Genomic DNA, 72,089 nt, shown 5'->3' with positions numbered 1-72,089 from the left:
AAGCCGCTCATGTTCCAAAGTATAGTCACCTTTTCTCTTTGCAAAGTACGAGTAAAAAAAAATACAATACAAATAGTAAAATAACGTTAAAATGCCAGTCTTCACAATATCGCGGTTTTACAAAATCAACACCCAAATGCAAATCACTAAGAGTATGATTTTACTCACAAGCAATGTGCTGTCATTCAAAACTGACGTTTTGCATGAAGGGTAGACACAGTTTCACCTTACGTTACTGCCACAATATTGCTATGATGTGATGTGAGAAATAACAGAACAAATGGAACGACATATTTTTCTACCTTAAAGCTGAAATCTGTATCTTTATGCACATTCAAACCACAGCCAGGGTGACAGAACAGTGTTGTACTTGTAGCAACTGTTACAAAAAATGGTTCTTGTGAATACAACTACATTATTTACTGAATGAAATTAGTTCAAATTGTCATTGGCAATCAGACTTGTGTCAGCTTGAAAGCAACAATAAATTGTTTTACTCAGGTCTGTAACTGAGTAATTTTTTTGGCACATTTCACATTAAGAGATCAGTGCACTAGGAGGGTCGGGACTATTCTACAATAACTTCACAGTTGTACCAGAGCAGGACAACTTGTTTTTTTAGACTGGTTCTGCGGTTGAAGTCTCAGTCACTCCAGAAACGGTAACCTGGGCTACTTTTACCCGAGTCTTTCCACTGCTGGCTCCATCATTCCACGCCCCACCAGGTGTGCTTCTCACACTCCTGCTATTCCAGTCACTCTCAGCGCTGTTGTCCTGAGACTGCGTCATATGGCAGATGTTGAGGAAGGCCCTGCGCAGGTCCTTGCTCCTCATGGCGTAGATCACAGGGTTCACCGTGGAGTTGAGCAGGGTGAGCATGCTGCAAAAGGCAAACACAGTCTTGATGAAGTCGTTCACCTTCCCAAAGAGGTCATAAACCATTATGGCTAGAAGTGGGCCCCAGCAGATGATGAGGGCCACCAGGATCAGAACCAGGGTTTTAGCCAGGCGGAGGTCCATCCGGGCCTGCTCGGGCCTCACTGTCTGCACTTTAGTCCCCTCTGCAGTGTAGACAATCACGCTCCTCTGGGAGCTGCGGCTCAGCATGCGAACAGCATGGTGGTGGGACTTCCAGAGGATGAACATGTAGGCGTAGATGATGAACAGGACCAAGATACTTGTCATCCCGATCCAAAACATCAAGTACTTCTCGTCGATTAGAGGGAAAATATCCGAGCAGACAGAGTTGAGACGCTTGCAGTTCCATCCCAGCAGCGGCAGCAGTGAGAAGACAATAGAGATGGTCCACATCACACTGAAGGCAATGACTGCTTTAGTCTTTGTGACAATGCGTTTGTATGCCATGGGCCTGTGGATGGAGATGTAGCGGTCGATCGCAGTGAGAAACAGACTGCCCACAGAGGCGGTGAAGGAGGCGATTACCCCGGCCAGCTTGAAGAGAAAAACATTGGGGCTGTCCTTCCTGTGGAGGACGTGGAAATCCAGGAAGCTATACACAAAAATGATGCTGCCTATCAAATCAGCCACAGCCAGACTGCCTATGAAGTGGTAGGAAGGTCGAGATCGAAGCGTCTGGGAGTGTAAGATCACACACAGCACCATGAGGTTCTCCAGCACTGTAAATGTACCCAAGGTGAGTGCCAAGATGGCGACTGCGAGCTGCTGACCAGGAGTCAGAATCATAAAACACTCCATGTTGTCCACAAAGTCCTCCCCGCACTGTGCCGCCCCTCCGCTCTCCACAGAGGTGCCATTGCTCAGCAGAAAGTCTGATACATTGGTGGGGAAAATGGGAGAAAGTCCACTGTAAATGACCTCCTTATTTCCAGGGACGAGTCCAGAGAAGGAGTTACTAACCGAGGCAGAATGAGGCTTCTCAAAGTGGAATCGGTTCTTGATTAGAGTCGAGTCAGCAGAGGCGCGGTCGTAGCTGGCATCGTTGGAGCCGAGATACTGGACACCTGTTGTTAATGTGCTCATTGTGGTGCCTGCTATCCTGTGCAAAGCCAACTTCATGGCTGGTTTGTTGTCGTATAGATGCTTAGTAGAGAGGAGTGTTGTGAAACAGCATTAGATCCATTCAAATGGACATCTATGAAGAAAAAATATATATATTTTTCATAAATAACGCAAAAATATACTCCAAAATGTCTTGGTACAGCTTATTCCATTTTTAAATATTTGAATACATGAAGTGACATGAATGGTTGATGTATTGGAAAATGAATTTGTTGCTGGGAGAGATTGGGGTAATCTGTGTATCAGCCAGCTGACTCTAGAGCAGAATGTGTTGCCAGAGCAGATGCATCCCAGACAATAGTGGGAAACTGAACAGTTGATGAGAAACCTGTGCAGCCTCAGGGGAAATCATTGCATTAAGTATGTAGGACAGACAAGGCTTTCTTATTAATTAAAGCAGGTCATTAAGCATTAAGCTGTTTTTTACCTCAATAATCATCGGATTAATTAGGCATCTAGGGAGAAACAAGATAAAGGGTGCACATATCTGTCCAATAATGCATTTACGTTTTGATGCCACTAATGATGATATTATTAACAGTGAAGTTTGCATTAGAGTTGTGGAATACGATTCTTTTGAAGAGCAGGAACTGTGCTGGCTCACAATTAAATATGACATGACAACCAGGCTCCATGACCCGTAGGCTACCGAATGAAATACGTTAAAAGAAAAATATATAGCTATAGATATATATATATGTTGTGTCTAAAACCAGTTTGAATCAAAGCCATGCTAATATATTGAGCAATAATACTCATAAGAACAAATTAAGCACGACTAAAGAAATGGAAATAACACAGACATAGAAAAACTATCACGGTTAAATATATAATAATAATACATAAATACATACATAAAAGCAAAAAAATAAATAAAATAAACGTACCTTAATTTTCTCAGCATCTTTCCCCCGATCCATGAAGCAAATAAATAAATAAATAAATAAACTGGGAGTAAACCAGTCTGTATTCACTCTCCAACAGTTGCAGCAACTCCACAAAGAACTGGAAGCCAGTGTGAAATTACAATTGTTGTTGTTTTGATGATTTGCCGGGGAATTATGGTGTGTTGACTCCCCAGATAGCCTACTGTCAATGTCAAATACAGTACAGCCGGGCAGGCAGCCGGCGGAGAGGGAGAGAGAGAGAGAGAGAGAGAGAGAGAGAGAGAGAGAGAGAGAGAGAGAGAGAGAGAGAGAGAGAGAGAGAGAGAGAGAGAGAGAGAGAGAGAGAGAGCGAGCGTGTGTGTGTGTGTATGTGTATGTGTGTGTGTGTGTGTGTGTGTGTGTGTGTGTGTGTGTGTGTGTGTGTGTGTGTGTGTGTGTGTGTGTGTAGCGGGCGGTGTTAAGGCTGCTTTTTGTGCGCCTGCTGGTCACGTGGTCTGAGGTGTTTGAGCGCAGTACGAAGTGCATCCCTGAGCATCATCCTCACACCTATTTCTACTAGAGCAGAACAGCCGCAGGCAACACATGAAAACTAGCATTTTAACCCACGTGTTTCATTATTCAGTCTCAAAATATCAATAGTTGTTGCAATACCAACCTTTTTTTTTTTCTTAAAATGCTTTTTTGCTTGTTTTCTGACCTGCTTAAAACCAAATATGCAGAAAAGTGCTTAAATGGTAACCCTTCAATTTTCCACAGTTATCATCCATCACTTTTTACACCAAGAAGGACATATTTAATGTTTTATTTGTTACATGGGCTATGCATGCTCACATATAGGCTTTTCATTTTGTCATTCAGTCAAAGAAATGATCCCACACAGTCACATTATTCATGTTACACGTCAGTTTCATGTAATTTCGGTATTTATAAAGACATCACACATGAATCAACGTTCCTGTAAATGTGCCAGTGTAAGCCAGCTGGTTCATTCTCAGCTGCTGTCCTTTGGTGAGATGTTCTCAAAAGCATTGAAGTGACAGAAATACAGTTTAACCCCCTGTTGGATCTCTTATATACAAACTATTATAAAGCTCCAATAACAGAAATACAAATTGACTTATTTAGGGTTTAATTTACTTGACACGTTAATAGTTTACATGCAAATTATATGATGAGTTTATAAGTTATGATGCACTGTTATACATTAAACTAACCAAAAGTATACAGTAAGTATGCTAGTTAAATAGCTCTAACTAGACAACATTTACATGCTGCTTACATCTTAATGCATCAGTAATAATAATAATAATCCAGTAATATCATATATTATCATAATATCACTCTGAAAAGAGCCGTTCTGCAAACTTTAGTTGCTGAAAGTAGATTTTAATGCAGATACTTTTACGTGCATGACTTTTACCTGTACAATAATTTCACATTGTAGTACTGCTACTTTTAATTAAGTCAAAGATGTGAATACTACTTCCATTACTGCTTTTGTAATCTAATGCCGATAGTGAAATAAAAAAAGAAACCACACAGAGTAATTGTAGTACAATTTTAAAGTCACTGTTTTACCAAAAGTCCATTCTGAATATCTATATTTACTGCAGTTGGGGGTCACATGCACACTATTAAGAGTCCTTTTCTTGTCCCGCGCAGCTGCGCAATTATTTCCACTGTGCACTCCCAGCAGAGCTATCTCCCAAATTACATGTATCTTGTTGTGGAAAATACATGACATTTGGTGATGCAGCATCGTGGGAAAACAATGGACGACTGTGCACATGCTGCCAGTGCTTCTAGTTTTGGCAGAACAGAAGAGGCTGAGGACTCATCCAACTAATTACTGAACACTTGTTATGCTGTGGTTGAGGCAGATTCAAGCAGCATTGATCACTTGTGGCAGAACTGTATATTTTATATTTCACTAGTTTACACAGACAGACAGAAAGTCAAAGTGTTACATCTCGTTAATGACTGTTGATTGTGGAATTCATGTATTATGAATTCAGATATGTAAAGGGACTTCTGTTTCCCTTTTGATCAGGATCAAGTTTTCCTGTGGTTTTGGCTTGAAAGCAGCATCTATTATCTCTCAAAGCAGGGGGGTGGTATTGCAATCCACATCCATCATCATAATTATAATCAATATTTCAGCGTCATTCTCAGCCAAGCATCCGTAGGCAAGGGAGAGATTTCAAAGACAAAGATGTCTGCAATGACAAAAGGCTATAACAGCGATTTGTAGAAGTTCAAATTTTCTAAATTCACTTCCACCACGTGGGCTGTGCGGTTATGAGAGGCTGCTGCTAGTGTTTCACGTCCATCTGTCTTTGGTGGTGAATACTGCACGTGATTTACAGTGATTGATTTTCGGCAGGATTCCTCACGAAAAGCATCATAGTGCATCTCAGTTAATATTGATCTTTTCCCATTTACAGTCAATTGTTATTTGAGTGACTGCCTACATTATAAAATCATTATTTTCAGTCCACACAGGTTCAAATCCTTAAAAAATAGACACCTTTCAAGCAATACATGCAAAAACAAGTGGAAGAAAGTACAATTTTATCAGATTTTCTTCGAAGTTATTGCACAAAACCGCTCTGAGGGACACACACAGCGTGTTACCAGACAAGACTCTAAAGCAGGCTGTCTCTGATGTGTTTGTGTCGAAGGGTTGGAGAGAAGGGATAGAGGAGGGGAGGGCGGGTGAGGAGGACAAGATGCATAAATAGAGGAAGGGAGAAGGTTGTGGCTGAACACTGACAGCTCTCAACAGTTTCCTAATCTGCCACTTTATATTATCTGTTCCTCCCCAGCTGGAGACACTTCATACTGTAGCCACGAGTCAATCCAAATCTTTTCGGCAAAGACAAAAAGACCCAACTATGATGTTTACTAAATGTATTCAATATTGTGGTACATGTTTCTCCATCGTGTCTGCAGAAGAGTCATGTCCATCATTGTCTATCATCAGCTGTCTGCATGCTCATTGATCACCTCATCAAACGATGATATGTATCAAGGCTTCATTAGGCGCATTAAAGGTGTTTGTTGATGTGTTTTCTTTTTGAATTTGAATTGAACAAACGGCTCCCCACCCAGAGAAATAAACAGGGAGTATGTGAAGTGCGGAAGTTCCCCCATCATGTTTTTCTCCTGCATCAGATTTCCAGGACAGAGCTTCCTGCAGGGAATAACAACTCAGCAGAGAGGATGAAAAAGTTGTGAGTACCTTATCAGAAATGCCTTCTGTGACCGAAAACACCCAAAAAATAAAAATGTGATTCATCAGCTGCAACGCACGAATTTGCTCTGCAGAATAGAAAGACTAACAGTGTAATGGTCAGTGGGTAGCATCCCCTTCATGCATCATTTAGTCATATAAAGACCCCTTTTTTTTATCTCAGCAGAACACAGCGGTAATCACAAAGATTTAGCAGGTGGTTCAGTGAGTGCTCACTTGCGCAAACACTATGCAAATGAACGCTACAGGCACAGATGAATTACTCAGGCGGCATAGCTTCAAATCACAGCTCAGACGATCTGCTTCGCTCAGTGTTATTTGTCATCGTTTTCATGAGTTATTTTGTACCTATATCAGTTGTAGCCCTCGGAGGAAAACCGCAACCCAAGAACAGCAAGGGCTTGACCCGGAATCGCCGCACAGTGCCATGGGCTGATTCAGAGCCAGAGAATAATTCATTTTCCCTGCACCCAGCTGCTGAGCTGCAGAGACTGACAAGGACCCAGAATGGACCTGACTGCCATGAGATCAATAGTCACCTGTAATGACATGGCTGTTTTCTATCAGAAAGAGGTGAAAATGAATTTATTTTTCAACTGTTTCGCCACCCTGTTCCTTTTATACACGTCTTATTCTGTGCTGACATCAAGTGTTCGCACAGATCGGTAGTTTATAAAGTATTAAAACCCACAATAACTGATCTTTTGGCCACTTGAGGGCTTTAAGAAAACAAGCCGTGAACACAATACTGGCATTTCATTAAAATTTATGTTTGCAGGTTGCCTGTGTTTCTGGCCACTTGATGAACTTAAGTCCAATAATCCCTCTCCTTTTAGCTCTTATTTGGTTTCCACCACCTCCTGAGGGAAATAATGTGGCTGCAATTTGTCTCTAACTTTGTCTGTCCTTTGTTGCTGGGCAGGTTTTAGGAGTGTTTTCACTGAAAACTGCCTGCTGCATCTGTAAATGATGCAATGAGAATGAACCAAAACAGTAAAGTTGCCAGAACTATAAGCTGAAAATACTCCAGGCCTGAGGGAAATACAAAATAACATATACTGTGATCCAATATTACTATAAAATATTGATTATAGCTGTTTTAAATCCACATTTATTTACATATTTAAATGCTGTACAGCTGGATTAACTCCTCAGTGTTTTGCTGCTGTTGCACCTAATGTGAAAGAGGGCATGGGCGCAGTAGCTTTCTTTATACATGAATGAGGAAGGTTAAAGTGACAATGGAAAATATATGCATTATAGACTTGCTTATGGACTACACTGCAGAGTAAACACTCATATTTAGCATCACATTCACATATCACAGTTTCATTCCTACCTAGCATGTCCATAAAACATTTTATACCACCAAAGTACTTATGCATTCTCATTCTGCTCACTCCATCCCGTTTATTGACCCATTACTGGCAAATGCATCCAACAAACTATTTCGGAGTGCACTCACAGGAAGTTCTTTCATCACAGAGATACTTATCAGCTTTTAGAAATCCTCACTAGATGTAGAGCCTACACCATACATGAGATAACATTGAAGAGCAGAGAGTTTAAAATTGGTTTATTTTTGAGTTTCATGGTCAGTGCATAAAGTTTTCACATACGTCCATATGCAATCTACAGGTTTCTCACCAAAAAAGGGTGTAATATAAACCCCTGTTCTGGTGCAAGCATGTATTTGCTTGCATATTGCACGAAAAGTTCAATAGTTCAAGTTTAGCGCACATTGTCAACCAGACTACATGCATTTGAGGTAAGCAGTAAAGAGCAGTTTGACTTCTTTGGGCTTTCTTAATGGATGCTGGCAAGTGGTTTGCACATGAGGCATTAGTGTTGACTGTTGGTAGATGTGGGTTGTGTGTGAACTCATCAGCGTTGAGTGAACAAAACCAAAATTGACTCATGAAAGGAAAAAAGGCTCCATCTGATGCTGACGGAAGATTTTCATCTCTCCTTTCCATATTTGTCATTTTCTCTTGAACTTTCTATTACCACCAACTCTCTTTTAATGCATAAACTTGTGTCTGGCAAATAGATAATTTAGACTTATTGTGCACTCTCACAATTATGAGAAACCCCTTTGATTTAATGATCTAAAAATAGTCTATTCAACCACACAGCAAAGCCACAGGAGGGTGATGATGACAATATCACTATACCCTATGCCAAGACCTTCTTAATAAAAGGCTGTGGTCAAAGATGAACATTGGTGGCAGATGACATTTCAACTCTCAATGACATTCAACTGCTGTGACAAGATGCTGTGGTCTTGCACACGTTGAATACATCCAAACCAGGTCGGGGAAATATCTTGTACATCACAGAACAACCACTGCAGGAAATGTTACTCATGATTGTTTTTTTGCTCGTTTTGCACACAGTGTGTAACTTATTAGAGCTTTGTGGTCTTTAGGCAAGGGATAATATAGAGCAAGCATGTCATTATTGTCGATCAAACCCCGAAAGAGCGATTAAATACATTATCCTGATGATCCATTATCCTGCCTATTACATTGATTCTTATTAAAGAAACCAATCATTTGATACAAATATTGATTACCAGCTGCAAAAGTGATGCTGGCATTGTTTTCACCTTATGAGTGTTGTGTCACCACCTCATTCAGGTAATGAAGTGGTGGCACACCGAAAACCTTTTAAAAAGGGATCTTTGAGAAGCCGGACAGGAAACAGGATAAGTGCAAAAATGTGTGATTTATTTACAAAAAAAACCCAAAAGAAAACCGGGATTCACCATCCAACTAAATTAAACTGAGACAAATTAACATCCATTAAACAAACAAACAAACAAACTACATCCTGATAGCAAGCTGGGATCATGGCCTCGCCTCCTCACTCTTGTGAAGCTATTTATACAGGTCAGCCTCACCTAAATGGACCCTACCACCTGCCCAAGTAAGTGAGCTAAGCTGATGAAATAATTTATTATTTGATTTGGGAAACACAGGTTATGCACATAAAGTAGATACATTACTGCTGACATTACAGTATATATATATATATATATATATATATATATATATATATATATATATATATATATATATATATATGTATACACCTTACAAGATGAACCTAAATATTACAAAAATGTCATAATAATAATAATAATACATTTTATTTATAGGCGCCTTTCTAAGCACTCAAGGACACCGTACATTTATTAAAAACAGTGCAACACAAACAATTATAAAAATTATACAAAATAATAACATCAGGTTAAAATAACAACAACACATTGCAAATAAGACCAAAGGGAAAGGGAAAAGGCAGTTTTGAGAGTTTTCAGGTTGGATTTGAAGTGAGGGAGTGAGGGAGTGCTCCTGAGTTCCACAGACGGGGAGCAGAGCAGCTGAATGCTCTGCTCCCCATGGTGGTGAGACGGGCAGATGGGACAGTCAGGTGGATGGAGGAGGAGGACCTGAGAGTGCGGGAGGGAGAGGCAACATGGAGGAGGTCAGAAAGGTGGTGGGGGTGGTGGGGGGTTTAATTCAATGTGGAACTTGGGATTGGGAGCCAGTGGAGCTGTTGTAGGCGGGGGTGATGTGGTGGATGGATGGGGTCCTTGTGATGATGCGGGCAGCTGAGTTCTGGACTAACTGGAGTTTAATGGAGGGATTTGTGAGTGACACCGGAAAGAAGGCGAGAAGTGACAAGGCTATGAACAAGAATAGAAGTGGTATGGGTGGTGAGGGAGGGGAGGAGGCGGTTGATGTTGCGTAGGTGAAAATAAGCAGACCGGGTAATGTTATTGATATGAGAGTGAAAAGATAGAGTGCTGTCAAGGATAACACTCAGACTCTTGACCTGCGGGAAGGGGGAGACGTTGGAGTTGTTGATGGCTATTGAGAAACTGTCGGTTTTGGAAAGTGTTGATTTGGAACCAATTAGGAGAACCTCGGTTTTGTCACTGTTTAGTTTAAGAAAATTGGAGGAGAACCAGGATTTTATGGCAGTTAGGCAGTCAGCAATGGACGGATGAGGGTGGGAGGGTGGAGGTGGGTTTACTGGAGAGGTAGAGTGAAAACTGATGTACTTACAGAAGATATTGCAGAGGGGAAGAAGGTAAATGATGAAAAGGAGGGGCCCCAGGACAGAGCCGTGGGGCACACCTAAAGTTATGGGGGAATGCTGGGATGTGAAGGATTTTTTGGATGAACTGAGTGCGGCCTGAGAGGTATCTGAACCAGTTCAGTGGACTTTGAGTCATGTCATACATTGCAGAACTATCTTACCTCTTCCACTTCCCATTGAAAATGCCCAGCCCCTTCCTGCTGAGAGGATTTAATTAGGCCAACCTGCAGGCACTCTCCTTGATGACGTTGGTGAGCAGGTGATCTAATTTCACAATCACAGGTAGAACCAATACACAAAAACTATAAACCCATACATAAATACAGTCCTGTATAATTTTTACAGATCAGTTGATCATTTATGAACTAAACTGAAAAATTGTACTGAACACAAGGGTTAAGCAGATACAATCCACTATTAATGATGGAAAAAGGATGAAATTAACTGCGGGGGAAAGCCTTTTCACAATACGTCTGTGTGTCATCACAGCAAAAGGTGGTTCTGGAGACACCTAGTGTAGTGGGGACTACAACAGAGGTGGGTTTGAGTATTTTTGTTATACATGTTGAGATCAAAATGGAGGCCGAGTTTGAAAGTGGGTGTGGTCCGATCAAGAGGGACATAGATGGAGTATAGAGTTGGCCTCAGCTGCCCTACATTTATACTCCTAGCCCGCTTTAGCGATGGTAATATTTTATTGTATGGTTCCATTATTTTCAGAGGAAAGGGCTGCTCCATTTAAACCCAAGAGAAAAAAAGTATTCATAATCATCAGAATTTATTATAATTTCATTACTGTAAACTTTAGTCTATATATCATGCTTTCCTGTTGACCACTTTTTGGATGTTCAGTTGACCTTTCATTGAGTAAAAGACGGCTGTGCTAGCCTAGCATTTAAAGCAATTCTTTCCTTTCTGGCATATCTACACTTTTCTTTTGTAATCTTAAAATGCTCCTAATAATCGTATGGCACACTAAAATGTAAGACAAATCCATCAGGTGTTGTAACTCATCAGTATTCAATTATCATATATTTCTGATAAAAGTCTAATCAATCATTCGGTCCGAATATAATGAGCATCCTGCCTCTCGCGTGCCTCTCTGCAGAGTGAGTGGTAGAGAGATAGCAAGGAACGGCGAAGAACTGATGTGTCCAGAGGCGAGACGCGAGTCAACATATGCTCTGTTTTCCAGTGATGGTGGAGGCTAATGAAGCTTCATCTGGAGCTAAAAAGAGATGAGATGGTCGCAGAGTTTCTGGTACTTTTAAGCATGTGAATGTTGAACTGGTTGTTTGTCTTGAAAGACGTTTCACCTCTCATCCAAGAGGCTTCATCAGTTAATTTACGCATCTGACCAGGCAGGGACTGGTCCAAAGGTCTGGTGTGGAGATCCAGTTCTTTAACCTCTAGAAAGGGCTTGCACGTCCCAGCCTGACCAGTTCCTGCCTGGTCAGATGCGTAAATGAACTGATGAAGCCTCTTGGATGAGAGGTGAAACATCTTCCAAGACAAATAACCAGTTGCTTTTGAATTAAATTTCTTTTGGGGATCTGGTACATTTAGTTTGCCTAATCCTAGAACGCAGCATCACATGTGATAACGCAGCATCAAGATGCTATCAGTTATCAGTTACTATAGTTCTGTAATACTATGTTATGTGTGCAAGGTAGATTAGCGTTAGCCTGTAAACAAACCAGCCGTTTCACTTGGTCTGCTCACTTTCTAGCAGCACACGTTGGGGGAGGAGGGAGCATCAGAGGTCAAACAGGGGGAAGAGGGTAGGACTTTGGAGGGAGGCAGAGTTGTTCAAGTTCAATTTTTGTGTGCATGACATGCCAGAAAGGTAAGAATAACTTTAATTTGAATAAACCTTTATGCACTTTGGTTGCTGCCAACAAAATCATCAACATTGCTTCGACATATTTTTGTATGAATACTTTGAATACTTTGTGTTTGATTCTATGTGCTTTAGTGCAGTTTACAAACAGCTGCAGGTACGATTGTTTATCTTGTCGGGAATCATGTGCTGGTAATGACCAAAATATATTTGTGTACATCAGTAAAGTGTTTGTAAAGAAGCTGCTTTTGAAAAGTAATAGCAGCACTTAAAGACAGATTTGATTATAATCCTTGTCAGGTAGACCTCATATCTCCCCCTCCTACAGCAATCAAAGCCATCTGGGCTGGGAAATAGATTGATGGCTCCAGAGCATAAACAACCCTGCTGGCAGCCAGCCACCAGCCATAATGCTGAAGATGGCGAACACAGACGATGCCTTCACTTATAACCCCCCCACACATTTTATCACTTCACAGCTTGTGGCCTAATTGACATCAGGCTTGCACATATGTGGGCTCAACCTCCAATCATCTGTAGATATTAATCACTCAGACAGTACTGTATTACAGAACAAGTATCAGTGCTGAATATAAAGTAAAGAAACGCCTGTATATGGCTTAGAAGTTCTCTTCCAGTTCTAAGATGTCATTTGTTTGCGATTACTTTTTCCAAATACATACATATTGTTCTGGCTACTTTAAAATCTATTTTTTTGTCCTTTCACTGACTTGTTTGTTGCTTGCATCAATTTGGGTTTATTTCTCACCCAATCCTCAAATAACAACAGTGAAGCCCTGTCTGTGTATAGACAAGAACAATTAGCAATCTTTATTTCTTATTTTTCAAGCTGAGAAGATTATAAAAGCAGCAACATGTCTTTGTAAGCATTTCAGGTGCATCACCATGGAGACACTGCTATGCCACAATTGTACAAGGTCATCTGGCTTACAACAGCGTGTGTGTGCTTCTCTGTGTGTACATTTCTGTGTCAAGCTGAGACGGCACAAAAGAAGTAATCCACAGTTGGTTTGCCAATAGTGTTTTTGAAAAGCAGTGGATGAATGTGTTGTTTTCAGATTCTGCTTGGGTGATATCAACACATCAAGATTGTTGTAATCCTTCAGGCGAGATTACTCTTTCTTTGCTGTGTGCCCAATGCCCATTATATTTTTTAGGGATACATGAGAGTGACGGATGAAATGATTGTGCTTGCCATCAGTCTCTGTGGTTTTATTAAAGGTTCGTTAATCAAGGTCCCGCTGACTCACTGCTTTAAAAACATGCTCGCATTGAAATGTATCCCAGTATCTCAGTGTGAACTTAGAAAAACATTTATGAATCTAAAACAGTGGTTTGAATTTATATTGTTTTCCATTTCAGATGGTATTTACACTTAAAAGATAATGTAGGTGTTTGTTATTGTCAACAATCAATCCCATAAAAAAAATTGCATTCGTACCCTCAGTACTGTTAGGGAAGAATTTATTATGATGCCAGAAAAGAAAAGAAAATGTCAGAGTCCTGTAAGTCTGATAATGAAGGAGTTTAATGACTTGACCAAGGAGAACAGAAGGTAGCCAACACAAAGTAGTGCAAGAAGCCACCTCAATTCTGAGGCTCAAACAGCAAATATCAGATTCTTATAGCAAGAGGAGATGTGTTATCGTCTCATTGGCTATAATGCATAAACATGACATTAAGGAAGTGACATGAGTGCAGCCAGCAGCCTGCAGAGTCAGATTGAAGGCGCCAAGGGAATCGTGGCCTTGGCTGGCTCCATGGTGTTTTTAGGTCAACCTAACTGACACAGAAGTAATCTTAACAGATGCCCACTATACTAACGAGGATTGAACATTAACCCAAACTGTCTAGGGAATTTGAAATATTACATAACAAATATATTCCAGCTTGTCTGTGGCTCTCATCCCCAACTGCCTATACTTTCATTTTTAAAGCTGTCTTCATCTTTATCTTGTGTCAGATGACTCTCATAGAAGAATTATCATTCAACTCTCCAGTTCAGCGTTTTAGCATCTTTCAGCTCATTGTTTTGAGTTCCACACCACAACTTTATGGTTCTGGTTCATTCTCACTATTCTATTAGACTAATTTCTTCAGTAAAAAAGCTCTAAAAACCCACTGTACACCAACAAAAAGAAGCAACTGGTTTCAAAGAACTAGTGGTGACGAAGGCCGACTGTGCTGATGTGTTGCCTCACGTCGCCTGTGTCTTTCCCAAAAAGCGGCAATAAACACAAAGGAGACTACAGCCAACTGCCACCTAGCATGTACATGATGCACCTGAGAACGCTGTGTAGTCCGTCTTTGTCATTTGAAAAGAGAAACTGGAAATCCAACAGGATGGTTTAAGATGCTATTAGCCAGTTAGCACCTTAAAAACACCTCCCCATGTTGAAAGAACAAATTATATTTACCATGTGTGAGTAAAACAAGTATGGCTTGGCTGCCGAATGAACATGCTGAATCAGCATAAAAACATCTGACCTGAGCCCACTAGGGCCAACGGTGCAGGACACACCTCAGAAACTATGGTAACAGATGCTTCCCGTCGGCCCATTTGACCATTGGCCAACTGTTGGCCTGGTGTGTCAAGGGCTTCAATAAACGTTGATCATAGAAAACACTATGCAAACAGGAGTAAAATGTGTGTTTGTTGAGGACTATTCTCAGCCACAGATTTCAATCATCTAAACTACTGTATCAAAGTTCATCATAATAAAGGAACACGTCACACAGTGCAACGGTGTGGTTCATTGTTGTGTTTTAATGGAGCTGTATGGCACAGAGGAATAAGCTCAAACAGGTTTTGGCTATAATACTTGTTACTGATCAATTCATTGTTGGTTTAGTTGGAAGTTTCATGGCATTCGTTAAAAATGTTAAATATCCGCAGACTTTTTGTTATAAGTCACAACACTAAATATGTCTCTCAAATATAAATACACAGTAGTCCTGTTGTATCTGCTCTCCTCTTTTCAGAATAATTTTGGGGGATGTTCTGTATCAGTTCTGGATCAGTGGTTTGGGTTCATGCGGGTTCAACCCTCATCAGTCTCTCTCAAACGCATGTTTGTGGATTAGGTCAAAAGTCATGACCAGCAGAGTCAGGAGTTCATTGTTAAGTTCTGAGTGATTAATGACATGTCACAGCACAACACCTGTTCCTACAATGAAATCAACATTTCATATATTTCATTTTCTAATGATTCCCCAATCCAGATTCTGTGTGAGGTTTGATTTGCCATATGTGTGTGTGTGTGTGTGTGTGTGTGCGAGTAAGGAGGTCTGTGGTGTCAGAGAAGGTGTCTTAATTGTTTCTCTGATGTATGAGCGCTGGGATCTTGGGACAGACAGTCTAATATTACATTATTAAAGCCGTCAGGTTTTCTCTATAATCATTTGAAGAGAGAATTCATGTGAAGTCTTAATGCATGCTGTGAATGTATTAGCGCTGATTTCTTGTCTTTGACGTATCATTACCTTCCAAACAGACAACTGGTTCTCTTCTAGACATTAACATTAACTAACCTCAACACTGTCATAAAATATAATATATGTGTGTGTTGTGCTACTGCTGCTATCAACATAGTATAAGTGAAAACTTCTTCCTACTCCTTTTCAGACAGAATAAATTGTGTATATGTTGTTACAGGTTTTTCTTTGTTGTTGTTTTTTCTCTCTTATTTGTTAAACTAATTTCATTTTGTATACTTTTGTATTCCTTTTTTTTGACATGTCTGTATTAAAATTGAACTCAAAAATGTTGTATCAAAATCACATTTTATTCATTTCCAGAGAGTTTTTCTAACCCTAACCCAAACCATGAAAGACTCCAGCAGAATGACCTTCAAAAGGAGTACACCTATCTGTTTGTGCAGAGAAATAGCCTCAGCTGTGTTGAAAAGAGATAAATACAGGGAAGCAGAGCATGAAGCAGAGTGGCAGGAGGTTGGATGTAGTGGTTGAGTGAAAGGTAGCATTTGAAATAATCACCGTTTTGTTCTGTTTGTCTCTCTTTTGTTCTGTAAGTTGTTTTACCTTGAAGCTGAAAACAAACAAAAAATGCGAGAAAGCCTTCTAAAAAATGCCAAAAATGCTGGCAATTATCAGGAACACACAAGGCTGTTCATTCCACACCACAATACAAAGAACATGATTTTTTTCTGTCAGCGATAACAGACTCAGAGTGAGTGCTTTCTCCAAAAGAGTATAGTGCTTTACTATGGGATCATTAAAATCAAAAGGATTAATCTTTCTGGGACCATGAATGCTTGGTAAATAGCCATCTGTTATTTAGTGTGAGAATCACGGTAGATTGATTGATCGAAAACATCCCTCAAACCGAAAGGTTAACCACTCATCAAACACATCGGGAACATCAATCTCATTACAATAATTGCAATTCCAGTGTTTAACATAAGATAGATTTGACTAAGGATTGCAACAGAGGAAAGCTAATGCAGTGTCAGTATTGTAAATGGTTCCTACCATCCCATGTTGTTATTGGTTCACCAATAATCCCAAATAACTAGATGTCAAGGCAATTCTGGCCAGCATCAGTGTGGGATAGTGTGTCCTGAAATCATCCTCCTTAGGCTATAACATTCGAATTACACAAATATCTATTGGTTGTAAATGGAAATTCACCTTCACATCATCAAATTCACAAGGATTCACCTTCTGAGGACCATGATCCACACAACTTTTATGGAAATCTGGCCATAAGGTTTTAAAATATTTGTCAATAACCAAAGTTTTGGTCAAGGGGAAATATGACCTCACAGTGGGGCTAAACAAAAGATTAACGGGTCACTGAACTAATTAAAAAACATTTTATGATATTCATAAATATTTATGCCAGATTTCATGTGAATGTGACCAGCAGTTGCTTATTTATATTGCTGTACATAAAAGTGTGGGCCAATAGAGGCTACACTGAATCATTGAAAACAATAACATTAATACTGTAATTAATGTGCATTAAAGACATTAATAACACAAAACAATAACAAATAATAGTGGTTAAATTACTAAATGTCTATACACACACACACACACACACACACACACACACACACACACACACACACACACACACACACACACACACACACACACACACACACACACACACACACACACACACACACACACACACACACACACACACACACACACACACACACACACACACACACACACACACACACACACAGCACACAGCCCGTATTCAGAAACTGTGTCTTTAAACAAGCCGTCAGGACTTCTGTACTGGTGTGATGTCACAACTATACTGTATAAGTAGAAAGTGCTGCTACAGTCATTCCCTGCTGCAATGACAGTGCAGAAAAGCTTTTTGGGATAGTCTTAAAGAGAGAAGCGCTAAAAAAAGCTAAAAGCGCCAGGCAAAAGGTGAGTACAGGTATATTCAATTCAATTAAATTCATCTCATCTCATCTCATCTCATCTTCATCCGCTTATCCGGGGTCGGGTCGCGGGGGCAGCAGCTTTAGCAGGGGACCCCAAACTTCCCTTTCCCGGGCCACATTAACCGCCTCTAACTGGGGGATCCCGAGGCGTTCCCAGGCCAGTGTGGAGATATAATCTCTCCCCCTAGTCCTGGGTCTTCCCCGACTAGGTGGACAATTAAATTCAATTCAATTAAATTCTATTTTATTTATAGTGCCAAATCATAACAAAAGTTGTCTCAGGTAGGTACAGAGTAGGTATAGACCACACAAACAAACAGTTTGAGAAAAACAATGTGGTTATTGAACATTAAAGCATGTTCTAGTGAAAACCCAAAATAGTAATAGTAAGTATGAACTTCAAAATTAGCATAATATGGGATCTTAATAACGAAAAACTGAAAAAGATGCTATAAAATACCACTAGAACAAAGCAGAAAAAAATAATAAAAAAGAATAAGATAGGTAGCTAATAAAAAAGGACATAACAGGGAACTATGTGGCGTATAAATGAGCCAATAATAAAATAGATACAAAGCTGAGGGTCTTCAGTGTGTATGTGAGGTTTTTTCTTTTTTTTTTATTCAAGCTGTTATTACGCTATTTTTTGGAAGGATGATCAGTGATTACCAAAAGCAGGAAACACTTTTCACAATGGGCTATATATCTGACACCGCTGCTTCCCATTTAATCAGGCTGTAAACGGTGTCCTGTGGTGAGGAGCCCTGCCTGCACATCCTGTATGATGATTGTTCGTGTCTAGAATCAAGTAGTTTTTCAGTAAAGCTTTGCTTAACTTACAGCTGCAGTAACTTAGATTTTATTTATTATTTTTTTCATCTTTATTACACTGTACACAGGTAATCTATTGCAATTGAAACCACATTATTAGCCATTTAAAGCCAGTACTGATCACCTATAATTACTGTAATTCTAGAGGGGGTCAAAATCAATATATTCAGTTTCTAAATACATCATGCTTGTAAAGCGATACCAGTGGTGTGCATATTAAAATGATCCATTTGATAAATGTAATGGATTCATGTCGTTTGAATAAACAACAGGCTGAGGAATAATTATTATTTCCAAGTTAAAATCACTCTGTGTTTAATCTCAAATGGAACAGTTGTGTGAGGAGGATAAGCTTCTTGTGACATTATCTTCTGCTGAATCAAATTAGACAAAAGCAATTTCATGAGCACACATGATCTCACTTCAACTATTTGGCGTAATTCATGCATGCAAAGATTTTTCTTTTTAGCTTCAGAAATGTAACCTCTGGGCCTGCAGGAAGGAAGCAAGATATATTATAGATTAAGTGAAATAAAATCTTAATCTAATTTTAGCTGTTACGCTCTCTTAAATGCAAATGACACCACTGTACCAAGCAGAGGAGCTTGATCAATGAGATTTAGGTCAAAACAAACTGTGAGTTCAGTTTCAAATATAAATCTTGTGCTTAGCAGTGTGACGGTATTATCAGGATCAACCATTAGTGAAAGAGCTCATTTAAAGGAATAGTTCAATATTTTGGATAATATGCTGATATATTACGACATATTTACTATGCAGACATGATTGTAATATTAATCTTTCACCTAACTCTCAGAGAGAAGAAAATAAAATGTCAGATTATTCCTTTGGCCGAATATTTACTTAGAAAAATGAACCCAAACATTTTTCATGAACATGAATACACTACAAGCGCCAGAAGAGGGAATACATTTATACTGGCTTTTATTTAACCCAGCAACAGAGCTACCAACATACCAAGGTGTCTGTTGTAGTACAATAAATCCAGTTGTGTCAGCCGGGGTTTCATTTTTTGAATGCTTAAGTATCTTTCACGCACAACAGGTCACAAGAGTCTGAAAGGAATACTAAGCACGTTCATTATTCAGGAGGAGCCATGAATCCAAGAGAGCCGTGGCAATCACATTAGCCGATAAACACAGAGGACAAGGAAGACGCCTACGAGTTCCCGTGGGAGAGCCTCCAATTAACACTCAAGCTCTCTCTCTCTGACATGATGGCTGACACTGGAGAATGTGAAAAGATGGAAGGAAAGGCAGAGAGAGAGAGAGAGAGAGAGAGAGAGAGAGAGAGAGAGAGAGAGAGAGAGAGAGAGAGAGAGAGAGAGAGCATTCCTTCCTCATCTGAAGGTGAAATATGTGATCTGTAAGAGTTGTGCTCTTTATGTACAGAATAAATGCACAGTAGAAGATGTGGATATTTTTCTTTAAAATAAACTATTAAAATATTTTGAATAACCTTGGTAACCATGGTTATGGGGTTGGCGATGTCAGTCGGCCTGTCCACCACTTTAAGACTGAAATTTCTCCGCAACTATTGGATGGGATGAGAGCTGTGTGGAGGCAATTCCACTTTCCTTTTTCAGTATTTCAAGTAGAGAACCTTAAAGCTTAAAGTTATGCACAATTAAGGGTGTGGCTGCTTTGAGTGACTGGTGGGTGCTGGATGAATGATGCACTTGGTCCATAGAATTCTTCCTCTATGTGTGGGAAAGGTGCAGGATCACCACAGCTGATTTGAGGTGTGAAACTTACTTTTCGGATGTTCAGTCATTTTTTTTTCTGACATCTAAAGTTTAGATAACTCCAATAACTAAACTAACATCGGTTTTATCTTTTGGTCACGGGTAAAAAGCTAGTATAAGACATTTTATCATGCAGGCTGCAAGATCGGGAGTAGTGGATTAGCACTGTTGACTCCCAGCGAGAGGATGCCAGGTTCACACCCACCGCCGGCTGGGGCCCTTCTGTGTGGAGTTTGCATGTTCCCTGCGTGTCAGTGTTAGTTTTCTCCAGGTTTTCCAGCTTCCTCCCACAGTCCAAAGGCAAGGTGTGAATGTGAGCGTTAATGGCTTCCTTACAGCCCTATGAGGAACTGTCTGTCTGTCCAGGGTGTACCCCGCCTCTCGTCCAATGTCAGCTGGGATTGGCCCCAGTTGCCTGCGACCCCAACTGGGATAAATGGTTACATATAATAGATCGAAATTTTTGTTTAATAGGGGTATATTCAAATAAATGTGTTCTAGCATAGCAGCTCATCAATATACCATTTTTGTATCAAATGTGTTTTCTTTTCAAACAATATTAGATATAGTATGAAAATGATGTCTGAAAAAGCCGAGTTCCTTTCATAGTCAGATTGTATAGTGGATATAAAGTGGGGGTTTTCAGGGGGGCTATTGTAACACTTCAGTGTAATACTATAGTATTGTCCTTGTTAATGGTAATATATCAATTGAATTATTAATTAGTGCAAATAAAGCCTATACGTTTCTTATATTAAATGTTATTATTTAATATTTTACAATTGCCCCCGGTCTCCCCATACTTTGTCTTGTTTATTCTTGTGAAGCACTTCCCAGTTTGCAGGCTGTATCTAATCAATAGCAGCTCCTCTTGTTTTGCTGCACAAAGACTGCCAAACCTAATGGTGGGCAGATCTGTTCTATATTGAAAGGGTTTAAACTGATACATCTTTTGTGTTGTCTCAGACCTTTTCACTATTAGAGACAAACACTGATCCCTATTTGATCCCTCAGCCCTCTCCGCAGGCTTTTGCCCCCACCCCCGGTTGTCTGGCATCACCCCGGTCTATGTTTTATTTAAACAGTTTCTGCTCATGGCAATTATCAAAGCTGAGGGATCCTCTGAAGAGAACGTGTTAATTCCCTCCTCTGGAGCAGAAAAGCGAAATTAATCCTGCCCCTTCAGGAACTCACTAGGTGAGGAATACAAATTAAGCATACCAAGGAGAGTATCAACCTTTCAGATGAAATACATGTGGTCGTATGAAAATCAGGCTAAACCATGGCTTGTTTTGCACAATGTATGTGTCGACTGTCTTTGGGCTTAGCAATTGTTTTCAACAAGTCTGCTCCTTTTCAATTAGAGCTTTCTCTTACTCATGTAAAGAGGTGTACCCTATAAGACAACTGTGATAGCCTTTAGATTTATCAGCTTAATTATCGTTGGTGAACAATGGGTGTAATACATGTGAGGAATAAATCAATTCAACCTTCATCCGAAGCTACCTTTTGTTGCCATGCACTGATCTACTGTATTTGTTGTATTCACAAAAGAACATCCAACACAACAACTCAGTAAGAGTTCACCTCTGCACTTCAGAGCCACTTTGCTCACACTGTGTTTGGAGGGACTACTCATACTCCCTGTTCAGTGCTGTCAAACAAAAACTGCTGCTGCTGTGGCAGGAGGGCAGCTGTATGGACAGACAAGAAAATATATGACTCAGACTGAAGACAGGAAAAGTGTGTTCTGCTGCTCAAACAGCAATCTAGGTTTTGTAATTCGGTGAGACATTTTCACTTTGCACTGTGAAATACACATCTTTTCCCAAATCTTCCATTCTGTTTTCTGCTCCTTAGTTTTATGCAAAGCACATAATAATGGCAATATACACAGCAATAATGGCTTTCCGCTGACTGTGCAGACTATATCATGTTCTTCTTCTATCCATTACAAACAAATCACTTCCTGTCTGTTGCAACCGGAGATGAGAAATGTGTTACTATCTGTGTGCCAAAGGATTCCTTTTCATGCAAGCCTGTTAGGAACAGAAAATGTGAAAGCTTTTATTTACTAGAAATTACCTGAAGCAGTGAGAAACTTTATAATTTCAATCAGTGATTTAAAGACACTAAAGCATCTTAAAAATGTGGATTATGGCTTTCAAAAAGGCACTTTTCAATAGACTTCACAAGCATGATCCCTGGGAATGTAAAATATAAAGTGGGTTTACATTATTTAGAGACCACGCCGAAGCTGCGTTCCATCATAAACCATCACAAAAACAAGAACAAATGTTGTACGGTGCCATCCCACCCCCCACTCAACAGCCTGAAGATGAGGCACAACTCGATAAACCGAGGTGTTAATGTATTCCAGCACGGAGAACGCAGAGGCACACTGTGAGCACTGATGTGACATTAATGACAGAAACAGGACTGTCATGTTGCACATGCACCCACACACTGCCTCGGCCCTCGGGTGATATTTTCCAACTATCAAGCAGCTTGCTGTGCGATATCGAACGCTGCAGGCTGGATTTCCTGGGGACTCCACTGAGGGTGCATTTTGTTTGATAGTGATGGTGACAGGACAGAGCAAGCATGACTGACGCGATGTCACTTTCCTTCAATCAGCTGGAACCCCGTGTTTAAATTCAGGTCTTATATGGAAGCCGACTTGTGCCAGGAAAAGAAAAAAATTGTGGCAAAATAAAACTATCAAAATTCTCGCGGTGTGGCAACATTCATTTAAATACAAACTAGAATCTCAAACTAGTATTTTGCTGTCTTTTATTTGTAAAGTATTGGCCACTAACAAAATAAAAGATGATGAATGCAGAGTGATGATAAGTTGCAAGGAGATATTGCTTTGTTTTAAAGGGTCAAACAAATATACTACGAGGTTAAAGCTCACTTGTGTTGTTCCATTGTTATCTGGTTTCACAACAGATCACAATTGTGGGCAACTGGTGCATTTATTCCACGCAGAAGAGACTCAGAGGGACTTATTCTACTGCTTTGATGACCTTGAAAACATCTATAGTATCCCTGAAAAAAACTTTTTCTTTACTTTGCGGTACTTTAAGTATTTTAAATAAAGAAATAGGTATTAGTAACACGACAGTCACTTGATACCACCTCTATTCCTCCATTTTTTATTAGTGATGGAAAATGAAAGAGTGGTGCACCTAAATTGAAATTCGAGTTGTGATGCCATAATGCCCAATATCAGACTATCAAATGCATCATGTATATGTGTGTGATTCCCACTTTCTTACACAGATTTAGTAAATCAAAAGGATTTGTTATCATCGAGGAGTTTTCCCCAGTACTAACTTTTATTTCTACTGGTGGATATGGGCTTCCATAGAATGGGGCTGGAGTAGAGGCAGAAACACATTATTATGTGGACCACACTCTGTGCTGTGGACAGACACACACACACACACACACACACACACACACACACACACACACACACACACACACACACACACACACACACACACACACACACACACACACACACACACACACACACACACACACACACACACACACACACACACACACACACACACACACACACACACACACACACACACACACACACACACACACACACACACAAGCCTGTTCATCTCCCATTTCAGAGACACATTGTCATCAGGAGCACATCCATTTATGTGGCTGTCAAACCAGCCTTCCTTTGGGGCGCCCTGCTGTTGTGATGCCTGCATGCATATATCACATCTCATGCATCACTCCGGCTGGGTGTGATGACTAGTGACTCAACCTAAAATATCTATGCTGCTTGAAATACTGAGCACTCGTTATCGTATGTATCATCACTGTCTTCATGGGGGTTTTATTTGTTGAATCGCTCTGTGGATGCAGTCGTTTTTACTTTTGTCTGTAGTGCAGTAGGTTTTCTGTTGATGCAGTCGTTTTTACTTTTGTCTCTAGTGCAGTAGGTTTCCTTACTCTTCTTTATCAGCAGCACCTCTATATCATCTTTAGAGTATCTGTGTGATGTGCTATTTGAAATGATTATCTTGTAATGCATTAAAACAGTCTTAAATCAACATCAGTGGAATCGCTGGCCAATACATGAGGACAAAAACATGTGTAATCATGTGAAATTAAACACATGCTCACGGGGCAAATCCCTGAAGAAGACAATGGTGTGACACATGGATGCCTCCCTTCGATGTCACTTAATTGATGCACAATGGAGAGTGCCGGCGTCACCAGCGGGGCGTAAAGTAAGCTGACAGACAGGCTATGTCAGATGTCAGCTTGCTGAGCACTGTTCAACATGTCTCCCCCTGTGACTGACAACCGCCCCCAATTAACCTCCAACTCAAATAAAGACAGAAAACACATCCAAGTACACCTGCGCTCTCTCTCTCTCTCTCTGTTGCACACACACACTCGCTGTGAAGCTGAAGCTTTGTCTTTATTCATTCAGTGCTAATTGACCTTGTTTTCCAGGACTCTCTCTTCATCCTTAGCCAGGGAAAGCATTGTTTGCTTGATTCATGTGTATAGTCATCTGAGTAGCTACAGGCAATAAACTAATACATTATTTAATCAAATACCCTCTACTTAATAGTCAGTGTTTTCTATTTATTCTAATTCCATTCAAATGTCCAAGGTGAAACGGGAATTGCAGCAGAATACTGAATTATTTCCACTGTTAATTAAATTCAGAGCCATGTGCAGAAGCAGCAGCCTTCTTTCAAGGTATGTCACTCTGGGTCCCTCTAGTGTAGTAAAGACAGATGGAAGAATGATTTTAATCATAGATTCCATTTACTGTCATTCATTTCAGCACAGCACATAGGCCTGATTGAAAGTTTGTGATTTATCTAACAAAAAAAAGCAACACACAGTGAAGAAACATCATTTTGATACATGACTAACGTGCAAAAATGTGCATTCGTTTAGGTTATGTTTCTGGTGCTTTTATGTGTTATGAATAGGAAAATTGTTTTGTATAATATGATTTGAATGCTCTATCTCTACCCACCGTTTCATATTTAAATAGCATTTGATATTAAGAAGCAGTTTGATGGAAGACATGTACTAAAAGGCCACTTTTTCAAACAGTTAAACAGAGGGGAAAAGAGAATAGACTTGGGTGCAATTCTGGCCAGCAGAGAGCGATCCAGCTTCAAAGAGACTCATTTAGAATCCGATGCTATTAAAAGAGGACATTGACATACTTTCCGCCTTTTTATGGTTTGCATAGTGTTCACAATACTGCATTAAAGAGGAAAAAGACAGTAATGCTTTGAGAGAAGGCTTACAAAAACACAGACCAACATATCTTCTGTAAAAGTTACAACATTTAAAGATGTATTGCAGCACCAGTCGCATACTGTCTATCTGAAAATATATCACCTGGGATCCTTTTTAGTTTAACGATATTAGAACCATGGAGCACAGTCGCAGATCACTATTGTCTACTTAGTAGTTAGATAGGTAGGTAGTATTGCCGACAGGGGAGCCCAGATGGCACGTCATCTACTCAAATACAAGCCTACATTGCATAAAGATATATTGCTTTATAAGTTGAGTAATTCCCTTTTAAAATGTAAAATATAAGATCACATAGCTGCGGTTATGAAATCAAACCTATTCCAGGACAATGTGGAAGAAATCACAAAATAATTATATTTTTATGGGTTGTTATAAATTGCTTTCTTGAGGCAAATGTGCATGTCCAGCAGGAGATACGATCAACTCTTATGGCTGAGAGTACGACTGACACTCTGCTTTACTGTGACTACTGAGTTTTATAGCAACAGATACGAATTTCAAAGTATAATTGTGAAGCTGTAAATAACCCAAAATACTCTTGCTAAGGAGACTATATACACTCAGTTGCCAGTTTATAGCTAAAACTGAAATAATGTTTATAAGATATCATTTAGCCTCCCCTCATTCATTGTCAAATTGGGTGGACAAAATTATAGAAACACTTGTCAGTACAGTATAACACGATACAGTTCAACAGCACAACTGACTGCACCCTCCAATATACAGTTACTATACAGTTAAAACAGCACAAGTTTAACTCTAAAACCTTCATGAAGGGAAGGATTTATTGCAGAAATGTAATTCAGTTAATTTAGTCAAGCAATGTACTTCAGTGCAACCTCTATTTAACTTGAGTATTTCCATTTTATGCTATTTCATACTTACTCTAGTACAGTTTGGAGGCTAATATTTTAGGCTTTTTTTTACTCCACTGCACTTATGTGACAGAGTTAGTTACTTTATTACTTACGTTTTTAGTAAGATTGTTAACAAAAGACATAAAATATGACATATTGTTATACCGTAGATTGAACCACCCAGAATAATATAAGAAGTTGAAATTGTACAGTAAAGAAACTCCCATTTATTTTAAGTATCTATCTATCTTAGCACCACCTTTACCAGCTGAAAAAATAGTGACACTTGCAGCATTGCAGCAATTTTCTGAAGTAAGCTATTTTTCAAATGGACTGCTTTAAGTTTTGGTACTTTAAGTGTGTTTTAATAACCTACTTCACCCTCAACATCATCATTTGTAACCTGCATCAAGGAATAGGGGGCCATCTGGACACTGCCCCTTATTACTTTATATCGATTCTTTGTTCGCAATAGACATGCGAGAACATTTTTTCTTGGGAGGAGTAATTCATTTATGTTCATTTTGAGGGTGAAGTATACCTTCAAAAAGTGGTATAGTGCAGGGTATACGCAGGTATACGGAGTATACCCACCTCATATGCTGGGAGTTTACAGTATACTCACTTATCAGCCAGAAAGACACTGGAATATAAAGGAGTTTGGTATCTTTTTTCGGAATAATGGTGTCTCGTAAGACTGTTTGGGCTGGACATATTATTTTTGCATGACACAATGACGGTGGTTACATACTCACCTACCACGTAGTACCCCCACCTAATTAACTACCACTACGTAGTTTTACTCTACAGTGTTGCTACTTTTACTTTTAAGTAGCGTAAAGAAATACTTCTTTCACTACTGATTTCATGACTGTTGTATTAGACTGCAATAGTTGTATTTGTGTACTATAATAAACTGAGTGCATGCTGAGCTATGAAAACTGGCTCCGCCCACTGTCTGATAATCTGAATGGTGCAAAAATCTTCCCACGACACCAGATTGACAAGCAGAGTGAACTAAATCAAACATTTATCCAACGCAGAACTTCGTGTGTGCAGAATTATTAAGGTCTTGACTGCACTGGACTCACACATGGAGACACGGCAGCAGATGAAGGACGCCCTGCAGCGGTGCATAGACGCACAGAAAGACGAGCTGCACAGTTTGAGTCGGGACATTTGGAGCCAGCCTGAAATGGCCGGAAACGAGACACACGCACACGACAGGCTGGTCCGCTTCTTCTCTCTGGACCAGACATGGACGGTAGAAAGTCACTACAAATTGCCGACGGCATTCCGGGCCAGCTGGGGTCCGGTCGGTGGCGGGGAGGTGGAGGGGAAGTCGCCGGGGCTGAACGTGGGTTTCCTGTGCGAGTACGACGCGCTTCCGGGTATCGGGCACGCGTGCGGGCACAACCTGATAGCAGAAGTGGGAGCTGCCGCTGCGCTGGGGCTCAAAGCTGCTTTAGTAAACCAGACCGAGCTCCCTGAACCAGTGAAGGTAAACACCAGGGAGCCGTGACCACCATACGAAGCCAAAGTGCAGTAACTAAGAAGTCATTTAAACAATAAAAAAAAGTAAATATATTTACTGTCCAAGCAAATGAATAGTACAGGGGGGCTCAATCCTGCTCCCGGAGAGCTACTGCCCTGCATGTTTTAGGTTTCTCCCTGCTCCAACACCCCTGACTAAGGATTATCAAACCTGTGACAAGCTTCAGCTGCGTGTTAACAAGCACATCATTATAATCAGGTGTGTTAGTGTAGGGGGAGACTTAAAACATGCAGGACAGTGGCCCTCCAGGATGGTGGATTGGGCACCCCTGGAATAGTACATAGGAACGTTTATGATAGATTATGTTTTACTGAATTGCTACGGTCAGTGGCGGATTAAGGTGGTCATGGGCAGAGGCGGATTAACGCACAGGCTGGCCTAGGCTGCAACATAGGGGCCCCAGGTGTGCAAGGGCCCCGGACTGGCCAGTGTATTTCAATTATTTTAATTTACCTCACTGGGAGAAAAAAACGTGCCTCCTATTGGTGCCCTTAGAAACATTTAAAAAATCAAACTCACTGATTGGACAGCTATGGGACACATTTACCCAATCAGCTGCCATCATGTGGCAGGGTTCATAAGGTCAGTTTTGTTGTCAGATGATATGTCACTCACTGTTACTAGACAGTAGAGCGGCAAAATGTCAGAAAGGAAATGTGATAGTGGAGCATAAAACAGAAAAGCACAACGACTGAAAGAACAACGAAACCAAGATCTACTCAAGAAAATTTCCTGAATTAAAAGGGTTTTCCAAGGTTGCAGACTCTTCTTCTGTTCTAGCTGCGTTTTTTTCTGATAAAGCATGATTAATAATGCGGAATGTTAATTTTCTTTAGTAGACCATTAGTCCCGCTGTTCTTTCAGTCGTTTTGCTTTTCTTTTTTACATTTCCTTTCTGACATTTTTCCGCTGTACTGTCTAGTAACGGTGAGTATCATTGACAGCAAAACTGACCTTATGAACCCGGCCACATGATGGCTGCTGATTGGGTAAATGTGTCCCATGTCTATCCAATCAGCGACTTATTTTTTTTAATGTTTCTAAGGGCTCCAATAAGAGGCAAGTTTTTTTTCCCCCAGTGTAGTAAATTACCCTAGGCCAGCCTGTGCATTAATCCGTCCCTGGCTATGGTATGCTTTTTTTAAATCTAAATCCTAACCTCCATACTTCAGACCAAAAAACTGTGCAGAACCTCATGTTATTAGTGCACTTAGGCTTTGTAGTTCATTAAGAATAAACTACCAGAAGTCAGAGTTAGCAGCTAACTGGTTTGGTCACTTACAATCAAAAGGCTGACGTCACTCAACACTGATTATTCTTCACTTTTTCACTAAATGAGACTCAGTCCCTTCAACCAATATACGACAGCAGCCAGAAAGCCTGGCAAATTAGTTTTTATAGACCATAAAATAGTCGAAAATATTTTTAATTAATAATTATTATGATTATATATGAGTAGCCTATATTAGTATCATATTTTAAATGTGTACAAAAGTGTATATATTGCTCTGACATGTTTAAAACATAACGAAAAAAACATCTGTATCTATGTAACATCTGTTATATTCTAAACGTAGAGATAAATGTGTATTTTATAGAGACAGTTTGGCAAAAATAAAATAATTCTGTTTTATTTATTTTGACTAACTCAACATTGACTTAATAAGCTTTTTTCTGGAGCTTTCAGCTGCATCTTGCAGTCTTCCTAGGTTGATGGGTGTATGCTCAGTCAGTTAAAAATGGCCGTCTTTGGTTACGATCAAAGCAAACTCCATCTACCAATAGAGACCAATAGAGAGAGAGAGAAAAATCTTAGATTAGTGTACGGAAAAAAAGCAGAGACCACTGTTTCCAAGGTCAAGAGTGAACTTCTACCCCAGAGCTGAAAACAGTTGACTTATATGACCAGACAGGCTGACACATGAGCTGATACAATGATGTCTTTTTATACCAGATTACAGTTCTGGGAACTCCTGCAGAGGAGGATATAGGAGGAAAGATTGACCTGCTCAAGGCAGGAGCCTTCGCTGACATCGACCTCGTCTTCATGGCTCACCCTGCTCAGCAAGATGTTTCATTCATGCCCTGTGCAGCACTTGATGAGTAGGTTTCTGTTCACAGCATTTATGGATTCTCGGCTTGTGTCCTTTTAACCTCTACATACTGTATGTCAGACAACCCGCTCTGCTTGTTATACAGGGTGTTAGTGAAGTACCATGGGAAGGCAGCTCATGCTGCTGCATACCCATGGGGCGGAGTGAATGCCCTGGATGCTGCTGTGCTGGCCTACAACAATCTCTCAGCACTCAGACAGCAACTCAAACCAGAGTGGAGGCTTCACGGTGAGGAACAGGCAGAAGTCAATCAAGTTCATTTAAAGCAATCTTACCTCAAACTCCATTTACTTTTTAAAATGAAATGGATGAGAAGTCCTCAATGTGCTCAGAGAAATGGGGAAGAAGAAGGTTGTGTGATGAGTTGAGTTTTAATTTTGATGGACTGAAGTTAGAAATTAGTACTCAAAATTATAACCTCTGTGAGTCATCTTCATACTGCAATAAAGTTATACACAAATGGTCGAAGACTAATTCAATGAAAAAGACAGCAAATTTTCCAAAAATCTGTAACATATTTTTCCCCTGCCTTTTTAAAGTTATAATCCAAAATATTTTCATCTATTTAATGGTCTGTTAAGTTACTGTTTTCCAAAGAGTGAGTTAAAACAATGGTGATTGATCATATGACCCACTAATGAAAGCACTTCTACTGCGTTCACGTGTAATCAGAGATTTAGAACTTACGACTTCTAAGTCAGGCTTGTTGTAGGGGCAGAAGTGTAGTACGAACATGTGAGTGTGTGTAGGGATTTACGAGGGGAACACATAGGGGACAGACTGGAAGTAGAGAGGTGAACGTGTGTCAATAAAGTTTACAAAAGAGCTCTGAAAGAACGGGCTCGCCTGCAATTACATCTTACTGCCATTACATCTTGTTTGAAACAAGCAATTTCAAATCATATGGATTATTTAAACATAGTGGGATGTTTTATCTCTATTGAAAATCAGAAATAACACACAATCAAACCCATATGAATTGTGCAAGTGTTCAGTGATATGGATGAACCCCTTCTGATTTGCCATTGTTTCTATTTTATCCACTACAGGCATCATCAAACATGGAGGGGAGAAGCCCAACATTATTCCTGCCTACTCCGAGTTACTTTTTTATCTGCGCACACCGCTGGTTATGGATCTTTGTGACCTCAAGGCCAAAACGGAGGCTTGCTTCAGGGCCGCTGCGCTTGCCACCGGCTGCCAAGTAAGCTTACCTAAAAATGTTGCCTTTCATTTGCTTCCCTCTGGCATAGTTGTAAAAACGAACAATGTATGTCGATATAGCTGAGTTGGTGTTGACTCTGCTGCTATATAACATTGCCCTTTTTAACATATTCCCCGTAATCATGCTTTGAGTGTTGTTCTATCGTTACATAATTCACTGTTAACTCCAGGCTGCTTGTCTCCTACGTCTGCACTTGCTTCAGGCAGGTTTAACTCCAAACACAGAGCATCTATGGAGCTCCATATTCTGCCGACGTATGATTGTAATCTCCATTTTTGTATTCGGTATACTTGTGTTTCCTTCAGGTGGAGATAAGCTACCCAAGCCATGGCTACTCTAACATCCTGCCTAATGCTACACTGGCAAACCTGTATGAAAATAATGGAAAAGCATTGGGGATTCAGTTTGCAGAGGAGCCAGCCAACTTCTCTGGTATGTGAAAATATAAAAAAATCATGCACACAGACATTATTATTTATTGCTTTCCCTGGTTTATAAAAAAAAATCTGTGATTTCACAGATTGTCTTTCCTGTTGTTTACTGAATCAACAAAGACTCATTATCACAGTGTATTTCTAATTATCTGACAGGTTCTACAGACTTTGGCAATGTATCGTTCATAGTCCCTGGTATCCATCCTTTCTTCTACATCTGCACTGAGGCGTTAAATCACACTGAGGAATATACCGAAGCAGCAGGTACGACAGCACATGGCTATTGGGAGCAGATGTTGTTTCTTCTTGTGATGAAATTGGATTGGATGTCCGCCATCATCATCTTTCCAGGTCACTCGGTTTGTCTGTTTAGTTTCTATTTGCCTAGATGCTTTATTTTCCTCTGCTTTTTTCCCTGTGCCAGGAGCTGAAAGGGCCCAGTTGTTCACCCTGAGGACAGCCAAAGCCCTGGCTATGACAGCTGTGGATGTAGTGTGCTGCCCTGTTCTGCTGAGGCAAGTGAGAGAAGACTTCAGCCTGGCCAAAATGAAGCAGGAGAAATTACAAGAAGGCAGCAATAAAGTTTTAACTGCTCCATAATTGCAATAACATGTTCAACTGTTAATGTTTTGTTTGAAATAGTTGTTTTAGTGGCCAATTTTAGAATTGACCCGAGAGACAATAGGTAAAAAATTGGCCTTTGGTAATGTTGATTGATGTATATGGACTCAACAAATAAAGAACTACGTTCAAAATGTTCTGTGTTTTGCCCTTATTCCAAAGGAGATAATATTCCTACTAAGCTGTTTACAGGGGTATTTGAAATGAATATTCCACTCATATCCCGTTAACATGCAACCGTCAAAATACAAGATTTCCACCGGTGGCACACTTGTTCCTTCATTCCTTCAACCATCTTCTTGAAAAGTCAGAGTTGTTTTGTTTGTGCATATTCAAAAACTGTTGACGTCCAAGTTTTTCATAATCCTTAAAGGCAAACAGACAAGAGGCCGTGTGCTGCAAACTGCAGTAGAAAACCCCAGTTGAGACACATTCTGCACACTCAGTTCAACCAACTCAAATCCTTCACATCCCAGCATTCCCCAGTCACTTCAGGTGTGCCCCAAGGCTCTGTCCTTGAGGCCCCTCCTTTTCATCATTTACCTTCTTCCCCTCTGAGATACCTTCCATAAGTATAACATCAGTTTTCACTGTTATGCGGATGACACCCAACTCTACCTCACCGGTAAACCCACCTCCACCCTCCCACCCTCGTCCCTTGCTGACTGCCTAACAGACATAAAATCCTGGTTCTCCTCCAATTTTGTCAAACAAAACCGAGGTTCTCCTCATTGGTTCCAAATCAACACTTTCCAAAGTTTCTCAAATGCCATCGACAACTCCACCTTCTCCCCCTCCCTGCAGGTCAAGAGTCTGGGTTCCATTCTTGACAGTACTCTATCTTTTCACTCTCATATCAATAACATTACCCGGTCTGCTTATTTTCACCTACGCAACATCAACCACCTCCGCCCCTCCCTCACCACCCATACCACTTCTATTCTTGTTCATAGCCTTGTCACTTCTCGCCTCCATTAATGCAATTCTCTCCTCTCCGGTGTCACTCACAAATCCCTCCATAAACTCCAGTTAGTCCAGAACTCAGCTGCAAGGACCCAATCCATCCACCACATAACCCCGTCCTACAACAGCTCCACTGGCTCCCAATCAAGTTCTGCATTAAATTCAAAACCCTCCTCTTAGCATTTAAGTCCATCCACAGCCCCCCCCCCAAACACCACCAACTGTCTCACCTCCTCCACGTTGCCTCTCCCTCCCGCACTCTCAGATCCTCCTCCTCCATCCACCTGACTGTCCCATCTGCCCGTCTCACCACCATGGGGAGCAAAGCATTCAGCAGCTCTGCTCCCCGTCTGTGGAACTCAGGAGCACTCCCTCACTCCCTCACTTCAAATCCAAACTGAAAAACCCATCTGTTCAAAACTGCCTTTTCCCTTTGATCTCATTTGCACTGTGTTGTTATTTTAACCTGATTTGATCATATTGTTTACTCCCCATTTTTATTATTGTTTGTGTTGCACTGTTTTTAATAAATGTGCAGTGTCCTTGAGTGCTTAGAAAGGCGCCTATAAATAAAATGTATTATTATTATTATTATTATTATTATTAAGAAGTGGTATTGCTTTGAGTTCTCCATATTTAAGGACTCTCACCGGTCTGTTCACCCGTTTAGATTTCTGAACATGCTTTCACCAGCACACAGGTCGATTCAAAAACCTTGGCTTCCTGAGTGGTCTCAGATGCTTGTGATGTCTTTTTGCTGCAGCGATGCCTTTGTTCAGGTTTCTTGAAGGGTGATGGTGCACAATGTTTGGATTGTCAACTTGGCCTTCGGGATGCTACTTGGATTAAAAAGGAAAGTTTAAAGAAAAAGACACATTCTTCCACATAATCCTCACTTTTGCCTGTGAGGAATCAGGAAATTGGCGATATATTCATGTCACATGTAAGCAGTTGATGTTATTACAGAATATGCAGTTTATATGATTTGGTATGAAAGCTCATCAGACCTGTGCCATAGAGAGAAGAGAGAGCCTGCAGCTGGTGGCAATCCAATGCCTAATAAGTGTGAAAGCTTATCCTCCAGCACTGTTTAAATATACTGTATGAGAGAGCAGGAAAATAGGATCAATTTAGGACTGAAATTTGAGAGGTCGTACCAGAAACATGTTTTTAGCAGCTTTTAATTGATGTCTGCAGAAGCAATATTCAGAAAAAAAGCAATATTCAGCCATGCATCTCAATCCATATAAATTCGTACATATTAAATGTATTACATGGAGATTTAAAATGTACAGTATTGTGATTGTGTTCAACATTTAAGCTGTGCTCAAATAATTTTCACATTTTCAGAAAACAAAACATTTATTAAACATTTTTTCCCATATATAACATTTTCTCAGACTTTGATTTAATATATGTAATTTAATTGTCAGAAAACCATCAAGATATATTTTTAATATATCTTTTGCCTCACAAAGTATAAAGTTGTTTCAAGCTGTAAAAGACGATAAAACTAGCAACTAACAGGTCACAGTGAACCTCAAAGCCTCACGACACCAAACAGAGGAGATGAGCTTCTGTTGTAAAAAAAGAAGAAGAAATGAGGACATTTAAAAAAGTCAATACCATCATCAGTGTTTTACTAAACATATATTTAACCATTTGTGATTTTTAATCTTTAATAGACTGCATTAGTTTCACTCAACTTCAAATCACAAATGCAATGCAGTAAATAGCTTGACAGCAAAATAATTGCATTGTTACAAAGATCAGAGGAAAATGTAACACATACTGAATCGTACTAATGTGCTGCAAAAGAAAAATTAAAGTTTAAGAATAATCAGATTAACAGATTTCCAAAGAAATAGTTCCACATTTTGGGAAATTGTGCTTTATTTGTTTGTTTTTTTCAAGAGTCAGATAAGACGACTGACACCACCTGCCTGTACAGCTCGGAGACATTAGCTTAGCACAAAGACTGGAAACAGGGGCAGACATAATTGCCATTATTGGACATTTTTACACAGTTTTTGTACAGATTGAACAAAATAGATATAATTAGCTGTTTTGAAGGTGCTGGTAGATGGATTTTTTTTAACCGGAGCAGGCTAGCTGTTTCCCTGTTTCCAGTGTTTGTGCTAAGCTAAGCTAACCTCTCCTGACGGTAGCTTAGTATTTATTGTACACACGTAAGAACGGTATCAATCTTCTCATCTAATGTTCCTCCACAAAGAAAATAAGCCAAACTATTCTTTTAAATATTCTTAGTTTGCCATTGATTGTCAAGTGTAGTTCATATGCAAAACAGAATGAATGTGTCCACTGGCAAAGTCAGAAATCTGTTTTGCAGTTCACATTTTCGGTTTTGAAAATGTCAAAGAGTCACTGCATGAAGACCTGAAATGTCTCAGCGTTAAGCTGCACAGTTATGAAGATCCATTTTTGTCTCTCTGTGCAGTAAGCTCTCTGGCGACAACAATATCCAAATGTCTTTCCATTAACAGCACAACAACATGAAACCACAAAGATTTGATGGTGCAACAAAACAAGCAACGACAATGACTGTCCCGTTTGTCAGTAGGTCATTTATAAACTCTTCATTTTTAAGGGGCTGGGTTGAGAAGGCAATGGTCACCAATCTGACAATGGTCCCCATACATCTTAAATGCAGTGTCTCTGTCTGAAAAGCATCAAATGCAATGTTTCCTGCTCATTCATGAGCCAAGCTCCTGGAGTCTCATCATGGAGGACTCTCACAGACAATCTACTTCCGCATCCCGGGTTACGAGTAGATGGACCAATAGATGATGTTAAAGAGGATGTACGCACCAGGAAACACAACCCTCGAGTACTTGTCTATGGCGTGGGTGTCAATCCAAATGTTCACGTAGCCTCTGGGCGGCTTCACCTGGCCTGCGATTTGCGGGTCATTTAGTGACACCTGGGCCAACATTCGATCCTGGCGACCGCCGTTCTCTGGCATCCCATAATTCCCCATGGAGTTGACATCCATGGACCCATAACCAGTGATCTGAGGGTCGATCATCATGTCGTCAGGGTTGCCAATGCCGCATGTACACGGCAGCTAGAAAGGTAAAAAGGAAACAAAGTCATTTCGAGACTTTGAAATCTATCTATTGTAAAATCTGCAGTCATAAACTACGGGTGCTTTCACACCTGCCTCGTTTGGACTTTTCAGGTTGATCCGAACCAAAATGATCAAAATGAATTGTGCAACCTCCCCCAGACCATGGTTTGATCCAAACAGCCGAACCTTGGTGTGATGAAAAGAGGTGGTCTAGGTCCAGTTTATTTCTGGTGTGAAATAATTTTTGGATGGTTCAGACTTTTGAACCAATTACAGGAAGTTCTGTCAGGCTATTGTCCTGGTTTAAGAGTAGGGGAGCTAAACATATCTCAGTGCTTGGCGTGTATGTAGCAGATAGAGAGAGAGTGACAGTGGATTTGCTCAGAGCAGACGGCTGTCAGTGATCGGAGCAGTACAGTGTAGGTTTCAGTTTGTCTCTTAATACATGCTATGAAGTAAAGTTCCTGTGTCTTGCTTCTCAGACGGGAGGACAGGAAAGCTCGTCTACAAACCAATCAATGCCAGGTATAGGGAGATGCACATAGACAGTATAAAAATGGACATAGCATCTCTGTCGAGGTCTGTTCTCCCAACTTTATCCAATCGTCCGCAATTGTCTCCATCTTGTGAGACTTTGACTCATTCTCGTTTCCAATTACCAAAAAAGGGCATTGATGTGACGCTAGGGGGAGGGGGATACGTCCATCTGGCTGACGTATACCTCTGAGGCGAAGTGAGGGCCAGCAGCTAGCTGTAACTCAAGAGGCCACACCCCTAATTATTTATAACCTATAACCTCACATAAAATAAAAACTAGCCTGGTACAAAAAAATTCAACCCCCCCTCAGTGTTGTCATGGAGATATGACCTAAACATACAGACTAAAAAGCTTTTTTGTACCAGGCCTTAAACATGTTTAATTATGCTGTGAAAACGGCCTGTTTAACATGGGGATCAATTTTTGGCACTTCCGTATTGGATCAACCAGGAAGTCTTTGTGGTGGGGACTTGGAGACGAGCCCACGTACTGTAGGTGATGAGGACAGGACGTAGGTCACGGTCTTTAGTGCGCCTGCATAATTGCAACGATAAACCAAAACCATGCAATGACAAAAAAAACAAAAAAACATGAACCTTAGTTTGTTATGTTTTTCTTTTTTTTCCTGCACACTCAGGGCCCCTTAAAAACTTCAGCATGAAACATTTATAGAAGGATGTTTGCGCTGGAAATGGTCCTCGGGGTACATTGGCAATTTGGCTCCATATGCTGCAACATTTGGCAGATGAAGAATAGCAATATAGTACACAAGCTGTAGTCCCAGAAATAATTCACCATAGCCCAGAGAGCTGCTTTAAGTGAGCCAATTTCAAAAATATTTATCTGTTCATTGGAAATGCACATAAAGTATAAATTCATGTTGTTGTTTTTTTACCAGTTTAGAAATTTTTGTAAAATATTTTCCTTTAAAATCAGGTCAGCCTTGTCTTGTGTCGAGCTATTTATTTGTCTGTTTCATTTTATTTCAGCTGTCTACTTTCTTGCTTTTAGTGAGAAAAATGTCATCTGCAGCTGTTACAGGATGGACAAGAATCAGTAGACCTTTTAACATTTGGAAAATTTCAATCAGCCCAAAGTGAAGAGCTGTAAAACCATATACGCTTCATGGTTGATTTGAGTTTGATTTGATTTTTGAGTATTACGGTTTTTTATTTGACTTTTAACCTTTTAACCACCCACTGTTCCACCTGTGGGACTACTATACAGGGCGTTACATGAATATGAATTTATAATAAAAGTATTTATCATTCAGTCTCCCGTGTGCCTAGTCATGTTTAAACGTCCTGAAGGAAAAGAAGAGGCTGTCTGCACACTGATATTTTTAAGTTCCCAAGAAAATGAATCCAATACAATGCACGATAGAATATACAACTAAAACCTTAAGCATCATGGTGTGTGGTGGGTATTAAAGGCTTAAACTACAGCTATTATAACTGTAAAGGATATATTGCCCTCTGTACAGATCCAGATGTATGAGCCAACGGTTAAATTCAGGGAAAAAACACAGCTTCAAACTAGAAGCTAATGTGTGTTGCAAAGCCAAACTGTTTTAATTAATCATGTATGAGAACATCAGAGCATTTGCTTCCTCCGTTGTACTTACGAAACTTAAAAAAAAATGAGGAGAATGAGTGGGTCACATATTCATTATTTACACTGTGTATGAAAAAGAAATGTGATTTGAATGAAGCTGTTTTAACTGTAATTATCTCGTCTCTGCCTGTTTAATCGTTTAAACACTCTGTTTCTGTGTTCATACAACTGAATAAATAAAGCAGAGAGATGATTAAACTGTTTGGAGACTGTCCGTGTGAATCATGAAAAGATCAACACTTCATAGGTTAATTGATAACTGCAGGCGATTAACAACCACAGAGAAGAGCGGCGGGAAAAGCCACATGAAATAACACTTACTCTCTCCCTCAGCTTCCTCTCTTTCCTCTCCTGTACGGTGGAGAGGTAGTTGACTGCCGCGTACTCTATCACCGACAGGAAGACGAAGACAAAACTGACCCAAAGGTAAATGTCCACTGCCTTGATGTAAGAGACTCGGGGCATGGAGGCGTTGACCCCGGTAATGATGGTGGACATGGTCAGCACTGTGGTGATGCCTGCAGTAAAACACACAGACAAGTTAGATTCAGAGCGTTTACAGTTTGAACTGTATCACCGGGTTCAAAAGCTAAATGCTAAATATCATAGAAAGGGTCGAACGTGAGATACTATTTTTTTTTTAATTTTGAGCTGCAATAAAACATTTTTATCTGTGTACTTGTTTGTATTTCTAACCTGATACAGTATTTTATTAATCACTGTGGGAACATTATGTATTTGTTCTCTCACCTCCAGGGCAAAAAAATAACTAAAAAAGACTTCCGCAGGGCAAACGCTTCCTCATAAGAGCCAAAATCCAGAACTTACGTTGTAAGAGCAGACACCCTACTCTATATTTTTGCCAAAGGGGTACAGGAAAAATACGATGGGTCATGAGATGTTTAACAGATAGAAAGGCACAAAAAATCATACCCTATTTCCACTATGGAGTTTATTCCTCTGATTTGTCTCCGATACCTGCGTAATTCTTGTGAAATCCCAGGTAGAATTTACCACTTTAGTTCTCCAAGAAATGTTCAAAAGATACAACCAGGGAGTAGAAATCAATCATAGTTCAAAGACACTCGGTGCTGCAAGATGACACTGCATTTCGTAGGAAAATCACCTTACCGCCACCTCTAAAGCTCATTAATTATCATGTTATATCGTGTTTGTTTAGTTCCTATAAAAAACAAAGTGTAAAAAGCTGTGGTTTAATGTGCGGTACAAGAGCCATGTGCTCTTTATGCTCAGCTGAGCCTGGAAAAAAAACTGCCTACAAGCACTTTTAAAGCTCACTAATCAACATGTTACATCTCGTTTCATAGCTTCCTTGAATCTCAGCTGATTGCCTGGCAAAAACACAAGACATAAAAATGAATGAGCTTGATAGACGTTTTTTTTGTCACCTTTAGACAGACCAAGAATAGCTGTTTCCTGCTTTACATATTTTGAGTACAGATATGACAAATATTATCGATCTTCATAGCAAGAAAACAAATTAGTGTATTTCCCAAACATTTGGGTCACAAAGAGGTTGGGAATCACTGCACTATGCCACATTTCCTTCCTTCCTTCCTTTCACAAAGAGCTAGGTTTCTTTGTTGAGGCCATGCTCTGTGAAGGAACTCTATCCTACCTAGTGGTACCCTGGCGGGGACGGCCCTGCGGTCAATCCAGAAGGACACCCAGGACAGCATGACCATCAGAGTAGCAGGGAAGTAGGTCTGCAGCAGGAAGAAGAAGATGTGGCGCCGCAGGGTGAAGTGGATGTACAAACGATTGTACCAGCCTAGGAAGAAGAAATAGCACCATTACGTTGTCATACATTAGCAGCCGATACACCGTACGAACACTCGAAGCAGCGGTTCCCAGCTATTGTGGCAGGGAACGATAGGACGCAAATTCCTTTTTTGTGCTTCAGGTTCCTCTTAAGAGCTGTTAACTTACATAGAAGACGCCTGCAGCTCTTCCACGGTGCCTTTCCAGCAGCGTACAAGTAGTTTGCAGTGATTTGATTTGTTTCATTTCACTGTAAGGATTAAATACTAGTACACTCTTGGTAGAGTGACATTCAAAGGACACCATAAGGATCCTTTAGTTGAAATTATGTTGGCTTATGAAGTAAAATAACATTCATTGAAGTAATTCAATTCCTGTCTAGTTTTTCCATGCATGATGCACACATTTAAGCCATTCGTATAATCACACAGGGCTTGTTGTTATCACATTACCTGTGCTGCTGTAGAAAGCCAGCTTGGTGGTGGTGTGAAATTTCTGAATGAGGAACTGAGACAGAGATATTCTCTCGTCCGTATTCAGGGATTCGTTGCCTTTCTTCCAGTACAACATCAGGTCGTCATCTGTGTATGCATCTGGAGGGGAGAGAAGTAGAAGTGAACAGGTCTGTAATGAACCAAATCACGGCAGTTTCAGTGTGAACAATGCTGGGCGTTAATGTGAACAAAGCGTGTGAAGATTTAACAAGACACGACTACAATTTCTAAAGCACCACCACCAGTCCCTAGAGACTGCCATGTTCATTACACCCTCTGTTTTTGAGTCTTACATCCTCACTAGTAGAGGAGCCAAAGGGGAGATGCTAGAGGAAATGGTCTTAACGTATCATGGCATGATATAGTTGAGATTCCATGAGATATCAGGTGAGCAAAATTGACATTTTGGCCTGAGGAGAGAGCAAGAAGAAGGCTTATGTAGTGTCTAAAATGGTTAATGAAAATAGGTTAAAGTGTGCTCAGTAAATGTGGATAGTTCTCCTATATAAAGTGAAACATTTGGCACGTTGATGGCACTAGAAGAACGGTCAGAGAGGCTGGAAATCCATACTCCATACTGAAATGAGTTTTTCAGATACTTTCGCATGGACCTAATCAGAGGTCAAGAGGCAACTTAGACGTGATGGTGGTGCTAATGGATGAATCAGCAGTGGAAATAGCCACATATCCTGCTGAAATATTTGGTCATTGATAATTCCACTCACAGCTCTCGATCTCCAGGGAGCAGGTTTGGGTGTCCAGAGGGAAGCGGCTGAGGTCCATGTTGCACATGGCAGTGACAGTGACTCTGCAGGGAAAACAGCAGGGACACAAAGAAAAACACACTTTAATTCAAATTCCTCAAGTAACAGGGTAGAGGGTACATTTGTCCGATAGGCTGCTATGTTAGTCCACCAAAACCAAAAGTTTAGTTTTTCCTTTGTATTTTCTTACTGAAGCATTGTTTCACTTTCCCCTCTCTCCCCCGGTTTACCTTTGTGAATATGAACATGCTCATAAATGAACTGCCGGATTAAATAACGGCTAAAAGATTCCCTCCAGTAAATTGACAAAAGTCGCACAGCATTTGGCATTCTTGTCTGATAATTCGACACTGTTACATTTTGTCTTATTACAAATGAATCATTTGGAACTGAAATGTTATTCCAAAAAAGGCATCCCCTGCTGTGGAAATCATTAAAGTTAATCAGCGGAGACATTTAGGATTTCTTGTGATGTCTATGAGATCAATTCATGTTGTGTTTCATTTTTTTAAAATGTGCCATTTGTAAAAAGGTTTTCTTTTTTCCCCTTTTTTATTACAGAGTAGAGGAAACTGCTTATAGAAGGATGTGGAGCTCCTAGCATGAGTTAGTCCTCATTGGCTACGTTAAGGGCTCCTGTCGATGTCTTTACCGGAGACTGTAGAGGACGTTGCCGTCTGGGTATACCCTCAGCATGACATTATCAGTTGTGGTGTCGTGGATAAAAGAGCGCTTAGAGTGGACAAAGAACATGTCAGGAACCCAAATCTTCTTCACCAGGCGGCTGTCAAAGGTCATGCTCTGATTGTTGGTGCTTGGGAACGACAGTCGCTCATCCTTCCAGTAGTGACGCAGGTACAGTGTCATGGTAAAGTCCTACGGGAAGAAATGAAAATGGTACTTACTTAAGTAAAAGGACCAATATAACAATGTAAAATTGCTCTATTAAGAAGCCCTGCATTCAAAAAAAAGTACAGTGTACTTAAAGTAATAAACAGCTTCATGTACTTAAAGTATTAAAGTAAAGCAAGTGATTTTAAGGGATCCCAACCTAGTGGATGTGCCGGGTTGTGAGATCATTAATGGAAAGAAAAGAAGAAGAAAAATACAGTCCTGATGCACAAATTTGTATTCATTTCTGAGACTTCTCTCTAATCTTTATCTGTGAAATTGTCAATAATTTGAAACCATCTGCTTGAAACGGAGACGCTGCTTCTAAGCAAGAAAGCAAAGTAGGAACCACTGGTTCAATCTTGAACAATATATTGTGTTTTATAATCATGTTTTAAATGTAAAATTTTACAAATCCAAGTAACTGTAGCCGTCAGATGAATCGAGGTAAGAGCGATATTACCTCAGAGGTGTATGGAGTAGTGCAAGGAAAATGGAAATACCCAAGTGAAGTACACGTACCTCAAATTTGTAGTTGAGGACAGTACTTGCACATAGTTTCTTTCCACTCCTGCTGTTATATTGTAATATGATATACATCATTATAAAACATATTCTGTACCAACAGGCTGTTTACTTACCATATCCACCTCAGAGATGGTGTCCAGACTTTCAACCTGAACATCCACTCCAACGGGAATTGGAGGACCTGAAAAATAACAAATGCAAAAGTGTTATTTTTCTGCATAGAAGCTTGTTAAGAAATTAGTCATTAAGAGTCAATGAAGAAAGATGAAGAGACAATAATATCGGCTTCTCCACATGAGTTTATTCCAAATGATTTCCTTGTAGGGAAATCGGTCCTCCAGACGCCTGCACTAACGGCTCCCGTCTGGAAGAGTGCTCTAAAAGTCAGCTTCTGTAGAGTTTAAATACAGATAGCACAAACAGCCCAGCTGGCATGACGTTTACAGCAACATCTCAGAGGACAAGGGCGACTTGTCCTGTGTTTTGGGTTACACAGAGTCATAGTTAGATTCTGTCCCACTTGTATCACAGGATACAGGGAAGTGTCTTCACAAGATATACAGGGCTGTAAAGATAAAGAAAAATTTCTGCATCACAAGGAGATAAAGAATGTGTTTTGTCCCATGGTTTAAAAACGTGTTCATTTTAATTCCTGTCACAGATTCAACCTGTTGTTTTGACAATCAAAAAAGGAAAAGAGCTTCTGCTTACGCCACAACTGCATTGGTCTGGCTGGGATTCTACTTTTGACCTATTTCATCCTTTTCTACTCTGCATCATCATCCTCAAATAGTGCAAAAATACAATTAGGTCACAATAATGGATCAAAGTCAATGCGGCGGTGGATGAAATTCAGCTCTGTTCTCTACTTCCAGCTGAGGTGCAGGATTCTGCAAGGGTCACTCGCTGCGTTTTCACACATCATCACGTGTTTTCACACATCATCACGTGTTTCGCTGTTGTGGGTATTTGCCTTAAATGACAGATAAAAAGATAAAGACAGCCAAAAGGATTATATATATTTAAGTACTATCACTCTTGTAATGTGTGCGTTTCTGACATCAATCCATCTAATATGCAGTGATGATGCAAAAGACTTGTATTAACACTGTGTGATGTAAAGAACTAAGCTGCACAGCTTGCATGGATGGTGTCATTAAGATCTCCAAGGGCTTAATGCTTATGTGACTGTTTGGCCTAAACCAATGACCACCGCACAACAGGGCATGCAGCCTCTACAGCAATAAAAGCCTTTTATTTGAAGCACTTAAATCTGAAGTAACATTCATTCTCTGACCTCCAAATGCTGGCCTCATGGTGAAGTCATGGTCGTCTATTCTCAGGAGTTGCTCAGATTTTGTCATCAGAGATTTAGTCATGTCTGGACTTCGTTTGAAAATTGGGCTGTAAAACAAAAAGTGGAAAGACATACTGTATTGTGTGTTGTTGTAATGTCCAAATTAATTAGCCAAAGAATCGTAATTACTTTGATAATGTTTTATTCAAAGGTTTTGAAGACTCACCTTCCAGTTTTTTGACCCCCTCCGTCCCCATCCATTCTGGTCTCTCTCCGTGACCTGAAAGTCAGTAATAAATAAATAAATGAGAACATCTGTCACATGTGGCGGCAACACAACATTATACAACGCAATTGAGATTGCCAAGATTGTCTAGTCGAATCAAGGTGTCTTCTTAGTTTTCTAAAAAGAAATAGAGCGGCAACAATAAGCTGATGAATTGTTTAGTCGATGCACAGAAATCTAATCTGCAACTATTTTGATTACTAAATGATCGTCAGGGTGATGAGCAAAAAAAAAAAAAATATTTGCTGATTCCAGCTTGATGCTTTCCTTCATTGTATGTGATGGTAAACTGAATCTCTTTGGGTTTTGGGCTGTTGGTCGTCCAGAATAAAAAAGAACTGAAAACTCTGTTTTGGACGGCAGGAAACCAAAACATGCCTTTATTAAATCATTAAATATGCAGGTGTGATGGCATTTTTATGTCATATGATGTTAAACTTTTCCATTGCAAATTTAACAGTCTAAAGGATTAATAGACCAATTAATTGAGGAAACAATCTGCACGTTAATTGATCCTTCAAATAATCAGGAGCTGCAGCTTTAGTTTTGAAAGAAATGATGATGCACATGACATTTGTGAGCCTAAATCTCCATGATTTTAGCGCAGGGACAATAATTTATCCTTGTTCTTGTTTTGTTTTGATACTTCTCACTTCCTAAGGAGATGTAGTAAATCTGGTTATGTCACACATTTACACAAAATCGCACAAAGGCCAAAAGAGCATTTCTTTGTCACATCCGATTTAGAGGAAGCCAGCTTTCCTCTGGTGACACTGTTCAAGAGGGCGGCCTCTGTGTACTTGACTTTCAGGCAGCCTTTTCAGTCCATCAACAGAGAGCGAGGGAGAAAAAAAAAAGATTTCCCAAAATCCTAAAATGGATTATTAGAGTAGAGCATGCTGTCACAGACAGGGACAAATCCCTGTGGCAACCACAGACGTGCATTGAGGAAAAACTACAGAGGAAGAGAGAGAGAGATGGGCAAAGATGAAGGGACTACACGAAAACAAAAAAAATGCAAAATGAAACAATGAGAAGAGGGTTTCTCTGGCTATCTGCAGAGCTCCCATGGGCAATGGGTGCTACTCGTCTGTGTCCATCCAGCAGCTGGCGCCTAATCCTCTTGGCAGAAATGCCTCTCCAATCCCCCTCTCTGTCTGCCTACGCTACACAACACAGACCGCCTGTCTGCACACCGTTTGTGCTCTGCAGCCACGGACCTGCATGCATCGCTGCAGGGGCTGCATCAGGGTTAATGGGTCAGATTCCTGCAGAGGTCATTCTGGATGCATTAATGTATGTATTAATGAGAGCAGTAACTACAGAAAAATGAAGGGGAATTAAAGTTTGCAGGCTAACTGAATAGACAATAACCGATGAATAGGTTGTAATGTCTTAATTTGATTTCTTTTTAAAAATGATATTTTAGGCTTTTTTTAAATTAGATATTGACAGAGAGGAAAGGAGGGAGAGGTGTGTGTGTGTGGGGGGCTGCAGCAGTTTCAGGAGAAATGTATCTTATTTTATGGCCTCGTGAACAACATTTCTGCAAACAGGTGAACAGTGAACAGGAATTTAATGTTATGCCATTGACACAATGACAATGATCGATAAATAGTTTCAAGGAGGTTCATCTGCCCAGCAGTGAGGCTTCAAAAATCTTGTGACAAGTAGTGACGCTGTAACACAGGAAAGCTATCCAGTATCTAAAGAAATTGCTAAGCCGTTGAGTGATGGATCGTAAGAAGGAAATCAGAAGCAGCAGGATTTCTTTTTTTTGTTTTAATCCAAATGATTTTCTGTCCCAATAATCATTCACAGACCATTCATGGACATGTTTCTTGTGTGGGACTCCGCTCTCCTACTCTTATCCCCCTCTCTGCTTCCTCTTCAAAGCAGCGAGTGAAAGGAAAATGTAAGTAATATAGTGAAAACTCCCACAACACACGCCAGCAGCATCCAGCCGCTTTTTCAATTTCACACTCAAAGAGAGAAGGAGTGGATGATGAGAAACAGGGAGAAGAAAGGTTCGACTTCGGCATAACTATATACGATTTTTCCCTCCACTGTTGGAAGAGAAGTGAGAAAGATTTACATTAGATTTGTATTCTCAGACCGTGTGTGTCAGCAGAGAGAAGACATGATGTGAGAGGACTGTATACTAGTTGGGGGGCAGATTTGATAACAAGGCGATACTGGTGTTGGGAGATTACACCGCCGCTTTGAGCCACATGTGCTCTCTGTCTTCTGAAGATTTTCCACAGATGATTACGATTGTGCTCCTCTTAATGATCATCTTAATCACCTCAGGGCTAAGATGATCGCTTTAAATGACTGTAATTCCACGGGGGATTGTTTAGATTTCAAAAGACAGATTGAACAGTTTAACACATGTTGAATAAAATCAGATCCTTTCATGCACTCTTGACAGTTGACATAATGTACATAAGAACCAGCATGTATGTAATGTCAAACACATTTAATTCACTCACACGGATGACAATCTTAATAGCAGTTAGCTGTTTGACGTCTCCTCTGATCTATAAATAACAACAGTTGCGCCACGAGAAGTGAAACTGTATCTAAAGGCAGAGGGATTATATGATTTGACAGGGTTTGTTGAATATATTAAGAGGATACAAATCATTCAACGCTGATAGCCGTATGAGGCGTATGGCGCTGTACTTTGCCTATTTGGGGAAATCTTATCATCTTCACCAGAGATTAATGCAAAGAGTTTCTCACTCCATGACCTCAGGATATAGTTGAGCTCCCTGCTGATGTTTATACAGGAGAGTAGCTTGAATTTGTTGTAAATGGTGGAAAAGAGTTTAATTAATTTGTATTTGTCTCCTTTTTTATGTATCATATAAAGGCAAGTATTCCATTGATGCTCTCAATACGTGTTCACAGCCATCTAAAGGTGCTGACAAGATACATGGATTGATCAGTTAGTCAACTGACATAATAATCAGTAACTACTTTCACTACAGAGAGCAAGATTGTCTTTTGTGATCGTAAATTGAATATTTTTGGGGTATTGGGCTGTTGGTCGGATTAACAAGACATTGGAAGACATTCACTTGGGCTTTAGCATTTTATCATACCAAGAAAAAATATCAGTAGATTAATCATTTATGACCTTGGTGTTATTTCTTTGCTCTCAACACTCAACAGGTGGTAAAATCATATGTGGGTGTTATTTCAATTCATTCGAACATTCATCTATTTTAAATACCTTACAGCTGTTGTTTATGCTTCAAACAGTGCTCCAGATGTAACTGACTCACTGAAATAATGATCAAATTTGCATTTCTAAAGCATGTCGAAGACTACACTTTTTTCTTGTTCTGCAGTGTAAAAGTCCCATTTCCTCCATTGCAAGTAGAACAGGCACCTCCACACACTATTTCCTGCCAATAAAGCAGCGATAAAACATTCTTATTAGAGCTGAAACAAATAGTCGACTGATAGAAAATGAATCTGCAAATATTCTGATGGGTTTCGAACTGTTAGTCAGACTAAACAAGGCAAGCTGTCACCATTGACTCTGGGAACATGTAAAAAGCATGCTTTTTCCTGTTTACTGACAATCAATCAATCAATCATACAAAGCAGAATTGAATATTATGATAATTAAAAACAATTATTTCTGAGAATTTTAAGCATTCTGCTTTTTGAATACCACCTCGTAAAGAGTTTTCAGGCTTCATTGTGTGCCCCAAATTTAACAGAAGCATTAAAATAAGGATTTAACAGCATTGAGTTTTTAGCATTTCAAATGTGAGTCAAAAAAGACAAAGATGACTGCGGAAAGACGGCCCCTCTGCATTCTGCTCCCTGCACTTAAAATCAGAAACAAAACGCCTAACAAACAGACAAACACAAACCTTTCTATTTAAATCACTTCCTATGTTGAAGCCAATTCGATGAATGAAATGTTGAACTGAGAGTGCTTTAATGATTCCCAGATCTAGTTCAGCCCCCGACTAAAACATCTAATCCATCGGACACATTAACATGGCAGCAATTAGCCTAAATAATCACCTGGAAATGACATTGGCTACAACTGCTGCCAGTAGGGAAGACAGTCATTAACTGGCCTGCATCAATTGTGGGGCAAGAGAACACAGCATTCACTAGTAGTTCATAAATAGATGTGGGGATTTAGGTCTCCCTCTCTCTCTCTCTCTCTCTCTCTCTCTCTCTCTGCTCTCCAATCTGCTGTCTGAATAAGTCAGTTTTCAGAGGGGGAGGGAGCAGCACAGGTGACACAGGAAACACTGGACAACCTTAAAGCTCTTTGCCCCACAATGGCTTAATTATTTTCTTATAGAGGTTTTTCTTTAACGATGAAGAATGTTTGCATTGGAAGCTTAATTAAAACCTGTCATACATCCTGTTGAAACAATGAAAACATGAATTCCAGTGACACATTTGTCACATTACCTGCTCTGTTTATATGTCTCCAATTTTTGACCCCTCGACTGGGCCATCCTCCCAGCAGCACCTGCGAGCCAAACACAGAAGAGCAGAAGAACAGCATCCACCTGCATGGTTCACATTCCCCAGAGGACGGACCTCTCCTGTCAGTCAGAATCTACTCCCCTCAAGGGTTCGGAGCACTCTGCCTTCGTGAGACATTCCCTTCTCCAGCAGCGGAGCCGATAAGGAGGGAGCAAAAACAGCAACAGCAGCAGCTACACTGAGCTATTCTATGGCACGAGTGGAAAACATCCTGCAGTGCTTAATCTCCACAGTGGGAAAAGCAATTTTGACTAAACCCATAAATCCTTGAGCGTCAGATGGTACAGATTTGATCCCTCCAGCGGCGGATGTGCCTGCCTCTCTCTGCTCTGCTGTGCTCAGATATCCTGCACTCTGATGTGCTCTACTCCACTTTGCGCCGCCCAGAAACACCAATTCTCACAATGATGCGGCATGCTCATTTGTAAGGTCAACGGTGTAGAGATGCAGACTCACAGAGGCTGAGAGGGAGCTCTGTGTCTGATATGAAAGGCTGCTCAGCTCCTTTTGATGCAGGAGTCTGGCATTTAGAAAATATCTCCAAAGGAGGAAAAATATGCATTCCCACTTGTTCTTGTTGAAGCTGTTCTGTTTAAACCTTGACAGTGAATGTAGGGTTTTATGAGTGTAAAGTTATTTTCTTGCTGTCTGCTGTTTTTTCGCAGGGCAATCAGATTTGGGAATATTTTTGAATGCTTCCCAAAAAATTATAACACAGGTTGATGTGTTGACAAATCCAAAACAAATAATGCCAAGAGAGAACAAGAAACCAGATCATTTACAGGATAAATAATATGGAATATTAAGCCAATAAAGCAAATGTCTTTTTATGCAGGATTACTTGAATTACACACTTATCAATCTGCCTTAAAGAGGATACATTTAAAGTTTAGCAAAGCATCAGAGGCTGCACCACTATTTGTCTGTCAAGGCGTGCTGTCCATCTGAATAAGCCAATCAAAAAACATCTCAGTGCTGCCGTCACAGGCCATGTGCCCCCCCCCCCCTTTTTTTTTTTTTTTAGCAGACTAAACAGTTGGATTATAAGATCATGAATTTGGGTTAGCTCCATGGACGTCAATCTGAAAATTGGTGTAAGTAATGTTAGGTATTGTTTGTGTTTCAGATTTGTGGTTCCTTCTTTAACAGTAGTTCTGCGGACTGAGCAGACTGAGCAGCTGTAATATGCACAAACTAACAAACTATTTATAATATATACTATATACTTATATATATAGTATATAGTTTGTTATATTATAATTTATTGTACCCATGACCACAATCAGCTTTAATGTAGCATCACAGCTTTACAGGTGGAAAAAAAAAAGCAGGCTGTCACCACAGGTTGGCATCAAAAACAAATTATTGGACTAGTATCTGTTATTCTTCTGTCATATCAATATCAGAGAGTGAAAACAGGTGCAGGGGTGCAGCACCAAATTCCTGTGTCGTTACCCCTCCACAACCCCCCCCCCCCCCCCCACGCGCAATCTTCAAATGATATTCCTTCATTGTCATTGTTGTTCATTGTTGATATTCTTCATCATGTTATTCTTACCATTTCAGATATCTATAGTCTAAGGGTCTAATTTCAGATATGCCAAAAGAAAGACCATTCCAGATATCCATAATGTAATTTTGTCTTTGTGTCTGTCTTTGTCTCTCTCTGTCCATGGGTCCGTCTTTTTTCTCTCTCTCTTCCTCCTTTTCTTTCTCCCCAACTAGAATCAAAAGCCCAAGACACATGAATAGCAAATGCGATGTTTTTTGTAATAAAAATGTCATCGTTAATATCTTTAATCACCACTCTAACTTGTAAGAATTCATTTTTTAATAGGAGAAATGGTATTATGAAACTCTCAAAGGTAATTTCAGTTCGGAGTAATTCTATCAAATGTTGAAACCGATTGCCATACACTCTGACCTCTTTCACCTTTTTGATCTGATGTTGGTAGCATCAGACCAGACAACAGGCATCAGCTACTCATCATCATCATCATCATCATAAACTCCTTCAATGTTTGTGACGTCTGATCTTGAAAAGTGTACATGCGGTGGAAAAGCGGTGGCAAGAGGTCTTGGCAGGGTGGCATGGGAGGACGGTACGCAGGAATCCCCGAATGTAAACGGGTGACATGAGTGACATGATGTGTGATGCTACTGTACTGCAATTTATATGGAGAGAGAGTAAAAACATACCATGTGGTCCAGGGGGAGTTGCAGCAGGCCTAGGACCCTTTCCCTCCCTGTCATCTTCTGTTGCCTGGTGGTCAATCCCTGCCTCTGTCCCACTTTCTGAATCTGCAGCAGCCTCCTCTTCATCCCTCACATCCTCTTCTCCTTCACTTATGTCTTCATCTCCTTCTGTGGTCTTCTCCTGCTCTGATCCTCCTGGTCTCTCCAGTTGATGATCTTCTTCATTTCCCCTCCTTCTCTCCCTGTTGTGTGCATTTTTATTACTAAAAAAACCTGTCAACATCCCCACTTTTTGCTTTCCTTTTCATTGTTCTGCTCTCTCCAGCTACTTTTGCCTGCAACAGTCAAGATGTGAAAAACTTTGGTTATCCTCATATTACGTTACACTGTAGGGCCATGTAGCTAATAAATACAACAAATATAAAATCAGAAAAGATGTATCACACGCACACAACAGATATATTTAGATTAATTAATGCTATTGTATTTGTTATTTTCCCAGTTTGACAGTTAAGGATGTGACCTGGTTTCATTTGTGCATCGTCATTGCTGTAATATGTGACAGTAAGTGGATTTATTGTCCTGATTAGCTCATCAAATCAAAATGACTGATCTCCTAGCTAGAACTGTGAAGTGAGTTGTTTGTGCTTTGTCGTCTCGCAGGTCTCTGCTGATTGTGGTGGTGCCTGCTGCCATGGTCCTGCATGACGCTTCCTGCTACTATTATAATCTATAACCTTAGCTGTGCTTGTTTCTACTATTCTGCTGTATTAACTGCCATAATATATAAGTCATATTCACATTGCTATAGATATTATTATAGTTACTGGAAGTGTGTCTGTCTCCGTCTTTGTGTCTGTTTTTGTCTCTCTCTGTCCATCTGTACGTCTTTTCTCTCTTTCTTTCCCACAGAGCTGGGTCTGTCTGACGTTCCTGTCTGTAACAGGGAAGGTTTTCGTTGCCACCGTACTCTACGGGGGAATTGTTGGGTCTATGTAAATCATAAATCAGTCATAGAGTGTGGGCTATACCTAGTCTGTAAAGTGTTGTGAGATAACTTTTGTTATGATGTGGCACTATAAATAAAATTGAATTGAATTGAATAACGTCCGCGAAACGGCGACCCTCTGTAAACGTTATGGACTGAAATAGACACAAAAACTAAAACCAAAACTAATCAAAGGGGAACATGCTCTTACAAATCCTGAGTGAGCTATTTCACGTTTGGGTAAATAACGCACACACAGTTATCATCTGTGCTGATGCTGAATCACCTTTATCAAACATGACATTCATTACAAATGTTACTTTAAGTCAAAGTGGTGTGTTTGAACTTGAGCAGGGGAAACTAACTTCACCTTCAGATACTCAGGGGGAAGCTCAGCGGCTCCACTCTTTCCACCGCAGCTGACTCTCTGTGCGTTCACTTTTTCTGTTTAGCATCAGTGACAAGGTTTTTATATGAGCAATAAACTCTTCTGTGAAGACATTAAAGTTAAGAAGGGACTTGGAAAATGTCTTCTTGTGGACTTTTCCTTTTAGGATCATGAGGTTTATTTTGAAGCAAACTGATTTGTCATCAAATTTTGAAGTAATATCTTTGGGTCTAATTGTTTTGTTTTTGTATTGTTTAGTTTTGTTGTAGGCAAAGTTTTCCACGTCCCTCCAAAAAACAGATGACAATGGGCGAACACGAAATACATGTAAAATTGTTTCGGGCTCATCTCCACAAAAAGTGCACATTTCATCCACATCAGCAAACCGAGAAATAGATTTGTTGCAAGGGTAAATACAAAGTGAATCTCTCTGATTTTGTTTGAAATACAGAATATAATGGGGGCATAATCAGCCGGTTCCAAATAAACTTTCGTCTTGGTGAGATTTGATTATGTGTCTGTAAAACTTCCTTTATGTGCTTGTTTTTTACATTTTCTATCCTTTGTATCAATCCCATCGAGCTTTAGAGAAGGTGTCTGAACCTTAACATTTTAAAAAACTTAGGTGACATTTTATGAACTCCATCATCTCCGTGGGAATACCTGAGCTCACCCTTCACCTCTTTGTTCCTATGTAGAACTACGTCACGTTCTGACGCTAGCCAATGAACGATAGCTTCCTCTATTTGCTTTCTCTCGCCCTGAGTTCGGTCTGTCAGGCGGAAAAGGCACACTGTTTTCTAGCACCCCGTCACGGAAACGTCAACAAACCATATCCCTTATGTCTAAGTGCTGGGTGACATCTGATGACCAGGGTTAAGTGCAGGATTGGGGGCTTTTAATACCAGTGAGCGAGGCCGGATTTGTGCCTGAAATGCTATACTCAGGCTAAAAATACGCCCAGTGCTGATGCAGTGGAGTCATTGGTTCGCGCAGTCCTGGCGGGGCTTTGTAAAGTGTTCATAGCTACAGAATAAGATGTTTACTGAAATGTTTAGCGCTATTCGATGAGCTTATTGAACACAATCGGATGTTAAGAACCGGCAGATACGCACATCAGTGAAAATGAAGTAAAAGGGTGGTTTGATTAGTTAGTTTATGTTTAAATAGTCGCGTTTGGTCCAGTCGGCGCTAAGCTAAAGTGGAGCGCGCTGCGTTGTCAGTCACTGGTAGCCGCTGACCGTCAGTGCCGAGTAAACATGAGCTCTTCACGGGAGATAAAACGTAAGTATTGACTTACTTGAATCTGCTTTTTGTATTGTTTTGACGTGGTCGATGTGTGTAAAAGCAGTAATGCTCGATTGCGCCGCAGAGCTGCAGAAAGCGAAGAAGAAAACGCAGAACAACAACAACTTAAGAGAGGAAGCAAACATCTGCAATCAGCTGGGTGAGCTGCTGTCCAGAAACGGTGAGTAACCCGACACAGTTTACACTTTATTACACTACATATTATAGCTGTTCACATACACAATGCATTTACTGTTAAATATATAAGTAATGGGGACCTGTGCAGACGGCTTTTGTTATATACAATATAGGGATAAGGACGTGACATATACAGATGTATACAAGGTTGTGATATAGTAATATAATATTGAATGTATTTATTTTATTTTGGGTCCTGTCCTGACGTCTTTAAGCTTGTCTTTTCTCTTCTTTTCGGTCGTTTCCGTGTTGTTAATGGAGCCTGCTGCAAAACAAATTTGAGACTTGCTCTGACAATGCAGTGATATATTGTATCATATCACAGATTCAAGATTCAAGAAGCTTTATTTATCCCGAGGGAAATTATTTTGCAACAGTTTCAATACAAAGATGGGAAAGGATCAGAGTAACAATAGGCGAACATAAATCAAATAAAAATCAATCTAACATAAAATAAACATCAAACAATTGACTAAATGTGACAGAGTGCAACAGACATTGTGGTTAAACGTAGGTATATACAATATACAACAATACGCAGCGTGCAGTTTAGCAGCATGTTGGAATAAAATAAGTACAAACTAAATAAGTGATAAGTGATAAGGAGCAATAAGTGATAGCAGTGTTAAAAGTGAAGCAGCATTTCTTACTGAACTAAGTTACAGTACAACTAAATAAAGTGATGCAGTGATGATATAAAGTGACATTTGTTCTGGACACAGTGTCTCCACTGTTCCTTATCTGACCGGGGGAGATGAATTATAGAGTTTGATGGCCACTGGAAGAAAAGACTTTCTCCAGCGTTCAGTGTTATACCGAGGGAGAATGAGTCTGTGACTGAAGGTGCTTCTGCTCGAGGTAGTGATCATCTTGTGAAATACAAATAGAGGTGATGAAAATAGACACAACTCCTAACTTGCAGACTTAGCCTGTGCACATTTATTCATTTATTTATAATTGTATAATTTCACATACTAAAGAGCAGTGCTGGCGAGTTCAAAGTCAGAGTCAGCTTTATTGCCAATTCTGCAATATGTGCCAGGCATACAGAGGAATCGAAAACACGTTTCTCTCCGACCCACGGTGCAATAGCACAAAATATATACAATAAATAATATAAATTCTAAATATTGCAAGAGAAATAGAAAAATACAAAAAACTGAATAGTGCAAAGAAATAGTAAAACAGGTCCAGTCCCAGCCTGGTCAGATGTGTACATGAACTGATGAAGCCTCTTGGATGAGAGGTGAAACGTCTTCCAAGACAAAGAATCAAGTCCAGTTGCTTTTGACTGAAATTGCTTTTGGGGATAACGATGAACTGGACAAATGAGAACATTCACAGGCTTATCGACATGGAAATGTGCAACGTAATGGACATACTGTATAATATATAAACTATATAAATATAAACAAAGCCCAAAGTTCTTGAGGGGAGAGGAGGGGGGGAGGGGAGGGTGTTGGGCTTCCTTACAGCCTGGTGCATGAAGCTGTTTGCCAGTCTGGTAGTACTGGCTTGGAGATGGCAGGAGGCTGAAGAAGTTGTGCGAGGGGTGGCTGGGGTCGCCCACAATGCTGGTTGCTTTGTGGGCGAGGCGAGTTCAATAAAATGTAAAGGTCTAAGTAGTTTTTCATTTGTGGCTTCACTCTCCTACATACCGCTGTCTTCTTCCGTCTGCCTCTTTATTAATTCAGCCGTCTCAGTGTGGAGTTCCTATTTTTTTTATAATCAATCCAGATATCCTTCAACACATCATAAAACAATCTTTCGCCCCGCCACCTCCACTCTGTCTGTCTGCACGTATCACAAAAACCTGTCAAATAATTTCCGGTGATGTAAAATGCAGGTCTAAATAACTATGTCCTATTCTAAATCTACTCATCCACCCACCCATCTATTTGTTTTGTATCTCAGGCGATTACGAGGCTGCTATTAGTGAGCACCAGCAGGAGTTGTCTCTCTCTGAGGTGCTTAACGATGTGATCGGTAGAGCGGTGGCCAATCGTAAGATCGGAGAGTGCTACGCAGAAATGGGAAACATTGAGGCTGCTTTGAAAGTGAGTAGATTGGTCTGATTTATTCAAAATGCCTCCAAAAAAATGCATTTGTGGCAACTGTTTAAACTCTTAACATCAGTACTGTAGTGATACAAATGTAGGGGAGAACATGCAGGATCATATTAAAACCCCTACAGGGATGTAAAGAAATCATCTAAGGGGGTGTATGTCTCTTTCCTCTTTAGCATCAGCGATGTCACCTTGACCTGGCTCGCTCTGTCAGAGATCATGCTGAGGAGCAAAGGGCGCTGGCCACTATTGGTCGAACCTACCTCTTCCATTATGAATCGGACCAATCGAGGAACAGTTTGGAGCAAGCAGAGGAGGCCTTCAGGAAGAGCCTGGCCATTGTGGATGACCGTCTTGAAGGTCTGCTCTGTTTCGGCGTGCTTGTGTTGTATCCTCAGGGATTTAATGGAGCAAATTAAATGACCTGGTGCCCTCCAGCTTTTGTTATATTCGTTGGTTATAACATTTCTCATTTTTCTTACCTCCAGGGACTGTGCCGGGGCGAGAGATTAGTGAGATGAAGGCACGACTCTTCCTCAATCTTGGTCTTGTCTGTGATCATCTGGGGGAGCAAAAACGTTGCAGCGAATTTATCCGACGAAGTGTTTTTATTGCAGAGTAAGAGCATCCTGAATTCAACATTATAATAATGTAAAAACTCGGGTAGGACAATTGGAATATGTCAGGAATATTTCCGTCTTACACTACACTGACGGTGGACAGCAGGGCTGTAAGTGTGCTTTATGTATCGAAAGATTACCTTAAACTATTGTTAACTGTGCTTTCCCCATTCTGATTCTGTAAAGGAAGAGCCAGCTGCTGGAGGATCTCTACCGTGCCAACTTCAACTTGGGCAACATCTACTACCGTCACGGTCAACCGTCTAATGCTGTACGCTGCCTCGAACAGGCCAAAGAGTGTGCGAGGAAGATCAAAGAAAAGTTCAGTGAGAGCGAGTGCTTTCACTGCATTGGCAAGGTAGGAACTAACTCTCGAGGAAGCTTTAGCAAAAAAACGGCCCAACTGTATTCAACAAAGTGGCCCAGTAACTGTGGCTGTACATTTTGGTAATGAATGTGTGCGTCGCCATGACATTGATCCACAGGTGCAGCTGTCTCTGGGAGATTTTGTAGCAGCTAGACGATCTCTGAAGAAAGCTCTCTCTCTGGGTTCCCAGCAGCCACTGGACAGGCAGGCAGTGAAGAAAGCTTTCAAACATGGTGAAAGAGCGAGTTTGTTTTATCCACTCAGTCTTGTTGGTTAAAATATTTCTTTTCACTAAAAAATCTGAGTTGACGGTGGGATTTGTTTGAATTTTATAGCGGACCAGGGCTGTAAATTGGAAGAGGAGTTGGGGGAGGATCAGGTCGAAAGAGTTAGCTCCCATCAGGCCGTGGGGCTGGCGGAGCAGCTGGGGGACCTTTACTGTAAGGTTGGCTGTTACAGCAAAGCTCTGGATGCATACCAAGCTCAGGTAAAAGGAACATTTTAAATATTTTGATGTTTACTTTAGCAAGCCAATACTCAACTGCATTTGAACATCTCTTCAAATTGAGTTTATTCACACAATGTGTGTTACGCTTTGTTGTTGATGTGGCGCAGCTAAAGGGCGCTGAGGCATTGGGAAAGCCTGCAAGGGAGCTGGCTGTCATCCATGTGTCCCTGGCTGCGACCTACACTGACCTGAGACAGCACAGCAAGGCGGTGGAGCACTACAGACAGGAGCTAGCTTTACGACAGGGCAGCCCTACTGAGGTATAACAAAGTCCAGTTGATTTTGATTTAAGTTTCTTTGGAGGTGTATCTTCATCCAACATTACTCTTTTAAAAAGTCATTCTATTAGCATAATGAGTGGTATTATCTACAGATGTAGGTAAGTCGTGTATTAAATATATAGTATATAAAAATTCAGTATCCAGACTGTCAAACTCTGCAACATAATTTACACAAATAAATAATATTTGAATAATAAATCTTGCATGTAATTTAATCACTTGTATTTGTCTACTGTATCAGGATTGTAGCACTTGGCTGAATATCACAACAGCTCAGGAGGAGAGCGGCTGTGCCTCTGAGGATATAGACAGCAGTTACAGTACAGCCTCACATTGCGCTCACAAGTCTAGGCAGAGCAGACTACAGGTGAGCTGGAATGAGCAGCTAAAAGTTGTGTAAAAACGAATTGGATGAGAAAAGGTGAAACAGTTTTTTTTTTTCTATATTTTTTCCCAGCTTGGGATCAATAAAGTATTTCTACTTTATTCTATTCTATATAGGTGCAAATCCATATACTGTGTGAAAGAATAATACTCTGGAAAAGGGTCCTAAAACAGATGCTGTGTATGAAAAGTCTCTTTATCTCGACAGAAACGTGTGTTGAGGCTGTGGCTGGCATCCCAGAGACGACGCGGCTCATCGAAGGCTGATGACACTGAGGCGAGGCTGCGGGAGCTGTGCTCTGCGGAGGGCTGGAGTCCAGACGGGAGCGACGGAGAGGAGGATGAAGAGGAGGAGATGGACAACAGTGAACCTCTGGATGACAGCGACGTCATTCTTTCAGACTCCGGTAGAGCTGGCATTCTGCCTCCCCGACATCTCTAGACAAATGCATTCAAATGTGAAACATGAAATAACTTTTTTTTTTTTTATGGTTTCTAGATGATGATTTGGAGGGTTATGATAAGATGGTATCAGGAAGGAGGAAGGCAGGAAGGGTGAGTCATGTATCAGTTGCCACTTTGCTCAAGCGAAGCTCTCATCTTTGTATTTTCATGTCTTCAGTGTTTTACCCTTGGCTTTGGCTCTTTTTGTTTTCCTACTTTAGTGGAACAAGAGGAACGAAAAGGGCGAGACGTCTCTGCACAGAGCGTGTATAGACGGAAATCTGAAGCAAGCCCAGTATCTGGTGGAACAGGTAAGAAAAACAAGATTTATCGCTTTTGTTTACAGAAATAATGGCGTTTTTTTTCCTCAGGAATGTGGCCAAGAAGGCAAAATCAAGACATAATACAATAAAAAGTCAGATTACAGTAAAATCTTCATTAAAAAATAAGATAACTGTACTTTACTGAGCAGAAGTCCAATACAAAACTTCTTGTCTAAGCTTTACTCCCCAAAAAACACATCATTTCACTTAATCTCCAAAAGAGAGACTGATTATGGACTGATGTTGATGAAGATGAAAGAGTTAAAAAAAACAACTTTTGTATGATCTCCTGCTTTTCTGTATGTCAGGGTCACCCAGTAAACCCCAGAGACTATTGTGGCTGGACTCCTCTCCACGAGGCCTGCAACCACGGCCACTACGGTAACTGAGTTCATTTGTACTGCATTCAACCTTGTTTAAAAGTTGTTTTTTATAGAAAGAAATTAAAGAACTTCCATCCTCTTTCTCTCATGCAGACATCGTAGCCGTGCTGCTGGAGCACGGCGCTAACATTAATGACCCCGGTGGTCCTTTATGTGAGGGAGTGACCCCTCTTCACGACGCCCTCACTTGTGGTAATTTAACAGTTGCAAGACTCTTAGTGGAACGAGGGGCTTCCGTCACGCAACGTAACTCAAAGGTGTGTGTGTTGCATTTTACACTCGGGTAGATCAGTTTGATTTGATGCTTGTGTCAGTGTTATTTACCAGTAATTATTTATATGTAATGCTGCATATCATAGACAGTAGCTTAAATCTGTCTTTCTGAATGTGAATAAGGTTGCTTTTACTGTAACAGGAGGACTGGTTTCTGCGACAATGTTGAAAAAATAAAGCACAAAAGTAAAAAATCAGTTCCACCTTGTGCTGAGGTGATGAAACTCAGAAACACAGCCCAACGGTAACAACTCAGACTTTTTTTTTTAAAGATTAGTTGTGGCAGTTTTCAAGCCTTTTATAAGACAGAACAGACAGGAAATGGGGTGAGAGAGGGAGGGGGAGGCATGCAGCAAAGGGCCACAGGTCGGAGTCGAACCCGCGGCTGCTGCCTCAAGGACTCTTTACATGGGGCGACTGCTCCAATACTCATTCATTTTTTTATTTAATGGATATGCATAATATCCAATATGGTCGGTTTTATAATGAATCCATATATTCCATCTTCTGTCTAATTCCTGCTTAGCTTAAATATAATTGGCTTCTTGGTTTGGATTTTCCAGTCATGGAGGCATGGACATAATTCCTGTAACCATAATTCTTTAGTTTTAGTTTCAGAGCACAAATCCTTAAAATATTTAAGTAAATGTGTGTGGGTATATATATATATATATATATATATATATATATATATGTGTGTGTGTGTGTGTGTGTATATATCTATATCATTTTTATACATTTTTGTTGGTGTTCTTCTACGTAATGCACATTCTACATTCTATTTAAGACATAACGTACTTTCTGATAGTTTAATTTCTGTAATTTGGGTAGTTATTCACTCCAGATACGGTTAAAATCCCTGCCTGGTAAAATTACCCCCACACCCCCTATAAAGTTGCATCTCTCTGAATGTGGCTTATGCGTGTCTGTCTCATGCTTATGCCATCCTGTGTCAGGGTGACAACGCCATGGACACCCTTCGTAAGTGGCAGAGGACGTACAGCAGAGAGTTGGACCAGGACACCAAGCAGGAGTGCATCGCTACAGAGAGACTGCTGAGAAAGGCGCTTGCAGGAGGAGGTGAGGCCTTTACATCATCACAGCCGTTTCACCTCGATTTGCCGTTTTTAAAAATCCTTTCAGACACTGTTTCCCCTCCCACTTATCTCTGTCTAACACAGTGTCTGCCACTCCGGCCCCAGCCAAGCCTTTCGATGCCCTGCAGGACAGCCAGCTGTTTGATGCTGAAAACTCAGAGCCCCTGTCAACCTCTGGAGGGGGCTGTTCTTCCAGCCAAGACTGGCCTCGGACCAGCAGGAACTCGGAGGTGAAGGCGGTACCTGCCAGCCCCAAGCGATGGCAGAACAGCTCAACACAGCGGCACAGGAACAGAGGAACAGAGGCTGCTGTTCTGTATGGGGTAATGTCTGCTGAATGCTTATTTACATTATATAGATAAAAGTACTGCTTTTCTGGGTCCAGATCCCGTTAATAATTGGATATGATGATATACTGCTGGGATGTACTGAAAATAATGTGATATAATAATTAATTTGAGGACATATGGTCTCTACTGGTTTTCTATCATACTTTGGATGGTGAAACAGGTAATAAATTGCACTCAATGTGATATTAAAAAGGCCTTAAAAGCTCTTGAATATAACTTGATTGCCCCTGCAGAAGACCTGAAACTGAATTGAAAATGATTTGTATGTTTATGCATTCCACAGAATAATGGGAGCGCCTCCGATGACAGCGACTCTGACCGCCCAGTCAGTCCTCTCCGTCCCGTCCGCCCCAGATACAGTTTCCCAGCAGCCCCGAGTCAAAAGGAAGTCCCTGCAAACAAAGAAGCCAACTCGATCCCCAACTCTGCTAGAGAAAGTGTCAGGGAGGCTCCCGCAGCGACCGTCTTTGCACGAGATGAGTACCACAGTGCCATTCGAGGCTTAGGCAGCGCCAAAACTCTTCTCCAGGGTCTGTCCCAGCCTCAGTTCTCCAGCACACCAGCTGTTTCATCCAGCAGCAAATCAGCCCTGGTTCCTGAGGAAGAGTATCTGGCTGATGAGTGGCTGGAGGATGATTTGGGGGAAATCCAGCCGAAGAAGAAGAGGAGGCTTCGGGTGGAACAGAATGGGATGAGAGCTGAGGACGCTGCCTTGTCTTCAGCAGTAAGAACTCAAAACAGGCACTTAAACTCTGACACCTGCAGAGGTAAGGATTTGACTTTAAATTCTATTTTACTCCATGTGTCCTTGCTTATTTGAGCTTCTCGATGCTGCTCTTCTCTTTCAGGTTCTGCAGTTCCTTCGTCCTCCAGCAGGAGTCTCTCTTTGAAAAAGAACGGCTCCCTGAAGCCTCACCAGGTCAAAATGACTCAGATGCCGGGGATGGTCCGTTTGGGCAGACGAGAGGTCAACCGGTCACACAGCCCCACGGTGACAGACGATGAGGACATGAGACCTGAGACGCCACCGCCCCCACAAATACACATGCAGGTGAGAGACAGAGTGGGCAGATGGAGGTTGAATTTAGAAAAAGGCACAGTATTATTTGCCTTGAACAAAGACCTACACCTTACCTGTAAAAGGACTCAAGTTCGAAACAGAAAGACATCTCACATTACTTATTCCGGACTTGACTGCAGCTAGACAATTATTAATGCTTCAGCTTCACTAGGGGCCATAAGTGGAACATCATTAGTCATTTGTCTTTTTTCTTGATTAACTTAAGACAGTGATGAATGGTCTGATAAATGAGAAAGAGATAATCAAGAAGGTGGTACCATTTTAAGGCACCGCTGCAGCTTTACTTTGGATCTAAACTGGCTTACATCGTAACTGTCAGTTTCAGCTTTTGCAGATCTTAGTCTTGATCTAATATCAAGATTTTATTGAATTCCCTTTTTTAAAGAAGCCAAACTGTTTTGATTATATGTATTTCTCTTTTTAATATGTCCATTCATATCAGCCTCAAACTCGGGCTGCTCCTGTGCCTACATTGCTGCCTCCACCAATCAGAATGAGGGTCAGAGTTCAGGAAGACATTTTCCTCATCCCAGTCCCACAAAGGTTGGTGTACAAGTCTAAATCTTTTATATATTATTGAATGACACCAGTGATATTATTTATGTTGGGTATGTAAGATTAAACATCGGCCTAACAGTTTTGACTAACCACACTGGTGTTTGTGCCTGTTATTTATGAGTAGCAGCATTTTCCTGCAACAGAAAGAGCTGCAGTTTCAGGACCACGTTTGTAGGACCCTAGTTTTTCAGATAGATGCTAGAATGTAGTCCCTGTTTTTTTTAACAATACCTGAATTCGATCCTGTTTGTACCCAGATCTAGAAAAAAAGACTATTTGTATGGTTTTGCTCGCAGCCAATCAACACAAGTATTCTTTGATTTAATTTGACGTGTGATTGGCCCACCACCACAGTAGCTACAACCCAAACAGTCTGTGGTGTGGTGTAGTCGAGTGCAGTGACAGTTCAGTGTGCCGAGCTGCAATCACATGATGGCTATTGAATAAAGGGGGAAAAAATTTAAAAATGAAGAACTCTATAGACCTTAAGGTTGTAAACATAAACATACAATGTCCAAGATTGATTCCTCTTGCAGTGAATATGAATGACATCAGCTGACAGGAAGTTAACAAGGACCAACTGTTGCCGAGCAATGGAATTCTGTTGAAAAGGTCTATTAGTTTCACCTTAAGGATACAAGTATGTTTAGTGATACTGTAATTTTTCACCCTATGATACCCAGCCCTCCTTTAAACCTGACGCAGTATGCCACTTTTGTTCGGTAACTAGGGTCATACAAGTGTACGGCCCTGAAACTGCTTTCTCTATTGCAGGAACATAGCATAGGTCTTAATCCATATCCTCATTCTCCTCTGTTACAGTGAGGCAGACTCCTGCACTGTGTCATGGCTGTGTGAGCAGGCCGCTCAACGTTACTACCAGAAATGTGGCCTCCGGCCTCGCCTCTCGCTGCAAAAGGAAGGTGCTCTGCTCTCCCCACAGGACCAGCTGCTGGCTGTTCTGCACACCAATGAAGAGGTTTGGCCATTTTTGAGGCATTGATAAAAGTGCCTTTTTATGATAACTTTTACTTATTTTCACCGGGACAGAATTAGGATGGTGTATTGTGTTGTAGGTTCTCGCTGAAGTTTGCTCCTGGGATCTTCCTCCTCTCCCTGAGCGCTACAAAAAGGCCTGCGACAGCCTGGCAGTGGGTAAGACACACACACACACACACACACACACACACACACAAACACATATTGATAGACTTGTCCTGGAGCATCCCCTTGTGTCCCTGCAGATGAGAACAAGCGCGTCACCCGGTTGTGTGAGGTGCAGGATGGGAGCTCCTCCGTGTCAGTGTGCGGTCTCAGCTTGGCGCCCTCCTCCCTCAACCCACTCCTCCGCGCCCTAAAACTGCAGGCTAGCCTCACCGAGCTGCGTATTTCTGGGAACCGTCTCCACGACAGCCTCCTCCCCGAGCTGGTCGCCACAACGATCACCATGCCTCGTCTTCGGCTGCTGGACGTTTCCGCCAGTGGCATCACGGGGGAAGGGCTGGAGATGGCAGTAAATGCTTTAAAGGGACACAGTCATGCTGCTTTTCCGGTAAAGAGCCCAGCTGGACGAGACGGTTTTTGTTTCACCTGCTGTTATCACTGTTTCCTTTTGAAGAGAAGTGTTGTCCCATAACTGTCACAGTTTGATCCAGATGGACATTATAGTTAATTTAAATTCTGTATTTATATTATATTAACTTTAAAGTGTAAGATCGGCCTAAATCATAATGAAAACAATACATTCTCACTGTTTTTACTCTCCCCTGTGTAGACACAGTGGTTTCTGTTTCATGTGCAGTGATTTTCCCCAAAGCACTGAAAAATACAAAAAATCTGTTGTAAAACTGTTCAGTGAGCTTTTTGGATTATAAAAAATGATTGAAACACATACTGCTGTTGAGTTCAGTACCACAAACAAAATTTTAGTGTGCTCATTTTATTCAGATTTTAACAGAAGGGGTGGTTTTTTTTGTTTGTGTCTTTTTGGGTGAACTGACTTAAGTGTGCTAGAGATACCGATGTTTTTGCTGTGGTGGCGCATTGAAGTTTGATTGCTAAAGAAAAGCTTTTTTTGTATTGTCCTCTACTTTGGTTTCACTAAAGAATGCAGTTGCTTAACATCTAGTCACTAAACTCACATCCCTCCCTGTGTTGATGTGTCACAAACCGCCATCTCTAACACCGTGCACATTTTTCCAACTGAGAATGGCAGGTCACCGGTTTATTATAAATTAAATGTAATAGAAAAACTCTCTTACACACAATTCTGTTTGTGGTTTTCCTCTCACAGTGCCTGGAAGAGCTTGACCTCAGTATGAACCAGCTGGGGGACGGTGTGTCCGAGTCCTTGTCCTGTCTGCTGTCCTACTGCCCTCTGTTAGCCAAGTTGTCTCTGCAGGCCTGTGGCCTCACCGCTCGCTTCCTACAGCAGCATCGACTGCTGCTGGCCAACGCTCTGACAGGTGACTCTAACAGGCGGAGTTGTCTTCAGTTTAACCAAAAAGACAGGATGTTTAGATCACAATCGGATGGATAAAGTTGTGTTTCCTTGTTCCTTGAGCTTGTAGTGAGTGATGGACAGAATCAATACAGCTCTCAACTCAAGAGTCCGGTTAATAAAAATCCTCGCATTGTTTGAGAAGTTTAACTGACAAGAGTTGTCATGTATTTTTAATTAGCTAGAAATAGAGACCGTAACGATCATGTTACATTATTATTCATATTCAAGCCAATATTCCATATCACCATATAGTATCCACCATATAATCTTTTTTTGAGCTTGAATAATATGTTTTGGGGGTTTCATAAATGAGTATATAGTTAAAAAAAAAAACTATATACTTTGATCTTACAGGAACGGGCCACCTGAAATCAGTGTGTCTATCCCACAATGCACTGGGCTCCACTGGCTTTGAGCTGGTGTTGAAGACTCTCCCTCTCCACTGTCTGACACACCTGGACCTGTCTGCTGTCCGCAGGGGTCCGGCTGATTACCCAGCGCTGGAACACCTCACCAAAATCCTGTCACAGGTACACACACATATAAATCACATTCTGCACTCTGCACACAATTTAATATACAAATATCATTCATGTGTGGATTGATTGAGAGCTTAAAGTGCAACTGGACTTCAGTGCAGGACAAACAAATCAAAGCATTCATCTCCCTCGTAGGACGAGTGTTCGCTGACCCACCTGAGTCTGGCAGCGAACGGGTTGACAGACAGCAGTGTAGCCACTTTGGCCAGGTGAGCGTGAGCGCGTGTGTGTGCACTGTGCGTGTGTGCTGTGCGTGCGTGCGTGTGTGTGTGTGTGTGTTGCCTTTTTTGTGAGAGCATGCATTTAATCATAATTATAATTATTACCAAACCATAATTATGGTGTAATAATGCCCTAGAAGCACGCTGCCAAATGTCTTTGAACATGTGTTCAGGATTATCATGATTAACTTGGGTGATTGGATTCATTTCAGGCCCCGTACATTAACAGAAACAAGAGCTCTTCACTCTGTGAACGAGCTTTAATGTGTTTTTTTTTTTTGCAGTTGCCCGTTTGTTTATTAAACTTTTCAGTTTCTTTTTTAAGGTGCCTGCCTTCATGCCCGACTCTGATGAGTCTAAACATATCAGGGAATCCGTCTGTTACCTCAGCGGGACTTCACAGCATCCTGATATCTCTCAGAGAGGCTTGTCGACCTTTGACCCTTCTAAACCTTCAAGGTGTGTGTGTGTGTGTGTGTGTGTGTGTGTGTGTGTGTGTGTGTGTGTGTGTGTGTGTGTGTGTGTGTGTGTGTGTGTGTGTGTGTGTGTGTGTGTGTGTGTGTGTGTGTGTGTGTGTGTGTGTGTGTGTGTGTGTGTGTGTGTGTGTGTGTGTGTGTGTGTGTGTGTGTGTGTGTGTGTGTGTGTGTGTGTGTGTGTGTGTGTGTGTGTGTGTGTGTGTGTGTGTGTGTGTGTGTGTGTGTGTGTGTGTGTGTGTGTGTGTGTGTGTGTGTGTGTGTGTGTGTGTGTGTGTGTTCACATTTTCTGTTTCCTTAGGCCTAATAAATGTCAACTTCCTCATAAAACATTTACAGTGCCAGCTTTTGTGGGGATAATTTAAAACCTACAGTGGTTAGTAATAGTTTACTTAAGATCGATTACAGACTGCATATCTGATTTAGTTCATAAAATAAATAATGTTTTAACTGACATGAACTGTAACATTTAAGATTATGCTCTGTTTTGGTTAAGTTAGTTTAAATTTGTATGTTATATTTATACTTGTGAGGCTGTGTGTAATATTAATCATATTTTGAATATATCCCTAATACAACGGTGAGCCAAAATAAGCAGCCTGTTGCTTCCCCCACAGGTTGTGAGGTGTCTGGCCCCTGGGACAGTGCAGGTCTGGATGGTTTGTCAGATCTGGTCAAGGATCTCCGTCTTTGCTCTCAGGGACTCAACAAGTTGGACCGGCAGACCTTAAAGCAGAGCTGGGACACCGGTCCATCACCGGGACACATCATTGACCGAAACAGCAAGTGCCTGCTCTCTGTTGCAGCCTCCTCGTGAAGAGGGGGAAGATGAAAAGGGCCAATGAGCGGAGCGTTCAACACTGACTGAATTTTGAGCCACGTGAAAACTGTAAATTGTAAACACAATGGCGTTAAGGTTTTTTCCCCAGGTAGCAGGGATCATTTGAGGATGCATGCTTACATCTTCAAAAGAAGCAAAGGACATTAAAAAGAAATAAACCGCTGGCTTTGCATCCACGGACATTCTGTGAAAATGGATTGTATGTTTCATGTTTTCATATTTATGTGTATCTGTGAAAGTCTTTGTTCTGTTAGCAGTGTTTGTGTCATGATGCATTCACTGAATTATTGTATGATTTGTTATATATATGTATAAAAAAATTAAAGTGACTTGTGATGCTTTTGTCTTTTAGGGGCCGTTTTCATCTCCATACATCTCTAATTTAAATCCTGAACGACAACATTTTTTGCACATTTGACAACATTGAACACACATTGTGCATGAAACCTGCTCTACCTTTGTGCATAGTATGAGACAAAGTGCAATTCTGACTTAATGACCACAAATGTCTCTACAGAATCCCATGGCAATCCATTAAATAGTTGAGATATTTCAGTCCGAGTGGACAACTGACCGACCAATGTTGCCATGTCATCACGCACCAAAACCTCTTCTACCAAGACTGAAATTAGGACGTTTGAAGGTTGGTGTTTATTTTCTGTCTCAATGAAAAGTTTATGCAATAATCTTTACCGGTCAGTATGGACTGTTGGTCGTTCAACTCATTACAAGCAACAGGTTTGTCTTGATCACTGCAGTGGTGAGAACAGAGTGTTAACAACAGCACCCAACATCCTGTCAGAGGAAGCTTAGCGGGCAATGGCTGCTTTTATTTTGTCCATCCATAAAAGTTAACTACAAACTGGATTACACAGTGCAGTTTAAATTTACCCCTGATCATTTTTTATCTAATGAAAAGATAAAATGCAACATAATTCTGTTGAATGCAGAATTAATTTAACAGTTTGTCGTTTTCACGTGTAGAGATTAACCATAGCTTCTGAGAAGTGAAGTCTGATTTAAGCCCAACAAGAATCTTGTGTCATACACCTAATATTGTTTTAGTTATTTTGAACTTTAAACGTAGCTTGCATACTTTCACTGTCTGAATTTTGTTTTCACCAGGTAAGAACTTGTTTTTGTAACTTGGCCAGCTTTAAAAAAAAAATGTCTTTATTGAAAGCCACGTTACACGTTATTCCTGTGATTGAAGACAAAACATATTAGTTAACATGAACAACTCTACAAAATCAAAAAACTACAGTGGTAAAATTCAAACTTATGTCATCAACTATAATGTGTGGAGTTGCTCCATAGACAGTATAGGTGTATAGATACACTGAGCGCACAAAGGGGAATGTTTGGGTACATTTTTTTGTTTTATAATGGACGACAGTACAGTAGATTAAAACTCATTTGGGTATAAAAATGCATGTTTGTGTATTATTCTTTGCTGGAATTGTTCACAGTTTTCATCAGCTGATCAGGGCAGACACCTCTCAATTACAAATCTCACTGAAGAGTCTAAACACCAAAGACATACTTAATTACCACATATTATCTGTTACAATAAACTGTCTGTCCTTTATTCACTTGTCTCTCCTGATTGGATTCAGTATCCCATTCACTGTCTACAAGTTTGAGACTTACGTCTGTGGTTTCTGGCTTTGAGAGAGAGAGTAATCTCATGTTCACGGATATTAAGTGAACTTTCCTAGGCCATGAAAATAACATACTGGTGCTTTTCCACTTAAAGGGTGCAGATGCACAACTCTAAATGGAAACTGTGTCTCGTCAAAGAATATTCATTCAATTTGAAATGCAAACATTTATTGATTTATCACCTGTGCACAGAAAATAACATGACAGATTTATAAAAGTACAATACAAAATGCAACACAAAGTAAATACAGTGACAGAAAAAAAGCCGAAAGGCATTCTTGAGCATACACTTTTTATGCACTGTCAGGCAAACATCAGCGATATTCATTAATTTCATTAATTTCAAATGATAATTCATCGTCCCTTGGATAAAAGAGCAGGTCCATCAAGTCCTTTGGCCTACAGAGAGCAGATCAGAAAAACAGAAAAAAAAGATTTAAAATAATTCAAATGTAATAGAATCAGTGGTTGAAGGTGTATTAAAATAATTTACTTAATTAAAAGTATCAATAATGTGCTGTGACAATACTCCATTACATTCAAAATGTTAATTATGTTGTTACAATATATGCGTAAAGTATACTCAATATACAGTAGAGACCCTTTTCAGTGTTATATTAATATACTATTTGATCATATTTATGTATTAATATGTGTGCGGTTTAATGCTGCAGTTGGTTGAGGTGGAGCTACTTTAAATTACTTCATACGGTGCTGGGTAGTTTATTCTGTAACACTGCATTGTGTGTACTGTAATAAACGGATCATATACAGTAGATGTCAGATGAATAATATAAAAGTACAAGTAAATATTTGTAGTTACTTTGTGTTGAAAGAAAGAAGGTTCATAACATCTGAATGATATACTGTATGTAGTGAAAGGACTCTCCGGTGAAACTCTACTTTAGATGATGGTGTTAGATGAACGCGATAACGACAGGCCGGTAACTCACTTGCAGGCTCCAGTGTTAACACAGATCGTCCTCACGTCATCAGTGGTCGTGAGCTCCTCAATTAGTTCTGCGAGGTGTGTCTTCACAAACTTTCGGCACAGAGTCTTTAAGAGGCCAATTTGGTTGCAGATGGACTTCAACTTTGAGGTCAGGTTCTGCAAGAGTACAAATGACCACAATGCACCAACTACATCATCGTGCTCACTGAGCTGTCGTTCTTTTGACTTTATATTTTACCTCAGCGGTGGCGTTAGGTCCGACAGCTTTCTTCACCTTGTTTAAAGTCCATTTGCATGCCCAGCACACACCTGGAAGCTGCAGATGAAACATACTTATAAAAACAAAGGGATGAGTCCTAAAAATAATACTCAATGTAATGAACACATGTTAAATAATCACTAAATCAAAAACTAATTCATGGTTTTATTACTATCACTATAACTTGACAATATCATGCAATAAAATATAGCACAGTTGTCATCATGTAAAATACTGCTACCATTATAAACACACACAAATGTATGCTTACGACTTAATTACAGCATGTTTATTACTTATAAATGCTAAATACGGGGTTAGAGTAAAGTGTTACTCTTATCTTGTACACCACTGTACAGTTTGAGAATATAAAGTAGTTAAAACGAGCTCCACCTCGACCAGCACCAACAGGACAATACTACTTACAAAATGATGCATCAGTAATAACGATCTAATAAGGAAACATATAAGCTAATAATGATTCACCTGGGACATTTCTGCAGAAAGATCATTTTGCATTGGATACTTTCCAGACATTCTCTTTCTGTATTTAAAACTTGTTGAACTACTCTTTACTAAACCAGAAGATCTGAGCACTTCTGCCTCCACTGATAATAAACCTGAACTTTTTCAGGTTGAGTTTTGGCCGGGGTGACAAATAAAGCCAGGGTTAAAGTTTTGAATCATGTTAGGCCCAAAGTCAGTCAGTGTTACGTGGTCTCCAGAGACACAGTAAACCAAAAAGTGACGCCTCTTTGATCATCTAACATTTTGACATCTGATATTTAGATGCATGCTGGACTCAAAGCGTTTATGTTACCTTGCCAGCGTTCACAGACATTTCCCCTTCCACCTGCTCCCGATCATCAATGTTGACCTTGAATCTTCTCCCATGGACTGTCCAGACTTTGAAGAGACCGGACAAAAAAATGTTGAAGAACGGTTAACATGATAAAGACAATGTTATACAATCAAAAGACTGCTCACCTGAACATGTCACCAGAATGCACACAAGGACGACTGAAGACGTTTCCATTGCTGACAGTGAGCTCCGATCTTTGAGTGTGTTAGTCTGGTGAAAACACACCTTTTATACACACAACAGAGGGAGGGGCTGTGAAACAACAGTTCTGCAAGTCCCCACGGACAGAAATTCAAAGCTTGCAGGAACAGGAAGTGGTTTTTTTGAGACCACCATCAAACAAAATGTTCTTCACACCACCCACTCATCTAGACTCAACTTTTCCAGTCAACTTTACCACTTTTTGGCATTAAGGAAATGTCGTGCTCGAGTGTTGCACCACAAGGCTTCACTATCTAAATATCAGCAACATCTTTTTACGGGATTGAAACTGGAATAAAAAATATGTTATGTTATCCTTGGATCTGATCTGGTTCTTTTGTGAGATGGACAATGTAAAGTGCAGTCAAAATGTTATTTTTAGTAACTTTGTGGGCAGAAGCATGCCATGAGGCAAATCAGACTTTCATGACGTGTGGTGAACTTTAATCTTAATCACACAAATTACCTTTACTCTTCCCCTTGAGCAGACGTCATTTTTTTGCATGCTGTAAAGCTCATTATGCTTTATAAAATCAGCTCACATGACAGACCAAGGGATTCAAAGCAACCACAGAACTAACATTAACTATACTGCCATATGAAGTCTAAGTGCAGAAACATGCAAAACATTAAAGGTAAAAAAAAAAATGCCTTTGAGGTTTGTGTATTGTAAATTAATGCCCGGCATGCTAATGATTGATT

At 40.5% G+C, this 72,089-nt stretch overlaps 4 protein-coding genes across 4 annotated transcripts; 2 read left to right on the top strand and 2 right to left on the bottom strand.

Moving 5' to 3' along the window:
* Positions 1–618: 618 nt before the first annotated feature.
* Positions 619–2,037, bottom strand: LOC310954260 (cannabinoid receptor type 1B-like; the record flags this gene model as incomplete). The annotated part of the gene is made up of 1 exon (XM_083923642.1): positions 619–2,037. The coding sequence occupies one exon, from the start codon at positions 2,035–2,037 to the stop codon at positions 619–621; it is 1,419 nt and encodes a 472-aa protein (XP_083779768.1).
* A 25,417-nt stretch (positions 2,038–27,454) lies between these two features.
* Positions 27,455–32,289, top strand: LOC310954891 (peptidase M20 domain-containing protein 2-like; the record flags this gene model as incomplete). The annotated part of the gene is made up of 7 exons (XM_083924579.1): positions 27,455–27,862; positions 29,871–30,019; positions 30,116–30,258; positions 31,080–31,234; positions 31,561–31,687; positions 31,846–31,953; positions 32,114–32,289. 7 exons carry the CDS (start codon positions 27,455–27,457, stop codon positions 32,287–32,289), a joined length of 1,266 nt encoding a protein of 421 aa, XP_083780705.1.
* A 3,766-nt stretch (positions 32,290–36,055) lies between these two features.
* LOC310954544 (gamma-aminobutyric acid receptor subunit rho-1-like) lies at positions 36,056–49,111 on the bottom strand (the record flags this gene model as incomplete). Its single annotated transcript, XM_083924058.1, has 10 exons — positions 36,056–36,358; positions 38,835–39,031; positions 40,153–40,305; positions 40,748–40,888; positions 41,515–41,597; positions 42,206–42,429; positions 43,086–43,153; positions 44,270–44,376; positions 44,496–44,549; positions 49,005–49,111. 10 exons carry the CDS (start codon positions 49,109–49,111, stop codon positions 36,056–36,058), a joined length of 1,437 nt encoding a protein of 478 aa, XP_083780184.1.
* A 4,802-nt stretch (positions 49,112–53,913) lies between these two features.
* Positions 53,914–67,427, top strand: tonsl (tonsoku-like, DNA repair protein; the record flags this gene model as incomplete). The annotated part of the gene is made up of 28 exons (XM_083924036.1): positions 53,914–53,938; positions 54,027–54,122; positions 56,054–56,196; positions 56,382–56,565; positions 56,694–56,823; positions 57,012–57,183; positions 57,311–57,425; positions 57,528–57,679; positions 57,808–57,960; positions 58,223–58,348; positions 58,574–58,772; positions 58,865–58,920; positions 59,031–59,120; positions 59,441–59,513; positions 59,609–59,772; positions 60,745–60,868; positions 60,970–61,208; positions 61,519–62,002; positions 62,084–62,286; positions 62,759–62,859; positions 63,697–63,853; positions 63,951–64,029; positions 64,119–64,426; positions 65,168–65,339; positions 65,732–65,907; positions 66,052–66,125; positions 66,463–66,596; positions 67,228–67,427. The coding sequence occupies 28 exons, from the start codon at positions 53,914–53,916 to the stop codon at positions 67,425–67,427; spliced, it is 4,329 nt and encodes a 1,442-aa protein (XP_083780162.1).
* Positions 67,428–72,089: the final 4,662 nt, after the last annotated feature.

Source organism: Echiichthys vipera (genome assembly GCF_963691815.1).
Source record: "Echiichthys vipera genome assembly, chromosome: 12".
NCBI classification, from domain to species: Eukaryota; Metazoa; Chordata; class Actinopteri; order Perciformes; family Trachinidae; genus Echiichthys; species Echiichthys vipera.
The sequence above is the reverse complement of the archived record's forward strand: the minus strand, read 5'-3'. Positions and strand labels throughout refer to the sequence as shown.